The sequence below is a fragment of the Mytilus edulis genome, chromosome 6 (genome assembly GCF_963676685.1).
Source record: "Mytilus edulis chromosome 6, xbMytEdul2.2, whole genome shotgun sequence".
Taxonomy (NCBI): domain Eukaryota; kingdom Metazoa; phylum Mollusca; class Bivalvia; order Mytilida; family Mytilidae; genus Mytilus; species Mytilus edulis.
In genome coordinates this window covers 16,093,697-16,165,785 of record NC_092349.1, presented here as the reverse complement: position 1 = coordinate 16,165,785, position 72,089 = coordinate 16,093,697, and the positions used below count along the sequence as shown (strand labels likewise).

Below are 72,089 nucleotides of genomic sequence, written 5' to 3'. Positions count from 1 at the left end.
GGGTTAGGATTATTGCTGACTTTTAATCTAGCAGTGCATGGAAACATAATAGTTTTAAATAAGCTTTGTTTGTGTTCGGGAAATATACTGAATTTATATTTTGATTATACTTAAATGAATTTAATAAAGCAACAGTACTTATCTGCAACTGCCATGAATAACTGTTTTCAAAAAATAAACTTTATGGTTTTGTTAGTTTGAGACAATACAAACAACCTTTTTGAAAGATGATTGTCCATCTGATAAATATCTATTAAAAAAAACGAGAAGTGACGTTGATATTAATCTTCAATAAGGAACATAATGGCATTGATATAAATTCTACAAAAAGGTACGAAATGACATCACTACAAACCATTAAAGTCTGAAATGGCCTATATCTGTACTCGGCTGTACTGATTTTTACTCAACCAGTCTGAATTGGTCTGACTTTTACTTGACATTACTCGACCCCAGTCTGAACCATACTTGACTGTACTGAATCGTACTTGACCCTTATCTTTGCCGTTGAAAATAGTCTGAGCTATTACTCGACCAGTCTGAAACAGTCTTAACCCATTCTTGACATGTACTCGACCTATTTTTTCAGTCTAAACCATACTTAACCAAAGGTCTGAACAATACTCGACCAGTCTGAACCATACTAGACCAAAAACCTTCTACTTTTTTAAATGTTTAAATAAATTTCTTTTTAACTGACATATATAACAACAGCCAACAAAATTTATAAAAGATTTTAACCTTATATAAGAAATATATCTCTGATTATATTTAGGATAAAAAAAAATATATTATATATAACTTATATCAAAAAAGGGATAAAATTGAATAAATGAATAAAATTATTTTTCTGATTAGTGGTGAAATATAAAGTATAACCTCTGCTTGGGGCAAACTCATCAATAAGATCACACCTGGTCAGAGGTATTAAATTCTAAATAACATTGATTTAAAATTGCAACATCCTGTTTAAATTAAATAACAAGGCCGTTCGAATATACATGTATGTACTAGATAAGTAATACACGAATTTAAGAAAATAGGGCTTTCTTTTTACCTGTAAAACACACATGTACTGAGTTAATTAGAACATATTAAAGTGCTTTATGTATGTCATGTTAATTTGACAAAAAAATACTTAAATTAATTTAAAATTTTATTTACTGTTACATGTACTGTGGAATACATTTCCTTTTTTTAAAAAGGTTATCAAGGATTGCTAGGGAAATTCTATTATAATGATTATATTAAATTCTTGGTTTAATAAAACAAAACAATTAAGCTCTCATTTTTTAAAATTTATTAAATTGTTTTATATACTATTTTATATATGTATCTTAATAAAAAAAAAACATTCACTGCATTAAGTCAACTGACAACATAAATCTATACCAGGCTTAAATTAATGGTGAAAATAGTCCAATTACCATAAAATACTTCCGAAATATTCATAAAATTAGAATAATATTGAAAATATTAGTCACAATTCATTTTTTTAGATTATTTGATCAGCTTGTTTTATTTATATTTTAAAAGTTGATATATATTATTATGTAAGTGTTGATTAATATTGAGTTGAAGTTATATTATGATTGATTATTGGGAAATTTTAATTTCAATACTGTATTGAATACATTTTTAATTTTAAGTTGTTGTTTAAATTTCATTTTTATTAAAAAAAATTCTTAATTGATAAAATTCAGTTAATAGATACAAAGAATAGGTCTAGTTTGGTTAAGACTTGGTCGAGTATGGTTCAGACTAGGTCGATTATGGTTGAGACTAGGTCGAGTACGGTTCAGACTAGGTCGAGTACGGTTCAGACTTGGTCGAGTACAGTTAAGACTCGTATAAAACGGTTAAGAACTGGTCAAGTACACATTCAGAATGTTAAGTATGGTTCCGACTACAGTCGAGTATTATCAAGTAAATCTCAGACGAATTCAGACTGGTCGAGTAAAAATCAGTACAGTCGAGTACAGATATAGGCCATTTCAGACTTTTAATGGTTTGTAGTGCATACATGTACATATAAATCTACCATAAAGTACGAGATAGATGTTTGCTTAGAAATAGCTAGGAAACGAATTGATATGTGCCAGGGTACGAAATGGACGGTAAGTTAAACAAAAGACTTGAAAAAAATGAGCGGTGTGTGTGCTGTTAATTATACGATAGAGTGTGATGCAACTGTCTAAGGTAGGGTGGTATGCTTTGTTAAATAATTAAAAACTAGCATTTTATTATTACATAAATATTGATTCGAGTGCAATTTTTCATATAGTGTGTTTGTAAAAAGATCATATGCAATGTGTTACTTATATAAAATGATAATTCTTTTGATCTTTTCATCACTTTAAAAGATACTCTTATGGACGGAAGACACAAAGGAAACAGCAAAAAAAATCCCAATAAATTTATATCACCATTGTTTTCGCAGCCTGTAAAAAAACGTTGTCTAACAATATAATCAACTGTATAGCAAGACTGAACTATTTCAATTGTAAAAAATCTTGATTAAAAACCATGAGTATTAACTTATTTCATTAAAATACGAAATAATAATAGATTATAGTTACCATTTCATTACATCTTCGTTCACACAGCGTCTCCAGTATAGAAAATCAACTATATGTATAGTTATATATAAAGTCTTATGATGCGGAAACTTATTCTATGTAATGTTCTACTCATGAGTCGAAATAGCTGTGATAAAAAAGCTACACATTTAGGGAGGAAGATCAAAATCTAGTTTCGGTTTATAAATCGATTAAGAGATTGATATTATGATGGGAAGTACCAATCACGAGTTGTTGACTCTTGACCCCTAAATATTATTCAAGTCACGTTTATATGTAGTAATAACGTAAATGTATGTTGACGATTATGGTATAAACGTGATGAGGGTTCATTTTTTACTTGGGGTGCGGTTTTAAATGCATTTAAAAAGATGCCGTTTTGCATCGTGGTAATGATATTTTTCTATAATTATTGACATTGTTTTGTTCTAACTTCGATCCTTTAATTACAATTTTTATTAAAAATAACATTCATCAAACAGAGTTCAGTTTGTACTTTTGTTTATTACCGGTGTTTATTTGTTTGGTAATGTCCAGTGGTTACTGCGTTGGTCTCGAGATCGCGAATCGTCCGCGAATCTAGTGCAAATGGTGTCAGTTCAAACAGACTGGGTCAAACCAAGAACTTGAAAATTGATATTTACCGCCGCCTTGCTATTTAAGTGGAATTAAGGATGTAAATACAAATTAGTTTTAGATCTTCTTTCCTCTTTCCGTTACAAAATGTATACTGCATCCAACGCCTCTGTTGGTTTTTTTTTACTTCAACATGTATAAGTACAAATATTGACAAGAATGGAAAGACAATGTCCTCGCTTCTCGGAGTCAAATTTTGAAATCATCGCTTGAATCACAACATCTTGTGTAATGTTGATCGAAGTGATTACAAATATTAATATGACTATATAATTTGTTTGCGTGATACTTATAGATGAAAAACCATACCCCTAGGTTGGGAAAATATTATTATATTCTATTGGATTTAGAGCATGGGTTTATTCATAAAGCGAATGAAGCACGTCTATTAAAATGTTGGTTAGAAAGAAATGCGGCCTCATAAAATATCCTTATCCAAAACATTATTGAACCGCTGCCGGTTATAGTACGCATACAACTTGCCCGTCTAAGACTTCGTCGAGGCGTGACAGAAAAAAGTTACTGCACTAGACTGATCTATTCAAAGATTGTGCAAGAAAAGACGTAGTAAAGTTGGTCAATATGCCGTTTATTGTAATACGATTATTTATTATCATAATAATAATGGAAAAGAAATATATTCATTTAATAAACTCGTCATAGATACCAGGATCAGAATTTGAAATTTGCGCAAGACGCGCGTTTCGTCTACGAAAGACCCATCAGTGACGCCCAAAAAAAATTTCAAAAGGCTAAATAAAGTACGAAGTCGAGGAGCATTGCGGACCAAAATCCCTAAAGGTTTTGCCAAATACAGCTAATTATTCCTGAGGTAGAAAAGTCTTCGTTTTAAAAAAAATTGAAGTTTTGTAAACAGTTAATTTATAATATGACCTTCGCCGTGATATAGCCTTTTTGTGCTAATGCGGGGTAAAGCAACCAACAATCAATCAATATAATATGACCTTATCAATGATAACTGTGCCAACACAGAGTTGACTACTGGGCTGGTGATATCATCGGGAAAAAAACTCCAACAGCAGTGGCATCAACCTTGTGGTTTTAAATAAACTCGTCATAGATACCAGGAATGAAATTCCGCCAGACACCCGTTCAAAAGACTCATCAGTGACGCTCAAAACCAAAAAAGTTAAACAGGCTAACTAACATAAGAAGTTAAAGAGCATTCATGATAGATTATCTAAGATTTAAATCACGCCATAATTGGTGTTCTGTTGATTAATACTTTATATAAACTCTATATTGTGGCTGAAGATTAACATTTTATTCCCAAGACTGCAGACTGACTTCTTCCTGACATGTCTTGAACTTCAGTTGGTCATTTAAATGAACTCAAATTATTAAAATGTACACTTAAAGTCTAATTTTATTGTAATTTTTCTGAACTTTTTATTTGCTGCCATTTTTTTTAAGGGGAGGTATTGCTGTTCAGTTTGAACTGATACTGTATCGATATGTGTTGCAATCTCCTAACATATTGTTAAAAACCTTGTTCATCAAGAGAGAAGTTTAAATGATCCGACTGTAATTAAACATTTTTATCATTTTATTTCCAAAAGTAATTTTTTACATTATTTGTTTGTAAATATGTCTCTCATAAAACAATACTTTTTTTTGTGTTAATTAACTTATAAATATTATTGAATTTTGACGACAAGAAAGGTGGAATTTACAGGATAAATCGCAATAAACTCTATATTATGGAACGCCGGAACTGTCTTATAGTGTAAATATTTAATGTGTTTTATCGATTTGTCATTACGTCCTGTCATTTCTTCTTTATGTTATGTGCAGATGCCTTTATTTCCGAACACGGCATCTCTTTGTTATGTAAAATTAGTAATTTGTTTGGTCAAACAATTGTATGATATGTCATTGCTAAACTTTGTTGTGTAAAATATGCATTACATTATGCTGTAACTACTATATATTCTGTGAATAGTTCGAAACTTTATGATCAACCACCTTTTCATTCTCTTATATTTCATCTATGCTGTGTTTATTCTTCTTTTACGTAAGTCAGTTAATAATTGCGTCCTGTCTCAAGTGTTATTGTTATGTCAAATGTTCTAAAGCTTTTGTTTTGATACACCTTTGTTCTATGTAAATTTCATGATATTATAGTATTTTGGCATTATGTTTTGTTTATACATATGTATCTCCAGTGAAAAACCCAATACATCATGGTATAATTCATATACGTTTTGCCTATCAATTGATACTCTCTGTGAGCATTCATTACGTCATGTGCAAATGCCTTTTACATTATGTGCAAACAACTAATACGTTTTGTGCAAACCTCGTTTACCTTATGTGCAAACATCGTTCACCCTGTGTGCAAACATCGTTTACTTTGTGTGCAAACATCGTTTACCTTATGTGCAAACACCTATTACGTTATGTGCAAATACCTATTAAGTTATGTATAAAAACTACATCATTATGTGCAAACACTATTACGTTATGTGCAAATACCGCTTACATTATGCGCAAACACCATGTAAGTTATGTGCAAATGCCTATTTCATTATGTCCAAACATCTATTACGTTATGTGCAAACACATATTACGTTATGTCCATACACCTTAACGTTATGTGCAAACACCTATTACGTTCTGGTAAACGCTTTTTTGACATAGATTAAAACAAAACGCATCAATGATATGCATTTTGAAAATGAAGAAAATTAAAAGTTTGACCTTTCTAACAAACTGTGGATTTTTATATTAATTATATTGATTGGTGTAAAAATGCTATATAAATACAATGTATCTGTATCTAGTTTTATGGGAAATTAATTTGCTCTTCGCAAGAGTGTGCGTTATGCATCCATGCTTTGAAAATTTGTTTACTTTACTTGTTGAAAATTATAACAAATATACAGACACGACTTTAGTTTTCAAGAGGTGCAACCGAAAAGAACAATACGATATAATAAGGAAGATGTGGTACGAATGCTAATGTGATAACTCTTCACAAGAGACCAGGATGATTTGTTATAACCCTCCGAATAGGGTTTTCATCTAGCGAGAAACGTGTACTAGATTAATGATACAAATGTAATGACGTCTCCCACGATTCATGTAGCAGCTAAGGAATCAAATGTTTAAGTTTTTTTTTTTTTTTCATATTAAAAACTGCATTATCCTGTAATCTACAAAAATGACGCATACACATATTATTTTTTTTTAATGAAAGGGTTATCAGCCTTGTTTCACCTTCACTGGCCATACTCGAAATTAAATCCCGCAACTTGAAACTCCAGATAATGACTTTCATTTATCCGTATTTGGTCCGGTAACTTTTCGAACCGTGTCATCAAGAACGATACAAAAAATAAATATTATAGTAAATTGAAATGTTTTCTTCTATTATTTTTTTTATAAGTGATATGCATATTTTGTTGTCTATAAGAATAAATAAATAATTTCGTTGCTAAAATGGTCATCTTAACATAATTTTCCTTTTGAATTTCAGAAAAAAAGACCTGACTATCTATAAAAAAAAAGATGTCGTATGAATGCCAATGAGACAATTCTCCACGAGAGACCAAATGACAAAGAAATAAATAACAATATATAGATCTTCGTATGGCCTTTAACAAAACACCCATACCACATAGTCATCTAATCTATTTATTTTTCTACCCCATTTTATTTATCACCAGTTTAAAAAAAATGGTTACAGTTAAGTAATTCGCTTTTATCCTGCAATTACACGGTGGGTATGGTTGTCCTGTGAGAGAACGTTCTGTGCTGGTGATTCGGTCCTGAAGGGTGCTGGTGATCAATGAAAAAATGTAAACAAAGACGAAAATGATGATTTTTGACGTTTTCTCTCATAAAAATGGAAGCGTAACACAAAAGTGCTCATTTTCAGAAAATCTAGAACTGAAAAACTTACACAAAAATACTCATGGAGTCCGCTTTCTATACCTTAATCCAAATGACAAAATTATTTTGTGAAAAAACAGTGCATTTCTCAATGTATTCATGTCCTGATACTGTGCTGGTGGGTCCTGTCATTGTGCTGGTGGGTCCTGATACGGTGCTGGTGATTTTGGGTTAAAAGTTTGTCATATTTGGAACAAATGTTACAAAATCAATAAAATAAAGCTGATAATTGTATTCAATCGCATCTGTGACTCCAATTTTTACTTTTATGCATCCATTTGGCTGTTTTATATGATAAATCGTAATTATATAACATAAATGGGCAACATCTTCCGTCCAATATCAGATGAAAATGTATCTAATTAGAATAGTTTTATTTAAGATATTAAATGCCCTTGAATTGATGATTCTCTACAAAATATGTTAACTTAAACAGTTTTAAAAGGTGCTTAAAATAAAGCGACATTTATAAGAGGCCCTCTTAGGGGGTCTTATATTGACATTAAGGTTTGACTGGTTTATTTCAGTTAAATGTGCGTTTCACACACCTCTCGCAACTCCATCCAACCAACCCCTCCTCCTTTCCTCCTTCAGTGGTACAGTGGTGTAACAACACAACAATTTATCACATAAATTAATAACATTAAGACACAGATTATTGAACAACGCATACTCGCAGCTACTGAAAGATAGTTCGAAGACGCATACGAATACTAAAAATCTTGACTTGAAATAAGGCGTATAGGTACCGTACAGTTTTCAATTTGTTCGGGGGCATGACATAAAACAGCTAATCAAAGAATTCAACTTTATTTATAACTAATATAGGACAATGCTGTTAATTAGAAAATACTCCATTTCAGGACCTTTTGTTTTCCAAAGTAATTAATATTACCAATAATTGATAAGTTCCAGGTCGACGGGTCCAAACAGAAAGATTTTGAAAGCAGAGAAAACTGCATCTTATAATCGGCATGACTTTATCAGATGACAAACCCAATACTAAAATAAGGCTTACGCATAGTTATATACTATAATTCGTTCACGGATCCGCGATATCACGGGTGTGTTCTAGTATCTTATTAAGATTGTTTCTGTTAAGAATAAATTTCAATTTTCTCAGAAAAAAAAGTCTGTTTAATGGCACTACAGCAAAGGTTATCTATATGTACTGACAATTATTAGAAAAAGTAACACCCAAATGTTTGTGGTCATCAACCTTTTTAATAAATTGTCCATTATTTCAGTAGAGTGTCCAATATGCACTTGCACTGCACTATTATTTATATAGTAGAAAAGAATGATATACAAATACATAAACATTATATATACATGCAGGTAACTGTAATATACATTTATTTATTCTATAAATAACAATAAACCAGAGTATACTGAGTTGTATCACTACAATATAAAAGTTATTACGATGAGGTTGAACTCCGTGTCATTAATTTATCATCCACTCACAGAAAAAGAAATTATATCTGTAAGCAAACCTCACTTTCAGGTATAGAGATGTTATTTTTTTATGAGACAAGTGGTTTTCGAACCATCCACAAGAACATGCGGTCATCCGATGTTCAGTACATCAGTACTTTGATTTTTAACTGTTATCGGTTTTAAAAGTTAGATGTAAGTATATAATTTAGTGGTTTTTTTACATCTTATATACTTAGATAATTATACTCTATTGGTAGTATGAATCTACGAGATATTTTGATTTTTGAAATTAATAGCACATTTATATATTTTAAACCGTCAGGGGCATTACTTAAACAAGTAACAATTAAAATTACCTATACAAGTAATGTTGAAAACGAGGCTAATTTAAATATAACTTATATAAGTTATTTTTCTGAATATTATGTTTATAGGTGTCCAAGAATACAGATTTTACTAGCTTTACATAATTTTCACAGTTATCTGGTTACTTTTCCCTTGATATATAAAAACTAATTCTCCAGAAACACTAATTAACTTTCCGACGCACTTATCTTTCATACCGACGCTTCTGGGTCAAAGATTGGTCTCTTGGGACTATTAAATTATCATTTTCCTCTAAAATTTTGAAGGTAGACTGATATAAATAGATAGATACTTGTGAATTAATTAAGACCTGAAGTTATTTATAATTTGTAACCTAAATCAATTACATATGTGCCTTAGATAAGTGTAATTGCTATTGTTTTCAAAAATGTTTAAAATAACTTATTCAAGTAATATTTTTGCCATTATTTTCAAAGTAACCCTTTATCTCTATACTCCTGTTAAATCTGATAAATTCTTTATTTTATGATATAAAATGTTGTTAAAAATCATGAAAACTACATTTAGTGTATGTTTCTATTGAAAATTAAAATAACTCTATTAAGTAATTTTATTATTTTTAAAATAAAAAATTACTTATATAAGTAATTAAAAAAAATAACTTGTAACGCCTCTGACTGTGTGTTGGTGCAAACAAGTATAAATTCAAGTAAAAAAAAAAACGTACACGAAAAGATAAAATATTGATTTTAATTTGCATATTTGACCCTTCCCTCTCCCTATCCGGCAAAAGTTCTTTTTTTTTGGGGGGGGGGGGGTAAAAATGGGCAATCATTTTATCGCATTTTACTTCCAAGGCGTTTTTTTTAGTTTTTTGAGTCCTGAAAACACATATTAAATGGGGGAAAAAATGTTTGATATATCTGGCTTAAGATTCGATTTTTTTACAAATATATATATCTATATACAAAGGCTACATGTTAATGTAATAATACAAAGAATTCACACTATCAAAATGACTCTTGGCTTTGTAAGTCTTGTACATATTTTTATTTAAATTTCAGTACATTGAAATATTGATAACCGATAACAGCTTTTTTAATCATTTTAAATGAGAAAACAGAAAACAATAAATTAAAAAATTATGGGTTATTTTTTTCATAATAACAGGAAACATAGTCACAATAATGTCTTTTTTAAGAAAACAGATAACATCAAGATATAGTCAATTACAGTTCAGCATCAATGATCTGGAATATTTGCCACTTTTGACTTAAATATAAAGGCACAGAACCAGGACATAGGAGCACAGAACCAGGACCGTTTTTTTAAATCACCAGCACAGCGTCAGGACAATTTCGTTTATCGAACTTGAACGACTTTTGCAATAAAATATTGTTGTAATATGCTTTTTATGGTACTTATGACGTATCAGAGAAAAATTAAGCAACAAAACGGTTGTTTTATTGCCATTCTGATACAATGTAAACAAACCCACCAGCACAGAATCAGGACCCACCAGCACCCGTCAGGACCGAATCACCAGCACAAAACGTTCTCTCGCAGGACAACCATACCCACCATGAATTAGCTAGTAATTGTATACAAATAACAGATAAACTAATTTTTTTTGCTTTGTTTGTACATGTACAAATAAATTTTCCTGCTACCCGTTTCCATGTTGATCAATCAGTAATATATTTCTCTCTGGGTAATCTACATTTTGGGGTTTCCAGTTGAGATCACTTCTAACCTCTCATTAGAACTGTCAGAATATTCTGTCATAGAACTGTTCTAATCTGTCCTAGAACAGTTCTACCTAGAACAGTTCTACCCTAGAATGGTTCTATGTAGAACTGTCAGAATCAGTTCTAGGTAGAACTGACTAAATCAGTTCTAGGTAGAACTGTCAGGATCAGTTCTAGGGTAGAACTGTCTAAATCAGTTCTAGGTAGAACTATCCAAATCACTTCTAACCGTAGAACTGTCAGCAGAACTGACTAAATCAGTCAGGACTGTAGAACAGTTCTAAATGACGTCACTGCAATAAGGGTACTTTAGAATTTAGATGAAATAAATCACTTCAAATTACTTTGCTATATATTAAAAAGCAGATTTTCTATATTTTTTACTGATCAAACGACTTTTATTACGTTACATGTAAAAATATCGAAGTGAATAGATGGTTACCCAACTCATTGGAGAAATATTTTTATAAGATTGCATACGGCAACATCATTGTTTACGTTTCTTCGTTGACTTCCCCGTTTTAAACAGTCTCTTCCTAAAAAAAACTCTGCATTTAATTCATGGAATTTTAATCGTAATTTACCTTGTTTGCCTTAGATTTACATTCATTTAAGATTCTATTTTGACAAATGACAAACGAAAATTGTACAGTGGATGAATTATGGGATATTAATGTGTTGTACAACGTAAAAAAACTATATATATACATTTGCACCATCTCATCAATTTAGCCATACTTGTTTTTTATTTGGTCGGGTTGTTGTCTCTTTGACACATTCCCCATTTCCATTCTCAATTTTATTATCCATAACGATTATAAATGATATCTGGGAGTCTGCAACTCAGAAAAATATACTGGATCTGAACATGAATGAAACATTTGCCCCAGGAAGTTCGGCTACAAACAAAATCATGCATGTTTCTTTGCCTTCTTCAAATTATATTAACAGTATACTATTCCAAGAAGAGAACTTCCCATACATGTACTTTTTATTTTATTTTTAAAATAAAGTATATCAATCAGTCATGTGAGTGTTGGATGATGCCATTAAATAGTTTTGTTTAAAAAAAAAATTATCACAAACTACTGACTTAAACATGTTCAAAAGTCACCCTAGCATGTTTAATGACGGTTCATTATTATGGATACAGAGAGGAAATAATGGCGTGCTAAATTCTTACATATGGTATAAATACACCTTGTCGCTATTTGTCTGCCATTACTGGATATCACACAGGTTCCCGTAAAATTTTGACATCATAAAACAAAATATCTGACGCCACAGTGGAAAAGTCATTGTTGTATGCTTCAAAAGTTCAAGAGGCCGGGTCAGCCAGGATTAGCGATAAGGTGTATTGTGTTTCAAAGTTGGTGTCATTTTTATCAAACGATCCGTCCTCACAAAGAAATAATATTGGTTTACCATGTTTACAATGAGGCCATATACATGTATATTTACATGATTAAGTGTAAATAAGTTCAGTTTTGGTTGATGCGGTCAAATAATTTTGTTAAAACAACTCTCACTCAGTCTGATATATCCAAACCACTAAAATTTGTTTACAATTCAATATTTTGAATAAAAAGAGGACTTGTTGATATTCGAAATTGATGTGGAAATTTTTTTGTAGCCAATGTGTTTCAATATTCATTGATATTGCTATCATTTGAATTATACAATCCATCGTAATATGTATTACTATAATTTAGTATGCGGCTATATATATATTAAGATTTACATAACAAAGTGTAATTATGGTCAGTTTTGGTTGATGCTGTCAAATATTGTCAGTTTTGGTTGATGCGGACAAATAATTTTGTTATATTCATGAGTCAGTCTGAGATATCAAAACTACTGAAATTAGTTTACGATTCAAAATTTTGATGAAAAAGAGGACATGCTGGTACTATAAACTGATGTGAGCATAATTTTATTTTCCAATATTGCTTTCATTTATATTAAACAATCCATCCTGATATAAATATATACGTGATTTACTTTGCGGCTATTAAGATTGACATCATGTACATAATAAAGTGCAAATATGGTCAGTTTTGGTTGATGCGGACAAATTATTTTGTTATACCAGTCAGTCTGAGGTATGAAAACTACTGATATTTGTTTATGATGCAATATTTTGAATAAAAAGAGGACATGCTGGCATTCTAAATTGATGCAAATGAAATTAGGTAGCATTGTGTTCCAATATTTCTATCATTTGTATTTTCATGATTTTACAATCCATCCTTACATAAAAATATTACAGATTTACTATGCGACTTTAAGAGTTATACATAAAAAAGGGCAAATATGGTCAGTTTTGGTTGATGCGGTCAAATATGGTCAGTTTTGGTTGATGCTGTCAAGTATGGTCAGTTTTGATTGATGCAGAAAAATAATTTTGTTACATGATTACATGTTACTGTCAGTCTGAGGTATGAAAACTACTGATATTTGTTTCTAACGCGATATTTTGAATAAAAATAGGAAATACACATATCCTCATTGATTGATATAATCTTGCATCCAGTTCATGTTAAGTTATGGGCATAGAAAACTCTAGAGGAAAGAACCGAATACAAGATAATATCTTAACGTTTCAGAAACCAAAATGTGGACTACCATGCACAATGCAATGCAGAAGAGCTCACTGGATATAGTGCACAGTTGTTTTTCAGTTATAATAGTTATCAAAAGTACCAAACTACTCTGGAGCTCATAAAATGAAGCATTATAATCAACATTATTGTCATCCGAGATACATAATATTATTTTTACCATTGTAATGAAAAAGCAAACACAAACATGCCAATACACTTGCCCTAATTGACCTTTCCCTTGAAAATCGATAAAGCGAAGGTTTGTTTTGTTAACATGATCCCATGGTACATGTGGTAATGCTCATGTTTTTCTAATGTTGTCTCGTGCTCATCAACCCAAAATGCATACAATCATGTAATACCAATATTGAAATATAAATATAAAAACATATCCACATTTTGGTACTTATGGGTGGGCGAGGGGGAACTTATCAAGAACCTCATCAACCCAAACAGGCAATATGTATTGCCTGACCAAACATAGCCCTTAAACCAACCACCACTTGGATATTGAAAGAATGAGGATGTATCACATGTACTTCCGCCAAAGATATCAACCAATGAGGTTATAGACATATCCTCAGTGATTGATATAATCTTGCATCCAGTTCATGTTAAGTTATGGGCATATAAAACTCTATAGTCCATACAGCATATTTGCAGGCCAATCTCAAAATACACCACTAGCAAGGCTTTCCCTTAAGGAATAGTATTCCCAATACTCAAAACAAATTCAACACTTTTATTAAATATTATTCTTTTTCAAAATTACTTTAAAACACTTCTAAACATTTAAAGATGCATGTAAACAGTTCTTTATAAATCGTTCATAATTCAATAAATTTTCATGAATTTGACCACATACGGACTTTTAAAAGTTGAGTTAAGGCAATGAACTCATATCAAAATGAACATTGTCATTATTCTAATAACATCTTCAGCATGTGGAAAGCTTGTAAGAAAAGGGACTTAACCTCCAAGTGTAAACTATGCTGGCTTGTCTCTTTCTTTACTGTTGTTGAATCAAACACACTCTTTACTTCATAATCAGGTCCGTCCGAGGTATGAAAACTACTCGTAAACATATATTACATTTGGTCTGAGACTACTATAACTGTGTTATAGTAGTCTCAGATTTGGTTAATGAGGTCAGATAATTTTGTTATGTGATAACGAGCCATCATGACTCCCAGAATAACAAATGTAAAACAATTCAACGGCCTAATTTATGTACAAAAAATGAAAGAAAAACAAATATTTTATGTTACACATCAACAAAAGAAAATCACTGAATTACGGGCTCCTGACTTGGAACAGGCACATACATGCAGAATATGGCGGGGTTAAACATGTTCTCTTGCCGATTATAAATCTGAAATAAAACCGGCAAAATAGCAAAACTCTATATAATATTAATCGCTATTTTGCCGAAGCCTTTATATTAGGACAAATATTTCTTAAAACTTATAAATCAATTCTAGCCGTAGAATTTATAAATCAATTTTAGTCGTAGAATTTATAAATTAATTCTGGCCGTAGAATTTATAAATCAATTCTAGCCGTAGAATTTGAAATCAATTCTAACCGTAGAACTGTTCTAGAAGTAGAACTGACCAAAGATTTGGTCAGTTCTAGGTAGAACTGTCTAAAACTGTTCTAGGGTATAACTGTCAGGATCAGTTCTAGCTAGAACTGTCTAAAACTGTTCTAGGGTATAACTGTCAGGATCAGTTCTAGCTAGAACTGTCCAAATAAGTTCTAGGTAGAACTGACCAAATCAGTTCTAGCTAGAACAGTTCTAACCTAGAACTGACTAAAAAGTGTCAGGCTGACAGTTCTACATACTGTTCTAGAACAGTTCTTCTGACAGTTTCTGACAGAATTTATGAGAGGTTAGAACTGATCTCCACTGTAGTCAATTACAGTTCAGCATCAATGATCTGGAATATTTGCCACTTTTGACTTAAATATAAAGGCACATAACCAGGACATAGGAGCACAGAACCAGGACCGTTTTTTAAATCACCAGCACAGCGTCAGGACAATTTCGTTTAGCGAACTTGAACGACTTTTGCAATAAAATATTGTTGTAATATGCTTTTTATGGTACTTATGACTTATTGCCATTCTGATACAATGTAAACAAACCCACCAGCACAGAATCAGGACCCACCAGCACCCGTCAGGACCGAATCACCAGCACAGAACGTTCTCTCGCAGGACAACCATACCCACCGTGAATTAGCTAGTTATTGTATACAAATAACAGATAAACTAATTTTTTTTTGCTTTGTTTGTACATGTACAAATAAATTTTCCTGCTACCCGTTTCCATGTTGATCAATCAGTAATATATTTCTCTCTTTGTAATCTACATTTTGGGGTTTTCTTCGAGTCCGCGTTTCAATAATTGTAAAAATCAAAGACAATGGTTAAGATTTAAACAACTTATGCTCAAATACCAGGTGTAAATTGTGAACAATATATTTTTGTTAGTCTTATATTATTTTAAATTTAGTTTCTTGTGTACAATTTGGAAATTAGTATGGCGTTCATTATCACTGGACTAGTATATATTTGTTTAGGGGCCAGCTGAAGGACGCCTCCTGGTGCGGGAATTTCTCGCTACATTGAAGACCTGTTGGTGATCCTCTGCTGTTGTTTTTTATTTGGTCGGGTTGTTGTCTCTTTGACACATTCCCCATTTCCATTCTCAATTTTACATTGTCAGAAATATAACATTTATTAGTTCTCGCTGCGAAATAGGAGAAAATTCGGTAAGCCTCGCTTTTCGTCCTGCTTCTAAAGCTCGTACAAATAAATTTCACGTTTACCGACAAAGTACATTTATAATCAATACATTATTCCACAGTTGTTGATATATATAAAAGAAGATGTGGTATGATTGCCAATGAGACAACTATCCACAAAAGACCAAAATGACACATACATTAAAACAACTTTAGGTCACCGTACGGCTTGTTGATATAAATTTATCTTTTTTGTTCAATATTTCAACGAATATCGTCGTATAAACTAGAAACATCAACCTATTTTCCGAACGGAGAGTCATAAATGTAATGAATATTATTGCGGGATATACGGTATAAACGGTAAGCTTCGATGCGTTTATTTATGAACGCGAATGGTTCGATAAATATAGCTAAATACACAATTAAGCCAAATGTTCATAAAAGGGATTTGCTGCACATCATTATTTAAGAAATCTTCTGTTAAAAAATATAAAATTTCATACAAATATATTCTTTTGGATCTAAATGTATCATTCTTAAATATGTTTTGACAGTTTCCGTTAAATATTGCAATTTTTAGATATATCGGTCCCTCTTTTCTCGGCTACTGTCAAAGTGAAACGGATTTTTTATTAATAGGTTGCGAAGCATGAAGTTCATATGATTAGATCCAAATTATCCTCAAAGTGCGGTTACAATCTTGAATTGATGCAATCTTGTTCGCCTTGAAATCGACGTAACATATTTAGTCAAAATTCTTAAAATAAAATCACCTATATTATTCATCCGTTTAAAGCACCATGAAATTGTCAGCTAACTCCCATTTTTTCAAAAATCTTTAAATGTGCAGTATGTCATTGATACGGTTTGAGTCCTCAAAATGAATCAAGATAAAATAAAAATAACAAGACATTTATAAAAAATATAAAACCCTTGTTATGTTTTGTCAATTTTTGAGAACATCTTTAGGTTGAAGATATTAATCAAAGTACTGAAGTACTGAACATCGGATGACCGCAAGTTCTAGTGGACGGTCACAAGCACTTGTCTAAGAAAACCAAATCACATCTCTTTATCTGAAAGTGACGTTAAAGTACAGATATATATTTTTTCTGTGCGTGGATGATAAATTCAACCTCATCGTAGAAGTGATACAAATCAGTAAACTCTGGGGTTTTTTTGTTATACATTATTTTAATATTTGTAAATTACAGTTACAGGTATATATAATTTTCATCCATTTGTATATCATTCTATTGCACTATATTAATTATAGTGCTGTGCAAGTGCATGGTGGACACTCTGCTGTAATAATTCGATTTTTCTGATAGATCGAATTTGAGTGGGCATTCATATTTTCCAGCAAAACATGCAATGTCCCAAGCAGAGAGAGGGAGCAAAGACAGATAACTCTGCATGGGAGATTGCAAACGTTCTTATAAATATTAAAGATTTTTTACTTTATTTATGTTTCTAACGAGTTTAACGACATTTTCATATCATTAATTTATGTTCAAAACAATATATTTTTAGGAGTATCCATTTGAAATGAATTAAGAACAAATGATAAGGAATGTAATTTTGCACTCGATATCGTGCGCGTATTTATTGTTATCATGTTTATAGATCGGTTACAATCTCAAAACGAAGGTTACGTAATGGAAATGTTAGGCGACAGCAATACACATTAATGCCCTCACGGTCATCCGATGTAAAATGAATAGAGCAGTTGTTCATTCAGATATCATTAGATAAACAGACTCACGGACCTATTTTTTTTTTCTCTCTCTTTTTGATTTCTTATTCAATGACCAGTGGCGGAACTAGAATTTTGAAAATGATGGAGCTGCGTTTGTTGGTTCTATAAGCAGTTTGATTAAGAGGGGGCTCTGGGCTCAGTTTTGCCACAACTCCCTGCTGATTCAAAAAACAAATACAAGATAAGAGGTGGCGGGAAAATATCTTCGTCCTCGGTCAATAACATCTGAATAGACATATAAAATGTGTTGACCTTGTCAAAAGTCTATAATTCATAAATTTAATTCGGCGCCTTCTAAAACCATATGTTATGAATATGTATGCAAGATATGGCGACCTATGAAATGACCCGCTTGGTGCAGATGAAAGAGAACATTACATAAATAAGGCCGTTAGTGCTCTCGTTTGAATTGTTTTACATAATCTTTTCGAGGCCTTTTATTGTTGACGATGAGGTATGGGCTTTGCTCATAGTTGAAGGCCGTACGGTGACCTAAAGTTGTTAATTTCTGTATCATTTTGGTCTCTTCTGGAGAGTTGTCTCATTGGCAATTATACCACGTCTTCTTTTTTAAATTAACTTATTTTCCGTTCACATTTTCCGTAAAGAAATGAGGTTGCATTTTTGTTTTTACGTGTAGCCTTTTTTGCTTCGAATAATAGGACAGAGCTTTTAGTTTCAGTCTATATACACGTCATCTTGAAATAATAAATTGTCACATATAAAGTCTGTTGGTTTGCTTCATGATGTGGCTTATATTTAGCAACAACTAGTGGCTTAAATGCGATAAATAATTACAAACTGTTCTCTTCTGAGGATGTTAAGCCATCAAATGCCGGAAATTTAACTATGTGTATTATATTTCAGATCAAATGTAATTAATTCATGGTTGTTTTATTATGCATATATATTACACACTGAAATTGAAAATTGAAATATCAATCATTAATAAGTGTTTATTTGCATTGCTAATCTGCAATATGCACGATTTGTTTGCTAAAAAATGTTCCTGTACAATGTTTTCAAAAATGCATTAAATGTATTTAATGACTTTTGTCAATCTAGGCACTACTCCAGAGAGACACACCTCGAGAATCGTGTCTATATATTTGTAAATATTTTAATTTTCAACAAGTAAAGTGAACAAAATATAAAAAGAATGGATGTATAACGCACACTCTTTAAATAGAACAAAAAACTAAATATTTATATAACATTTTTATATCAATCAATATATAAAAATACTACATTTCCAATACTAAATCAACATCCCGATGCACATATATAACCTTCAGTTCACATTCAGCATCCAATGGATATTACCTTGAAAAAGAATATAACGAAGTAGTTCAGAGCTTTTTAGAAAGCTAAAACTTTTAATTTTCTTAATTTTCAAAGTGTATATCACTGATGCGTTTTGTTTTAATCTGTGTCAAAAAAGCGTTTACCAGAACGTAATAGGTGTTTGCACATAACGTAATTGGTGTTTGGACATAACGTAATAGGTGTTTGCACATAACGTAATAGATGCTTGGACATAATGTAATAGCATTTGCACATAACTTACACGGTGTTTGCATATAATGTAAGCGGTATTTGCACATAACGTAATAGTGTTTGCACATAATGATGAAGTTGTTATACATTACTTAATAGGTATGTGCACATAACGCAATAGGTCTTTGCACATAAGGTAAACTATGTTTGCACATAGAGTAAACGATGTTTGCACATAAGGGGAACGATGTTTGCACATAAGGTAAACGAGAATTGCACAAAACGTATAAGTTGTTTGCACATAATGTAAATGGCATTTGCACATGACGTAATGAATGCTCACAGAGAGTATCAATTGTTCGGCAAAACGCATAGGAACTATACCCTGATGTGTTGTGTTTTTCACTGGAGATACATATGTATTAACACAACATAACGCCAAAAGACTATAATATCATGAGATTTACATAGAAAAAAGGTGTATCAAAACAAAACCTTTAGAACATTCGACATAACAATAACACTTGAGACAGGACGCAATTTTTAACTGACTTACGTAAAAGAAGAATAGATAGAACATAGATAAAATATGAGAGAATGTAAAGGTGGTTGATCATAAAGTTTCGAAATATTCACAGACTATATAGTAGTAAAAGCATGATGTAATGCCTATTGTACACAACAAACTTTAACAATGACATATAATACTACTGTTTGACCAAACAAATAACTAATTTGACATAACACAGAGATGCCGTGTCAAGAAATACAGACTTTTGCACATAATATAAAGAAGAAACGATAGGACGTAAAGACAAAGTGACAGAATACATTAAATATTTACACTATAAGACAGTTCCGGCGTTCCATACTTTATAGCTGAGCCTCATTGTTTTTGCAGACTATAATCAGAATGATAGGTCTTATTATCATACTCCTACATCTCCATTCGCACAGAATATGTAGATGAGAAAATCAATGTTATTTATGTACATTCATGACAAGGAAACTTATTTATGGTATTGACCTACATTCGAATATATATAGCCTTACATAGTAGGAGGAAAGTGTCAATTTGACTTTAAAATAGCTAAACATGAACAGAGGGGGAAAGTTAATGAATCAAGTTTCAGTTTTATAAATGAATGAAGAGATTGCTACTTAAATTGAAATTTAATAAGTACGAGTTGTTGACTTTTGATCCCTGAATAATGAGGAAGGTGTGTGTATACATTGTAATATTTTTAAAGGTTGCTATCGCTTATGCAAAAAGTCAACTTATTATTAAATAATAAAACATACAGTTTTAGCATGGTTCCTTATTGCATTAAAAAATAGTTATGCAAAAAAAATCTAATAAAACACATGATGACCGGGCAATAACTCCAATATTATTTTAATTGAATATATTGTCTTGCTGTTCATTGCTGCTTATCTTATAAAATTGAGAATGGAAATGGGGAATGTGTCAAAGAGACAACAACCCGACCAAATAAAAAACAACAGCAGAGGGTCACCAACAGGTCTTCAATTTAGCGAGAAATTCCCGCACCCGGAGGCGTCCCTCAGCTGGCCCCTAAACAAATATATACTAGTCCAGTGATAATGAACGCCATACTAATTTCCAAATTGTACACAAGAAACTAAAATTAAAATAATACAAGACTAACAAAGGCCAGAGGCTCCTGACTTGGGACAGGCGCAAAAATGCGGCGGGGTTAAACATGTTTGTGAGATCTCAACCCTCCCCCTATACCTCTAACCAATGTAGAAAAGTAAACGCATAACAATACGCACATTAAAATTCAGTTCAACAGAAGTCAGAGTCTGATGTCAAAAGATGTAACCAAAGAAAATAAACAAAATGACAATAATACATAAATAACAACAGACTACTAGCAGTTAACTGACATGCCAGCTCCAGACTTCAATTAAACTGACTGAAAGATTATGATTTCATCATATGAACATCAGGCACAATCCTTCCCGTTAGGGGTTTAGTATCATGCCATCATAACATATATGAGAATGACATAACCCGTGTCATGCCAATAACTGCTTTTAGAATAAATGTGTTTAGTTCCGATGCAAAGACCTTATCAGTGACTCAATATTAACGCCAAAATATGCAATCTTTAATGACTTGACAACAGTATCGTAATTATATCCTTTCTTAATAAGTCTATTCAAAGGTTTTGTAAGTTTCTGAGGTGAATACTGACACCTTCGAGCTTTATAAAGAATATTTCCATAAAAAATTGGATGTGAAATACCTGAACGTATTAGAAGTCTGCATGTTGAGCTATATTTACGAATGATGTCTTTATACCGATGATAAAATTTAGTAAATGTTTTGACTAGTTTGTGATATCGAAAACCCTGGTGTAATAATTTTTCAGTAAGACATAAATTTCTCTCGTTAAAATCTAAAACATTGTTACATACACGAGCGAATCGTACAAGTTGAGATATATAAACACCGTAAGATGGTGACAAGGGAACGTCACCATCTAAAAACGGATAATTAACGATAGGAAATGAAAAATCCTCCCTTTTATCATAAATTTTAGTATTCAGCTTTCCATTAGTGATATATATATATCAAGATCGAGAAAAGGGCAGTGGTCATTGTTAGTATTAGCTTTATTTAAAGTAAGTTCAACAGGATAAATTTCACTAATATACATACTGAAGTCGTCATTATTGAGAGCCAAAATATCATCCAAATATCTAAAAGTATTATTAAATTTGTTTATCAGATGTTGTTTCGATGGGTCTTTGCTTATTTTTGTCATAAATTGTAACTCATAACAATACAAAAACAGGTCCGCAATAGTCTTCATCCCTCTATCCTTTTTATTTTTTAGATATTCGACAAAAATGCCTAAATTTGGAAAAATCATCATCACCGAGAAATTACTCTTTATTTGTAGAAATTGTCTTACTAATCTTGCATTTTAAGATTTCTCTATATATCAAAGTTTTCGAGATAATAGGCAAAATGAAAAAAGTGTAAATATTTTCTCATCTACATATTCTGTGCGAATGGAGATGTTGGAGGATGATAATATGACCTATCATTCTAATTATAGGGCAATGTTCGTGGAAGAAGTCGTCTGAAACTTTTTACAGTATATAGATAATTTGTAGAACTCAGCATTCTGAACATGTTCTCTTTATGAAAGGTTTAACAAAAATAGTAATGTTGGGTCACTGGACACATTTTTTTTAATATATACCAAAATGATAATAATGGTGAATTTAGATTAAATTTGGTCTAGTAGATTCAGTTAAAAAATATTTTAATACACGACCTGTGTTATACTCACTAGAAAACCTTGAATAAAGTCATTCAGCAAACAAAATAGACCAACCATATTATACCATATAAATAAAGAATTATCATGTATAACATCAAACATATTATCAGAATTTATGTAAAGTGCATTTAATTTAAGTTCAATGCTTTTAAATTAAATATTTAATCAGGTCATGATTATATTTTTTTTTTTAGATGCATAATGATTATAGTATAGATAATTTATGAACAAGCTTTCCACAACAGCAAATATGCAATAACGGCTTCCGATCAAATTGTTGAAAGAATATCTATTGCGATGTCCACGAATACAACATAACGCCACAAATACATACAAGATTGCTCTTTCATAAAATTTGTATATAGACCTTATCAAACAATAACATACTGTTGTATTGTCTTCTTACTCAGTTTGACATTGCTTTTGTACAAATCCAGTGTTTTATAATTTTGTCTATAAAACGAGTTTCTTGCGATTTGAATTTTGTCATATCAGTACGTTATAGATATCGTGACGAAATCTAATCGAAAGGCTTTTTTACTCCTATCAAATTCTATTCTATTATTCCAAATATTTCTAAGACATCATCTTTGCACAATTTTGCAGCTATTTATATAGATTAAGTTCTGTTATTATAATTATAAATATTTTCTCACGATTCGTATATTTCTGAATTCTACTTCAAAAATTATGACGTGGTGGTTATTTTATTGTGTCTATCTTTTTAGGAAGTACACGGTTGTTGCCGTCCGCACACTCCTTTGATTTAATAGAAATTAAGATTTATTTAATTCTTACCGGAACTGAAAGGAAACATAGCATATTCCATTTCCCTATTATCTTACTGAAGCATTTACAAGCATTAATATAAATAACTTATCAAAGATAAGAAAATGGCCTCGTTTTTCGTTTTTTTTTTTAAACATTGTATAGTCCAACAAAGTAATTAATAATAAAAGTGTGACAGTGTTTGGTTGGGAAAATGCAAATATGATAGCTGAGAGCAAATAATACATATTAAACGAAAATAACACGTTGCTTAGTCTTTAGTTTTCCATATTGTGTCTTGTGTACTATTATGTGTTTGTCTGCCTTTTTACTTTATAGCAATGGCGTTGTCCGTTCGGTTTAGATTTATGAGTTTGACTGTCCCCCTTGTATATTTTGCCCCTCTTTTGCAAATTCATATCAATCGTCCGAACCTTTTTTATTGACATTTATCAGAAACACTCAAACTAACGCTTATGAAATTCAAGAAACGTCTCAAACAGTATGAAATAGTTATCAAAGGTACCAGGATAATAAGTTAGTACACCAGACGCGCGTATAATGCCCTTAAATCCAAAACTTTCTTAGGTCAACATTACCTTCATGAGTCAAATCCCTATATATTTCGTAATAATGTCTTAATTAATCAACGGTAAATTATGATGACTGTAAAAATGATACAAAAAATCAAAATCACAAAAGTAAGTACCGAATCAAATGGCAAAATCAAAACCTCAAACACATCAAACGAATAAACAACTGTCATATTCCTGACTTGGTATATGCATTTTCAAATGGAGAAAATGATGGATTAAACCTAGTTTTATAGCGCTTATCCTCTTATGTTGATGACAGTCTCGTCAAATTCCATTATATTAACAACCATGCGTGAACAAAACAAAAGGACATAGTAGGTAAAAATGTAAAATGTAATACAGCAGTCATCATTATGTTATCATCTTAATCACAATAAAAACAAGCAAAAATTGAACAAAGAAGCAGCAAAATGCATATTTAACAACCTCATTCATTTCTCACTCATTTTTGTATTTGAAATCAGTTGAATGGTTCGAATTATTCAGCCAAGGATGCCTTCATGTTTTTATTTTCTCTGCGGGTCGTCGTAAATGCTGTAAAATATCGTAGCTACTGAAAATTACCTTAAAGTGTCAGTTGTTAGTTGCACGTCAAACAACTGCATGACGTGACAATGACAACGTAATTAATCTCAGCAATAATTCTTTGATAAAATGTATAACAATAAACAATAGGGACTTCTTATGGATATCATCACGTTGGAAATTAATCAAGTACTATACGCGGCATATGTCTATTCTTTACTAGAGTCTGTTAAAACAAATTGAATCAAAAATGCATAATTTTTTTTTTTTTTTTTTAAATTTATTCATATTGTATATTAATATTGTAAAATATCAGCTGCTCGGCGTATTACGAAACCTTTATGAACTACTTTGATACGCTCACTCGACAAAAAGCTTCATATTGCGACTCATCATTGTTTTTTTTTATATCCCTTAGCAGACAACCTTACTATACAAGATGCTAATTTCATAAGGTCTTAACTATTGATTAATACCAGCTCTAAACAAAACAGCCAGATGGTTTTTATATATGAAAAGAGTTGTGCTAATGCTAATGCATCTGCTTACAAAATATCAATGATATACCACTTACAGTTCCCCGTCAAGGGACTTAATCAAGAATTAATCCGTTCAAAATAGCCATCAGTTACAAAGTCTATTAATACTGACTGCAGGGGCCGGTCCAAATAATTCAAATGTGAATGAGATATGACAAAGGTAATATAGCTGCATACCAAATATCATTGATTTAAATTAGTCGATTTAAAAAACAATGAACTTAAAACACCTAACACGTTGGTACTTTAACATTAAAATAAAGCTGTCGTCTTCAAATATAGACAGGTGGAGGAGAAGCGTGTTAAACAAGACGTGATACTCTTAGTATGCTAGTTAATAATAATTTATTACTTTAACTAATCTTTGATTTGTATCAAACTAAAATATGAACTTAAGCTTGGATGGTAAGATTTCTTATTTGCAATCAAACCACATATTTGTATTACAAACCTGCTCGTGCATTTTTCATTGTTATTCAACGCAAAATAATTATCTAAGAAACCTGGGACGATCTCATTTCACAAAGGATTTCTATTGTCTACTTATTGTACCTCGAACTTATTTACCCGATGTAGGTCTTTAAGTTGAGGTTCAATTTACTTAAAGTTAATCGGGCATGACTAATTAGATACGCCTTCTTAAAGTCAGGGGGTCCGAAATAGGATCGTGAAAAAACAACAACCAAAATACCTTAATTTACAATATAAGAATTTGTTTGATTCAAAGTGATTTTGGTTGCTTAAATATCTCCGATCAATAATCAGGCCGTATTTTGTGGAAATAATAACCTGTCCCGAACCGGGAGATGTTGGCTGCAATAGGAATTTATTTATAAAAAAAGTCCATATCTCATTTACTTATAGTGGCCGTTATTGATTGTAAATTCATGCCGTTTTGTTTATGGTATTCGTCAATCGTGGAGAAAAAAGAGGGAAGGAGGGCTAATAGCTTAACTTAAGAGTTCGATCATTATGGTTCAAATCTATTCTATTACGTGTACGGCATACGTTTTACCTCTAGCGAACGCTCTGCCTTATCGTAAAAAGTGCCACTCTAAATATGTAAGCATTTGCCTCATATTGATCAACTTTGCATCTAGCATATGGATGACATATTTGCCACTGGACACAAAGGATCAATAAATTAATCAGCTTCATTCAGTGATGTATAATCATTTGTCCCAATTGATTATAGTCTCAAACAATTTTCCAATTTTTATATATTTCATTATTATTTGCATTTCAATTTTTATGCGTAAATCTTAACATTTCTTCCATCATTTTTCTCTTTGCTTTTTTATAACATTTTTTAAACGTAGTCGTAGTACACATCAGGGATTAGATTGTTTAATTTCCATCAAAACTAATAGGGGGGACTAGAACAGAAAAACAATCTTCATTGAGTGGCAACAACTCATATATTGATTGGTATAATAATTGTCACAAAGGCAAAAAAAATGATTAAAAAGGTTGACAACAATTTATAAAAAGATTCAACTTATTTTTGGCGTTTCATTTTTTTATATCGACTTGCTGGTCGTTTTTTTGTTTTTTTTTTTTCATCTACTATAATTGTTCTAGCAAAAGTCACAAAGAATGTTCTTAAAATCAGCCATGCGACTTATTTGAAAAGATTTAGCTGACCTTTCTTGTTGTTTACACATTTCAATCATTCAACTCGTGCGTAGATCGGTTTTCCCTCTAATGTTTTTTTAAGGTATAGATAGCGTAAAATTCTCACTGCACCAGGCATCGGATATGCATTCATATTATATTTTGATCGGACAAAGCTGCGTATTTATATATCCAATAAGCCAAACGAACGCACCCATTTAGCAAGGGTATACTGTGGGACGGGAGAGCTCCAAAGATGTCAATATTTCTATACCGAAGCGAATCATTTTGTTTTAAATAAAAGGAGATAAAGGTATACATTAATGCGACAGCAACTCAAAGACACAAATAAACAAAATATTTAGAGTCAGCGTTCGGTCTTTTTTTTTAGAAAGATGCGTATACAGAATAATAAGCTCAAAACCGACCTATGACTAAATAATAATTATACGGGGTTAATTCAATAATATCCGTCAAATATTATATATCAGAAAAGGCACATTTGATTTAATATTATTTACCGTCAAAGATATCCCAACAATCACAAGTATTTGGTTGAAAAATTTCACCTGCCATATTTTAATTTTGATCGGTGAAAATTTAAGAAGTTGTAATATAAACCAGTATAAGAAAAAACTTCACTGTTACTATGACGGTAAAATAAATGATGATAATAGAGGACGACCAGCGGCAAATAAAATTAATATTCAGGACGATAACATGTAAATATAATAAGAGTATCAACCCCGTGTTTTACTAGACTGACATACTGAGTCGGTTTTTGTATTGTGTAAGTTCACAAGATATTAGTTCGCAGGAAGAAAAGTCACCCGACCCGGACACATTTCCGACTCTGAGCCGGTCAGTCTGTGCTCTTACTCTATGATGCCACGTGTTTAGCGTTGAAATAGAATACTAATTTAATCAACGTCTTTGTTTGATCCGTTCGGGATTCGAACAACTTACCTTCCGCTTTTGAGGCGAACACCCCCACACGAGACCACCCAGGAGTGCGGGAGTAATCGCTAGTATAGAATATCATACCAAAAACTAAAGTACAATAAACAATACACTTTCACAGAATTCTCACGGTAACAAAAGCGAGCTAAAAGTATCTAACCTAAATTGGATGCGTAAAATTATATTGTAAACTACACGTAAACATGGATGATCGACTTCAGGGTAGATTTTATGGATCAACGCTCTCGGCAAATTAAAAACTCTTGCACCTATTATTTGAGTGGTCCGAATATAACCAGCTGTTTCAAGTCTAAATTTCTGTCCTTATTCAATATGCCCTCATTTTCCAGTGGTATTTTAAAGTTTCACGTCCAACCTCACTGTCGACCTCCTATTGTACGACCTACCTATTGTATTTAAAATGTATGTGTTATAGTCATGAACATGCATGTAATATTTGCTACTGGACGTAAAGCAAACAACAATCAATCAACTTAATTGATTTCTCTGTACTAGTACTTAGCACACAAAGACAAGGTCTGGTAAAATGCTATAATTTACAATTTCCATTTATATTTTCATATTTTTGGGGGTTTTTTTGGGGGGGTGGGAGGAGGTTCTCTTCCGTTTATCATATAACTGACTGCTTATTAAAAAGTTTTAAATATCTTTTTTTACAATGGTTCTTATCTACTGTTTTAATACGATTGATAACATATGATTGTTTTTGTTAGGCAAGGTTAAACTAAGAAAGATAATTTTTGCTTCATTTAGAAATGAAAAGGAATAACGGACGACTAAATTAAAGAGTTTGTTTTCATATAATGCATTGAACTTGCGAATATATCTCACCTCACACGTTTTGATCGGGCCAGTGAAACCTAGTTTAATACGGTTTTATTCATTGAAGTTTGGATGCATAGTTTTTACATAAAAAAAACCCGGATAAAGCAAGATCTATTAATTGATTGGACTGAATAAACAAAACTAATCATTTTGCATTTTTACGTAATGTAGGAAAATTACCAAATTACCAAATCGGAAACAAAAGGAACATTTACCGGATGAATATTTTGAAGGACCTTATGCATCTAGGTCTGTCCGATTAGCAGTTCTGAAACAAGCTGTTTAAATACCTAATTGTTTAAAGTGTTTACTTACTGTTTTCTAAGGTCTGATCTTTACGAATCTTTTTCATGATTACTGACAGATCAAAAACATCAAGTATATATAGCATGAAGTTGTTGGGCATAATATTCATTGGTCAGTTATAAATGAGGTCTGTATGGGGTTTTGATTGCCTGATTTATTAAATAAGAAATCGTTATTTTGAAAAGTTGGCTAAAAGAATATAAATTTCCCCCCTAATTTTGTAAAACTATCATTTGGTGTTATTTAGATGCCAATTTTTTACTATCATAAATAAATAATTATATGATGTAATGCCATTAAATCAGTCCGTTATCATTTCAATTTGGTAACTGCTAATTGTATATATAAGTCTGAGTACTGTTTAACTATCATTTAAGTTGAACATATTTAGACTCGTCCAGTTCAGGGGAATTAGGTTTCTGCAAGTTCTTTTTATGTACTTTTCTTATATTTTTGACGGTTTGTAAGTCAGTAAAAGTTCAATGATTAAGTTAATATTGATATTAACTTATCATTGAACTTTTACTATTACATACATATCTAAATAAGAAAAAGAGCAATTTATAGATCACATCTTACTATATGTAATGTAATGAATAAACGATGAAAAATAATAATTTATACACTAAAGTTTAAATATCTCATCATTGAATTTTAATGATTGATACATTGTATTGTTACATATAGTCTGTGAAGGAGTATAAACTTTTACATATATTATCACATAAGTGCCATGATTGACTATACACTTTCTAATTGTGTAGTATATAGATATAAGTGTATATATTTATTGAAATTTTTTTAGAAGTTTCAAAAATATACAAATTATTTACACACTAATTCTTTCAAAACAACATTCATTTAAATAATTTAGATATCACTTATTACCAAATCAACGAAGTCTTTTATGAATCACAACGGTCAGTTTCTTCCTCAGAATCTGATGACATACCACGGTAGACAAAACCTTGTTGACCTTCCGTTGAGAGATTGTTTACTTGAAATAAACTAGGCCAGTTGAATCCTGGCTGCAGATTAGCATTTGTTTCATTTGCACACAATTTACCAAACTCTCGTTTTATTCCCAGTAAATCTATTGCTGACGGTGTAAACGTTGTTTGTATCAACGATAATGTAGTCGGATTGTTGTTGTCAGTCTCATTTCCTGTCTCCTTAAGAATTGATTTGTTCTGTGTATTTTTTCGGAGGATCTCCTCTTTGTATGAACCTCTTAATTTATTTATAATTTCTACAAGTTTTGCTGCATGAAGATCTATAGCTTGTATTTGCTCCTCTAATTCAACCTGCCATACTTCCTTAACTTAGTTAAATTGTTGCTGAAGCATTTCATTGAAAAGTATATTGTTATTTCTTCTTGAGACTGACTTTAATGCATGTCTTGTGTGTACTAATTCTACGCAACGGTCACAAATAAATTGCCTACATTCTGTGCATAGAAATGTAGTTTCTTTGTTATGTAACGTACAAAACACGTGCTCTGTACTTCTTCCCAAGACTGTTGATTTACTTCCTGACATGGCTGGAACTTCAGATGGTCTATTGAACAAAAAACATAAACTAAAATACATTTTGAATTAAATGGTTCACATGTTGTCCTTTTTAATCACTTTGTTTTGGGGGTGAGGGGCGGGTACTGCTTCAATAAGATTTGCAGATTTCATAGTACTATGACAACTTTAGGGGAAAACATTAAAATATACATTCACAAATTAGTTTTTGTTTTCACTTACTTCGTGTTGTTTTCAATGGATTATTTGTTAGTAAGCTATGCATTTGCTTTTTTTCTTCAATATAAATGGATATTTTTATTATTTTGATACCTTTTGGGTCGGCAAGCAAATTCGAAACCATAAATAAATGCATTCACAATGAGTATAGCTGATCATTTATGATTTCTTAATCTGTTGATAATTTTTTTGGTGACTTTCGTGTTGCTTATTCTTTAGTTTTCTATGTTGTGTCATGTGTACTATGGTTTGTCTGTTTGTCTTTTTCATTTAGCCATGGCGTTATCAGTTTATTTTCGATTTATGAGTTTGACTGTCCCTCTGGTACCTTTCGTCCCTCTTTTATAACATTATAATGATAGATAAGAGTCATCGTATTACGTATTACTTGTTTCGATAAATTAACTCATGAGAGGATTTAAATTTTATATTTGCGCCAGACGTGTGTTGCATCTACAAAAGACTCATCAGTGATGCTCGAATCAAAAAAGTTAAAAGGGTGAAATAAAGTACGATGATCAAGAGCATTGAAAAAAATTTAAGAAAACGAAATAGTTTTAATTCATATTTACCATATTCCTACGTCTCCATTCACAAAACATGTATACTCATGCAAATCAATAAAATGTAATGTAATATTACATATAAATGTGATGATAAGGAAACTTATTGTATGTATTGTCCTACTTCCGGATTTAAATGCCCTATAAAGTAGGAGGAAGTGAACAATTAACGTATCATTCGCTACACATATTAAATCAAGCTTCGGGTTAATAAAACCGAAATATTGGTAGCAAAATGAAAATTCACAAGTTGTTGACAATGATCATTGACCCATAGGTCAAGTGTATACGTAATAAAAATGTCGAAGGTTGTTATATAATAAGCGTGATATGTTCAAATTCATGACGGGTTTGCACTCTTTTGAATCATTCAAAAACATATTTATTTTTTTTTAAATCAACAATCTTTTGTGAAATATTCTGAGTTATTAAAAAATAAAATTACAAAAATACCGATCGTCTGGTGAAATTCAAAACGAAAAGTCCCTAATCAAATGGCGAAACCAAAAGCTCAAACACATCAAACAAATGAATAACGACTGTCACATTCCTAATTTGGTAGAGGACATTTCAAACGAAGAAAATTCAAATGGGGGATTCGCCCTTGATGTTCATATAGCTGAACCTCTCACCTGTATGACAGTCGCATAAAATTACAATATAAATTTTCGGCTTAACATTTACTGGAAAACCATAATATTTAACGTTTTTTTAAAGGCATGCGTCCGCGTCTGAAAATTAAGTTTGATAGCAAACGTGTATCCGAGCATGTATTGGGTGTTCAGTTCACCTTTGGGGTTTGACCAATTCGCTTTAAGGTACCGGAATCTACAGAGGTTTGCCGATTGTTATCATAAGCAAATACAATATTGATTGTTTCCGTTTTATCAGTAATTTAATAAATAAATTCCAATAAGAGCGAACAGGTAGATGTAACAGTAGGTGATCATATGATTTTTCAAGCTGACCTCCAAGTCAGTTGGATATCTTCTGAATGACACCGTTAAGGATAGCATGGTTTATTTTTTACTTGTAATTGGTTTGAGCTTTCAGGATTGATGGGATTCTCATTTCTATACTTTATGTCTATCATATTTATTATATGTGTGTTTTTGCGTCATACCGAAATGTTTATACGTAAGTTGATACAGTTTTGTATGCTGGTTAGTTGTTAGTGATCAACTTCTATGGATATGGACTTTTCGTTTTGATAAAGATAGAAAATGTGAATACATAGTCTATTTATAAATCTATAGTCACAATAGTCACGTCACAAATAAAATATGCAATGGTCATTGGTGGCTTCTTTTTAATGAGTGACAAGAATGGCTATTGTCAAATGAATTGTTGATATAGATTGTATAACGGAGGTGATAACAAAAATAGTCAAAGAATAAATTACATAATTATCTTGTGTTAATACGAAGTCGAAAGTTATGTTATCATGATTTGATTGAAAATAATCAATTTTTTATTTAGAGTCCATTATAATCTATAATCCATTATAATAATTTTATTGCGTCAAACATTTTTCAAATGTTTAGTTGCAATGTGATATACTGTTTAAATACATTCCATAGTTGCAGAATTTGGAAGTAAAAACACAATGTTTGTATTTAAAGAGTTTCATCTCGATATTATATATAGATATATTTGATGAATACTATCATTTTTTCGCACACTTTGTTAAAATGTCTTAATTTCAAGTATTTTGATAACACATCATGACGTATTTGGTTATTTATGATTTTTATTATTTTTTAGGACATGATTAACTTGTAACTATCCGCCCACTCCTTCGTATAAATGAAAATTTAGGACTTCTTTCCTCTCTCCAGAGGTAAACGGAAGCTCTGCATGGATGATGCATTCCTTTTTCGTGTCATTTAACCGAAATATTTCTTAGTACTTATATTGACAACACACAAAATAAAAAAGAAGATGTGGTATGATTGCCAATGAGACAACTGTCCACAAGAGACAAAAATGACACAGACATTAACAGCTATAGGTCACCGTACGTACCTTTGCTTTATGGAGTTTAGCGATTCATTGCAGACTTACTGATTAAAGCGCTATATATCGACTTTTTTTTTAAATATTTGACTGTGTACTTTGTTTTTTTAGATTCTTATATTCGAAAAAATATTACACTTGATTGGGAAAAAAATAAGCGTCTAGATTTTTTCATGTATACAAACCAAGAGAAAATTTAAATGAAAAATATTAATGCAAAGGTTCTTCGCCATATCCAAATAAGTATTAGATATTTGGTTTAAATTTTATTCCAAGTTATTGAATTAGATTTCGATTTTATCAGGCAGTTTTTAAGCATTAACGCTCACTCTGAATACATAGCCCATGATTTATATAGTTTATGTAATATAGGAAATGGGATGTGCCAATGTTAAAACATCTGCATTTTTTATATATATCATATTTTTCATAAATTTATTATGTTGATATTTTTTTTATAAACTTTATGATAATTAAACTTATTTTATGTCTTATCCTACTTCCGAATAGAAATAACTGACATAGAAGGGGAAGTGTACAGTTAACTTACAAGTGGCTTTCAACATTAGATCAATGAAGAGATTGACAGAAGTATAACCATGTACAAGTTAATGACAATTTACCCTGTTTTTAAGATAAGTGAGTCATATGTATACGTCGTAAAATGTCAAAGGTTGTTATTGATTATGCAATAATCATTTGTTTAAAATTGGGACAGTACTGTACTGTTTATTGCAATTAATAATATTTACCGTCTTGCATTTTGTATCAGTTAATTCTTTATATATATATTAACCTAATATGGAAATAGAGTAAACAAATCAACAAACTATATATAGTTTATGCATTAAATAATTCGTTGTGATGCAAAGTAATGGACAATTTCGACAACATTTAATGTGTTTGACATTAGGAGTGAAATTATAGAACATTATCTTTCCATGTGAAAATATCTGTTTGGAAAAATCGATATTTATTTTTTATATTTTTTCACTCGGTTATGGCTTGTGACCCGGATTTCTCTTGACACATTTTATTTCCACATGATCTGCATTTTTGTATTTTATGTGGCCTTTTAATTTTTTAATCTAGTATCATAGTCTGGTTCGCAAAATTAAAAGCCTGGAATTTTTTATTAGTTTCTGTTTGTTATTTCATCTAAAAGATGTTATTTTTTTTCATTAAGTTCTAACACAGAATAAATGATTGGTTTCTGAAGTCCAGTTGCAATTATTCAATCGATATTAGGGCAGAAACAAGTAATACAAAAAGTGAGGGATTTGAAAAGAAGTGAAGTAGGAAATTACACTAAAAAAGAAAAAAAAACGTATTAGAACAAATTCAGAAATAAGCAATACGGCTGGTTTCAAACAAAGTGTTGCAGCTCTTTATCGAACTTTCAAGTTGGGATTTCTGAATATTCCTTAATTGTGTCCTCTGGAATAAAAATCTCATACCAGATAGGTAGGCTCAGTGTAATAGTATATATCTTACAGTAAAACTGCGTCTTAACAGTGAATAAGTCAGTAGCAATTAGGCTTAAGTCTAATGTTGTTGACCAATACAAATGATGTTCTTTTAGTCATACATGTTTGATAACCTATTTCCGACTGCGACGCGGTCTTATTAAAATCAATGCGAAAAAAGAAAGGAAAATACCAACGAAAATACAAAAAAAAAAAGATACACGAAAAAATAAACCTACAATGAAATACAATAACGTATTGATAACATCAACTATTCTTCACATATAATTTAGCAATTCATAAATGAATAATATTTGTTCACACCTCTTCATTTTTAAACTATTTATTTGAATGGTCTCTTAAACCAGGCTTGAATTTGTGGTTCTATATCGTAACGTTGTATATTATTTGTATAACAAAAGCAATTGTAATAAGATTAGAATAAAAATAAAAAGTACGACCCCTTCAAATCTTTTTTTAACTTTTTAACGTAGAATTTATTCTCAATTTTCAAATTCAGATTTGGTGAAATCAGAGTCAACAATGTTCAGACCCTTCGAATCCTTTTTCATTAGTATTTATTCATTAATGTATTTATTAACTATCGATAGCACATGGGTTTGTTGTTATATTGGAAACATGTGTTTATGTTTACAATAATATTTAAATTATTTTAGCATAACAATAAGTCACCTTAACAAAGTTAAGAGTTTAAAGTTCTTTGTATGATAGCATGGACTGGTCAGTCGCGGTAAAAGTTAACATTGAAAATACATTTTCATAGCTTGACCATTCGAAGCTCAGTCTTAGTGCAGTGAAATCCACCCCCACCCCTCCCCCTTGTGTACATGTTTTGTATAAGCTTATAATATTGTAAATGCATTATGCTTTTTCTGCAGATGTTAAAAAGAACATTACGAAATTATGGTTTTGTGATATGAAAGATTCTATTTCATTTTTTCTCATTGTAGATATGTTTGTTAGACATGTATGCTGCAGCGGTCTTAGTGTGCTGGCAAAGTGATTGAGGACAGTTGAATAAATTATAATAAAACTTTGCTGCACTCGTCTAGGCGAGCTGTTTCCCAAAGATATGTGTTTGAGTTTTTGTTCATAAATACTTTATTTGCTTTTGAGGGCACGAATAAGAAAATAAGGTTAATTTCATATCTAAGATTGGATGAAATCGTAGACAACAATTCGATGGATAATCAATTAAAAAACTTGCATACAGATATCGGACTTAATTGAATAAACGTCAATTTGGACTTTCGCAACCTTTTAAATACGGCGTTTGCAAACACATCTTAGATATATGGAAATTCTTATATATACATTTACAACGAAAAATTATTTTTAGCAAGTATTGATAAAGAATTAACCATACACATAAAACATGTAAAACACTAATGAATAAAAAAAAGAATAGTTTTGTTTCCTGAATCCCTACTTATCATAAATCCACATGCCTACTCTTACACACAGTATGATCATTTTTATAACACTGTTACAGCCCAGTCATTTATGGATATGCATTGTTGAAGTCCAGAATATGTGCCTTGCAGTCAATGAAACATCATTTCTGTAATTATTTAGCTTATTTTCGCAACCACCCGATTTCTCTCTCACCAATAATCAATAAAACAATATGTATATTGTTTGGTAATTTTCAAATATTTGAGTTTTGTGGGCAATCTGAACCGAAGGAGATAGTGCTACTTATATTTCAAATACTGAATTTAAATTTGTTTGTTATCGGTACCTTTTATATCACTCTTAATCACTTCACGTAATTTGTACATCGATAAACTTTATTTAATTTTAAATTAGTACTTTTTAAACATTAAAACAAATAAAATTGATATGAAATCATTGGTTTAATATCATGTTGTTTTAGTAGCAAACGTACCAACGTCTGTTTATTTTTTACCTATAGTTTAGGTAAATTGTAATTAAAGCCTTACAATAAAAATCGATTTCCTGAAATTATGCATTTGTCAACCTGATTCTTAAGTACGTTCAAAGTGATAACAGTTTCAAAGTGTATTCATTTAAAGAATGGTTACCTCGGTTGGGCAAGCATCATTCAGTTGAAGACTGACTTTATATTGGAAAACCGCCGGTAATTACTTTTTTAAGCTTTCTTTGTCTGAATATGTCTGATGAAATTCATATAAACGTTGGTGGTGCTCTTTTTGAAACAAAATGGTCAACATTACAAAGACATGGCGATACTTTATTGGGATCACTAACAACGACATCAGAATATTATAATAAGGATAAGAAACAGTTTTTCTTTGACAGAAATCCAGAATTGTTCAACACCATTCTAGATTTCTACAGAAATGGAGTAATTCACCTTCCTACCCATATTTGTGGGTGGAATTGGAAACAGGAACTTAAATTCTGGAGAATTTCCGTTACAGACATTTCCGAATGTTGTTACCCAACATACATCAAATACGAAAAAGATCAGAATCTTGTTAATTATATAAAAAATGCTTTTGTCGTGCGCACGGCAGAATATCAAACTCATAAAGTATCGTGTTTAGCAGGTATTAAACAAAGAATTTGGCTTTTCCTGGAAGAACCGACATCTTCGATTGCAGCAAAGGTGAGTAATTTAAAAAAGAAAGGGTAAGTATTTATTGTAGGAAAAATTGATGTACACATGATATTTTGTTACACAGCAGTTTATATTGTAGCATGGTTAATATTTTTTTGTTTTGCTATCTTAATTTGTCATCTTAAGCGATAATCATATTTGAACATCGATAACGTACTATTGCCATACTGTATAGATTGATTTCGTATTGAATATCGAGTTTTTCCTGAACACGTATAGTTAGACGCACATTAGGCTGACGTAACCTTACGGGGAAAATAAAATGAAATAATGTTTTAGTAACATATAAAAGTAAATAGATGTTGTATGATTTTGAATGAGACAACTATTCCAATAAAGTGGATGTTAGCAATTATAGGCAACCGTACGGCCTTCAAAAATGATAAAACCCTTGCAGTAAAGTCAACTGTAAAAGGCCACGAAATGAAAAATGTGAAATACTTGGAATGAGAAAACTAACGGTCTATTTCATAACAAAACAATTTACGAAAAACAAATATAACAGATATGAACTAACCACTGGAATAAAAATTCCTGACATTTTCATGGCGTCTTTACACTGTGTACTGTTTGATACTTCAGTCTGATTAGAACTTTATCTACTTGTCATTGGGAACTGACTTTGAACTAGCTTTCAGCAACTGAAAACGCTCGGTCAATGCCAAGTAAGTCTAAACGCGACTCAAATTCATTTTATTTTATAAGTATTGATAAAAAGGTAAGAAACAAATGGAACAATTGGACCAAGCTTTTAATCTGTTATCATAACCCTTGGTTAAATTTTAACAGTTGATTATTTTCTGTTGTTCATCCTGTTAAATCCTTGGTTAAAGCAGATATATTTAAACCACCTTTTGAAGATGGGTTTAATATCTAATTAAGGGTTAAAAGTTTCAAAATGGCAGCACGACTTATTTTTAATATTCCAAATCCTAATGTAAGAAAACCGCGAGTATTTTGGGGAGAAAGTAATCTCACCAACTTAACAGACTCTCTCCTATTATAAGTGTATATTCTTTTTGCAACTTTTTTACAGTTTGACCATTTATCTTTAACTCTTTGCATTGGGAGTTCAGGATTGAGTTTTATTTGAGGATTATTTCTATTGCTCAAAATGTATCAAGTAGATAAAATGTGGTATCCGCTGGATAAATTTAGCCGGTGCTTTTTGGCTGGTTAAGTTTTAGCCATATGGTTAAACACGACATTCAGATTGATTTACAATGGGTTTTCAAAATTCATATTTTCAAATTTCAGATAATTTCATTGTTTTATAACTCGTCCACCTATATATATGTCATATATATTATTTTGAACCCCATGAAAATTTGATCTCAAGATTTCCCCTATTAAAACAGATGTATTGACAACAATTAAAAAAAAAGTTATTGCTATAATTTACTTTTAGTTGGATGTAAGGGAGCCAATGTATATTTCCCATAATATACTAGAATAAGTGAATATAAAAAAAAAGATGTGGTAAACAACTCTCCACAAGAGACCAAATGACACATATACTACCAGCTATAGGTCACTGTACGGCCTTTAACAATGTGCAAAGCCCATACCACATAGTCAGCTATAAAAATCCCCGAAATATTAAATGTAAAACAATTCAAACGAGAAGACTAACGGCCTAATTAATGTACAAAAAGATGAACGAAAAACAAATATGTAACACAGTAACAAACAACAACCACTTAATTACAGGCTCCTGGCTTGGAACAGGCAAATACATACAGAATGTTGCGGAATTTAACATGTTAGCGGGATCCCAACCTTCCTCTTAACTTAGGACAATGGTGTTACAGTACAACATAGGAATGAAAGTTCTATACAAATCAGTTGAAAAAGGTTTAACTCATCTCATGGATACAAATAGAAATCCATATAACAAAAACACGTGGACATGACCGGATACTTGTACATCCCAACAACAAGAAAACACTAAATACAGATCTGAGAGTATCGCAGTTACTGACAGCTTGTTCAAAGCCAATAACATCTAATATAAAAAAAATCATGCATCTAAGACTAAATAAATGTTTTATAACCTACATCATGCTGGTCATAATTGCTTTTATGCCGAAAATAAAATGGAATTGTATAGTATATCTCTTGTGTATCTATGCATAAAAGAACGTTTTTAAGGAATGATTCCTGTTGAATACACATGTATACTTGCAGTATTTCATGCATATTCAGGAGAAAAACAAAATATGCAATTTATTCGAGAATTGTTAGCACAAATATAAACTGCCTCTTTTGAAAGAGGCTGTGTTGAATAGGACAGAAATCTTGCCTTGCAACAGACTACCGATAATTCAGACCACAAGGAGATATTTTAACGTACCTTTCCGTCATGGCGTTGCTGCGTATCTATACATACAGTACAGCATATAAAGTCATAGCAAGATTTAAATGAAACTTGAGAAAGGTGAAGAGAAACTCCCATAACTTTTGACTGAAAATAATCTTTCAAATATAAAATTGTTCAATTTTTGGTAAGCACGCAATAAGAAACTACAATGTAACACATTTTCTTTCCTGAAATATTTTTAAACCTTAAAACTAAAGTGTTGGGTAGTTATCTCATTGGTGAATATCCCGCATACTTTCTTTTTCATATAATAAGTATCACAATGAATTTTAATAACTTTATTATTTCAAAAAGAAAGACTAAACGCTACATATATAAATCCTCTGATCCTACCACAAAAGGTGCACATTATTCCATTATACAAACATTCATTTGAATGAACGACACTTACCTTTCAATATAATCCACAAATACTGAATTAATCACATACATACAATGTAATTAACTTCCATTATTAGAATTGAACATGCATCCAGTCAACATACTTCCAAAGCCTCCTCCAGCACTATTTGATGGTTTACGATTTTCCGTTTTCATGATATCAGATAATTTGTTAACGTCTATAGGCTACTGACTGTTCACCAAAATTTACATGCACGTCCTTAATCTAGAGGTCTCCTGTAACAGGCTTTCCCATTCAGATCACGTACAATATTCAAATACTGTTCATAAATCTTGAAAGTACAGAGTTTTGAAGGTAGTGTTTTAAGATTTTGGCACTTAAGTTCCACTGATTTGAGTCCACCTGAAAAAAATGAAGTATTGACATTCGGTGACATAAAAATCACACATTGAACAAAACTGATTATTGAAATATAAAACAATTTTATTTGGCCTGAATTGGGTAAAATGTAATAAGCATACACACGACACAATATACCCGTGTTTACCTTATTGTTTTCCTTAAAGAAGCACCTGTTGTAGCGCGGACCTCGACGAAGACACCTCGATTTTCTGAAAACCATCAGTCAAGTGTTCATGACCAAAATACACAAAAGAACGAATTAAAATACAGGATAAAAGCACATATACTACAAAATTGTAAAAAAAATAAACTTACCATAGTACGTTTTGTTGGCTCTGCCCTTGAATAAAATATAGCTTCCCGTCTGATCATTTCCAAGTTCGAAGTAGTCCACGGACAGATTCCGAAGCTCGCCCATACCTCTTAGCCCGAAAAGATTACTTTAATTTGTAGAAAAAGTTTATAACAGTCAATGTCACTGACTTCCATTTTTGCAGCCATTGCAGACGACAGAAACTCGCAGATTGATAATGCAGCGGGAAAGGCACCTTTCATCACGTGATATCAGTTATGAACTTTGACACATGTAATTTACTAAATAAAAACGTGATTTGCTGTGTGTAGATACACCATACTCAACACTTTTTAATTTGGTAACTATAACCTATACCGACTGTTTTTGTAGCCGACCACACGGTATTGGTTTTTCATGTTTTTGAAGATCGTACGGTGGCCTATAATTGCTTACACAGTGGTGGATCCAGAAATTTTCACAAGAGGGGGCCCACTGACTGCCTAAAAGGAGGCCCCGATCCAGTCATGCTTAAGTGATTCCCTATATATTCAACCAATGTTTTTCCACGGGCCTGCTCCCCCCTTAATCCACCTCTGGTTGCATCCACTTTATAGGAACTTAGGCGGATAAATGTCTCTTTGGCAATCATTCCCTCGTCTCTTTATTTTTGAATGAATAAGGGGCATAAACACATGATGTTCAGGTTTCCAGACAATGAATTGAGTTTAAGTCTTAGGATCTCTACGAAATTGTACCACAGCATTCCATATAAAAAGCCAGGATGAGATTGATTTTGGGGATTATGGCCCTTACGTTAGGAAGAATAGACCAAAACGGGACAATAGCTACCAATACTTTGTATAAATTGCTTATTTCTTGACTAACTTCAACGGAGTCTTGAATTCTTTTCGGTTGCTTTAATATGCTGAACCTTGTATTTAAATTTTAGTTTTTGGCCTCGTTTTTCAGTCGCCGATCCACATTGAGGACCAAAGGATCCCAAATTAAACTTTATTTGGTTTCATCAAAAAATGAATTATTGGGGTTCTTTAATATGCCAAATCTTACCGTGTATTTAAAAAAAAAACAATCCCCCAAATACTTGTGGTTTCACCTACTAGTATTAACGACGGATGACCCAAGATTCAGACAATACGTTAAATATAATGGATTTCAGTCATTAAACTTGTTCAAATTTTGGCTCGGATAACGAGAACATTGTGTTTCTGAGAAAAAAAAATAACCAAACGAATATATGTCCTTGTGGTCCTAGTGCTCATATTGTCCGGAACATAACCACATATAAAATACCTTTATGTGTGCCAGTATCACGTCCGACTATGAATTAACGTTTTCTTGCCGATAGTCCCCTTTTTTACATTACATTTAGTCCAAATAATTATGACGTCTTGAAAGGCTAATTATCATTTATCTGTTACGCCTGGGAAGGCGACACAAAAAAGGAAATTTAAATAGCCTTTCAAGTCCAGTCGATTTGTGCAGATTTTTGACAAAATTGCTCAGATTGTGGTAAAAGCATGAAATTTGGCCTAGTAGTAGTATATGTCATGGACAACATTTTAAGCTATGGACCCACTCCGAAAGTCGAAATTGTTGGAAGAGACGGCCATTTTAAAATGGTGGCCATTTGAATACTATAAATGAATACAAAATATCATGAAAATGATATTAGAGAAGATATTGACATGAAACCTGGTTAATAGAATAACAGTGCTGATTCAAATTGTCTTGTTAGACAAAAAATTTGAAAATATTACCCATATTGAATGACGGCCATCTTGAAAAATCTTGTATTTTTGAAGCCAAAATAGGTAGTAATTATCCGATAAAAAAAAATGCATTATATGTACATTGTCGAAAATATAACAATTTATATAAACAGGACAAAAAGCGAGACTATCCCCCTCCCCGAGTTTTTGGTCTGTTTCGTAGCGGGTACAAATTACTTTATATTTTCCGACAATGTAGATTTATTGTTTTTATCCAAAAGTTCACACCCAACACTTGAAATTCTAGTTGTTAAAATCTGAATCATTGTCTCTGATGTTCAAAAGTAATCGACATAGTTAAAACGCGGAGAGGATCCTAAAATGAACTATTACGCTAAAAGCAATATTCATACCAACGCTTGTACTACATAGAATAACAGGAGAATTTTATTTAACAAGTACAAATAAAGCAAGAAAATATTTGTATACCAGTCATTTATAATAGTTGGCTGATTACAGGATAATTCATTTTGTTGATATTGTTCATTTGAAACAACTTTCAGAAACCATGATTGCAGACATAATGAGTTTCATATCATACAAGTAATATTATAAGAACATCAACTGCTCAAATGTTCTCAATTGACGTTAAAAATATCTCACAATAAATGAAATGTACATGTTTTGTCAAACCCCACTCTGTCTATCATATTCTATCGCAATGTCCTCCACATTTACACAAGTGTAACAACTTAATACTGACTTTACACATTTGCATTTCCTTGGTAACCGTGTTAACTTTGACTAATTAGTTTAGTGCTTGCTGTATGAAGGTTTTATATAGGCATAGGGTATATTCATCACAGATGACAAGAACTGTCATCTGAGGACTTCATATATTGATATTTTGGTAGCCATCTTTAATGATGGCCATTTTGAAAACATGAATTTCCAATATATCATTATTCGCTATACATATTAATATACTGTTTGCATTCATACTTTTTTTGCTAATTTATATTGGATATTCACACAGTGGTCAAATATCGTATGCACATCTAAACGAAATAAATATATCAGTATCAGAATTTCTGTTACTTACACGTTTGCATAAGTAATTTTTTAAAACAGAAATTATGTATATATGATATAATTTATGACCGAAAGTTGTTGTTGGAAAGGATCTAAATTGTAGATTTCGAAAACACTAGAGCTAGATATCAGAAGAAGCTAATGAACGAACAGACTGGAAGGAATGTGTGAAACGGCAAGAGAGGACATGTGAGGGTTTGCAATGCAAATCAGATACAAACAGAACAAACATAGACATTTGAGCTGGCAATCACTCCTTTGACGCAAGCATACGAAGATATTGGGTCTTGAATAGGTTTTCCTTTCGCTCAATTTCAAACAGTTGAATAAAGGCTATGGAACTGCATAAGCACTCCAGAATCACAAGGCAACATGGCACAAATCCTGTTAAACAAATTTTCAGACCTTAAAATATTTCATCAGTAAAAGTGAAAACATACTTCTGGTGTAGAAGATAAGTTGCTAATTTAAAGAAAACAATAAGCAACCAGACACTGTAAAGTGGTACTAAATCAACAAAAACAATGACTGCAATGTATTTTTTTCTGTGGTGATGTATCTAAAGATCTCCATGATACATCGACATTTTCAAATCGACAAAAATAGGGCATGCCTGTGCACCTGTACTACAAGACATATTCTCTTAGTCAAAGTGAGTGCTGGAGATGTCAAATCCCTAGTATCCTGCTTGATGATTGATAAAACTTGACAACAAAGCAAATAGGCAGGATAAAAGACACAGAAAGAAAGCCAGGAATCTTTTATCCTAGGAGTTGTGCTTTCTTTCCAAAATAAATAAAATACATTGACGGCACACGATCTGGAAGAGATATTGTACCAATCTCCACGCTTGCAGATCACGCTAAATTGTACAGTAAACAACTTGAACGACTTGGAGTTATCATGGAAGGAAGAACTGATACAACGCATCTAACAAAACTGGAATGTAGCTGCCATACGATATCTGCAAGCCTACACGCAAGGTAAATTAGTTCTCTTGATTTTCATAATATAAGGGTAAAATGAAGGCATGACCATAGCGATAGCAGGCAAAATATATATGCTTGATACTAAGAATAGCTTTACAGGGACACTCAATAACAGCTGTTAACACGAATCAGTTCAACAGACATAAGTTTCCGAAGTAAGAATGATACAGGATGGCAAAACATCGAGACACAGTCCAGTAATATCGTTGAGTGGCAGACAACACTTACCATTTTTCAGCTATTATAGCCCAATTGTGCTACTCGTCGTCGAAAGGATACAACTGCAACTTATCAGTCTTCAGATAGAGAGGAAGATGTCTCAAAGAATGTGGAACTTATTCAATTTGAAAGCCTACATTCAATGTTCCTGTGAACATTTTTATAGTAGCAAGCCTAACTCTATTCTAGTTACTTTGACTATGAAGAGGCCGTCACCATTACGACTATAAGACATGGCATGTTTCAGAACTTCCCCAACAAATTCGTTGAAAATCCGGAGAAAGACGCAACCTTCAATTGTGTGCTTGTATATCATCTATGGCAGCTAGTATTCAATTTTTCAGAAGTGCTGTATTAATCCTTCCTTCCATGACAAGTCATATTTACTAAGAACGTTTACTGTACAATTTACCGATATCAGCAATTTTAAATATTAAAAAATTATCTGTTCCAGGCTGTAAGCCGTCACTGTTTTCTATCATTTTTGCAAGCCCCATTCCATGGATTACAGATTTTTGACTTTCTTTCTGTGTCTTGAATTCTGTCTAATTGCGTTGTCGTGCAGTTTTAACAAACATTTAGCATGAGATCTGGTCCTGAAATATTAATCTCCAGCACTGAGTCTGGCTAAAAGAACAATGGTTAGTAGTTCAAGTGACAGTCACATACTCTATTGTCGATCATAATTGTCGATGCTTCATGATGATAGTCAGATATCTCACCACAAAGAAAGAAAAAAAATCCCTGCAATCATTGTTCTTGTTGATTCATCACAACTGTGGCTGGTTATTTTACTAGTATTTTCAATCAGTGACTCATTTTAGACTTTTTTCGTTTTTCCTGACAAAATATATTTTGATCTGAAGATATGTTTTGACAGGATTAGTACATTTGCCTTGTGCTTCTGGAGTGTTTCTCCTATTACATGGCCTTCATGACAACTTGGAACAGTTGTATGCTTACAACAAATGACTGATTATCAGCTCAAAGGTCTATGTCTGCTCTTTTTGTATTTGTTTAGCATTGTAAATCCTCACGTGTCCTTTCTTGGCGTTACGGAATTCTTTCCAGACTATTTGTTTATTAGTTTTTTCAGCTCCAGTGATTTCAATACCTACGTATTTTTCCTTTTCAACATAGAGTGCTCATCACTCATATTGTATATACTCATTTTTTTTTGGTAAAAAGTAACTAAGCCTTACATGCTAAAAAATTAAAACAACACGTTTAAGAATTTCTTGCGTCCGAAGCGCTTTTCTGGGTATACCTTCATCAGGAACGCTCAAAGCCAAACATTGGAAATCCGAAGATGTATCAGTACCGAAACCGTTGAAGAGCTACATGTCAAAAATACTTAAAATAATTAGCCAAATTCTGCAAGTAAAAGAATTTACGTATTTCTTTAGATACATTTATTTTGTCAACATATGCATGCCTTATTTGAGCATTTGGTGAATATATCCTATATGAATAGCAACCGTCATAAATAAATGATTAGCAAAACTAGTTGTAAATGCATAAAAAAACTTAGTATAAATTCATATAACAATTTGGGATAGCGAATAATGATATATCGGAAATTTACGTTTTCAAAATAGCCACAATTCAAGATGGCTATGGCCACTAATACTTCAATAGTCCTCAGGTACTAGTCTTTGTCATTAGAATATACGAAAAGTTATCAACATTGGTAAAGTAATATATTTTTCATATTTTTTAAAATAATTTTTATTAATTTTTTGGAGATGATTTCGAAATGGCCGCCCAGAGCCGCCATTTTGATTTTCTAAATTGGGTCCATAGCTATAAATGTTAGTAATGACCTCAACTTACACTCTGCAAAATTTGATGCTTTTACCACAATCTGAACAATTGTTTCACAAATCGACTGGACTTAATGATTTCGTCATTCTTAAACAATATTCAAAACAGATCAAGCATTTTCCTAATACCCCCCCCCCCCAAAAAAAAATACAGCCCCACTCCCCCGAAAACAAATGTAAAACAAATTAAAAAATGTATATCTATTCACCATACCAAAAAATAACTGATGATCAACATACGATTTAATGCTGAGCTGAACTTAATCTGTGATGATAACTTTCTTCCGGGTTTAGAGTTACTTTTTTTAGACATAATTGCGGTCGTGTAAGAGAGCACATTTTTTTCTTTGTAAGTTTACGTTACAGGTTATGATCAAAGGCAAGATGAGATTTTCTTTAGTAAAATATATAGCCACACAGTACCCTAAATTTATAGTGTATGATAATTTGCATGGACCGGTTATGTAATATTGAAGGTTTTTTTTATTTGTGCAAATAACTTGGGAATTATTTACTTAGGATAAGTAGAAAGTAGCTGTTAACCACTGATTAAGTTACCTTAACCAGTGGCTGCTTACTAACCATACATTAATTTTGCTTTTGACCAATTGAAAAATAGCCAACGGATAGTAGGCTACTACCGGCACTAGATAAGATCACTCCCAAGGCGCTGGTCTGGTGAGCAATAATTTGCCAAATTTCTGCCTTTTTGTTTTGTTATGTAACTGTGTTGGTTTGTTTGGAATCTAAAATATGATAATAATTCTCAACTAAATGTTGAACTTTCAGTTTCTCATCTTTGCTATGATAAGGTTTTTTTAGCCTTTTTTGTCTGAGCTGGTTGTTTCTGCCATATTGAAAACATAGGACTAATGCATTATGGGAACATAAATCCTCAGTTGAAATTAACCCGTAGTTATTTTTTTTTTAACCGACGGTTTCATAACCAAGGGTTAAAATCATGTTGAAATGATTCAACCCTGGGTTATATTTAACAGAGGGTTAGATTAAACAGAGTGATGAACAACCGGTCCCAGAGGTCACAAAATAATTTTGATCATGCATCCTTTGATTTTTAGTTTTCCAGAAATGTTACTTCAATCATCTATTGTATATACACATTCTTTCAACTTTATAAAATCATGACACGTAGTGAAGATGGAAACATAAATTTCATATCTTATTTTTCAGATATTTAGCGTCTTCTACCTGTTAATAGTACTGTTGTCTGCAATAACACCGATGCTAGCTACACACCCGGATGTGCGACAGAAATTTGTAGATATCGATATATTGATTTACTGGGTAAATCTGAATGGACTAAATCTATGGATAAACAAAGAAAATCCAAAGGAAGTCATGTTTGTAACATCAGTAGCGCCCAAATGGCTAAAGGATTTGGATCTCTTTATAACGATTTTCTTTTCTTGTGAGCAAATTTTAAGATTTGCCTCCTGTTCAAGAAAGAAGGAGTACTTCAAAGACTGGTTGAATGTTCTTGATATAATATTGTTCTTCGCTATGTGGACTATTTTCATTATTGATCTATTGTTTGAAGAAAAGTTACTTGAAAATTTTGAACTGTTGATATCCAACGACTTTTCCAGATATGGTGATAGGTCTTTGGTGGTCCGTCGTAACTATGACTACAGTAGGATATGGTGATGAGGTACCTAAGTCTGCTCTTGGGCGTACTGTAGGATCATTGTGCGCAGTTTCCGGTCTGTTACTTCTCGCTATGCCAATTGCTGTAATTGCCAGAAAATTTAATGATTTGTATGAGAAAAATGCTTACAGAGAGGATTTTAAAAAACTCCACACTATTCGAAAGATATGCAAGGTTCATCCTGCTAGCAATATCATCACTTTGACACAAAGTAAAACCCTGAAAAATACGCCTGACTTAAATACCAGAGAACTGGAATCTAACAGTGATAACAAAATATTCGATATAGATATGTAAAAATACATTGATACTTCCTGAATACTGTAAATTCATTAGTTTTCGTTGGATATCATTTTGTGTTTTTTTGTTGGTATAGGTGAACAACTGTTATATTTCTGACTTGTTACAGGAATTTCCTTATGTATGAAATGGCTGATATATGTAGAAATTGTGGAAGCAATTAAAACTTTCAATTGACATTTAGTGAGGTTGACTTCCCAAGGTGTTGTGTACCCTCTTCAACCTTTTTGAGATCTGCATTTTATATTTAAAAAGACGAAATAGTCGCATTGTGATAATTATTTTTTTTTGTATTGATACCATTTTAATTACATATCTACATGATAAAGTTAGCCAGTTATTTTTTAATCATTTTATAGATTAAATAATTAATAAAGAACATTTAAAACACATTTTATCTATTAATGGTAAATATGTGGAATTCCACAAAAATATTCCTTTTTGATCTATTATATATATATATATATTATCATCTTAGCTGTATTAAAACTTCATTAAAAAAACAGGAAACACAGACATTAGTTTTAACGCGACAACCATTCCAATTCATAAGGGACACTGGTTCCATTAATACAAAGTAGTCGTAAATGAAATATGCTCGAACATAGATATAATTCTCGGAAACCGTCGATTTGTTTTTCCTTAAACCATGGATAAGGCTTTTATATTCGATTAATTTATCCGGAACGACAGCTTTTAATAATCTATAATACTAAAATTACGAGGTCCAATTTGTCAGCCGTCATCACGTTAAAAAACGACGAATCAAAGAATTAAACTTTATATATAACTAATATAGTACAAAGGTGTAGATTAAAAATTACACCACTCCAGGCCATTTTGTTTTCCACGTAATTGATATTGCCAATAATTAAGAAGTTCCGGGTCGAGTCCGATACCGATACCAATAGTATATTCACCTGTTACCTATTACCTTATCTGTACGTTCCGCATCTGACAGGTGCACCACCAAACGGTGTATTCAGGATTAATATGCTATATACACGGGTGATAATCACAGGGTTGACGCTACTAAATTGTCAAATTGTTACCTATTGTAGTATTTTAATCAGTAAGACTTTCTAAGATAACAATACGAATACTAAAAATCTGTGACTAAAAATAAGGCGTATAGGTACAGTTTTCAATTTGTTAGCGGTCATGACGTCAAACAGCGAATCAAAGAATTCAACTTTATTTATAACTCATATAGGACAATGCTGTTGATTAAAAAATACTCCATTCCAGGAGCTTTTGTTTTCTAAATAATTAATATTACCAATAATTGATAAGTTCCAGTTCGACGGGTTCAAACAGAAAGATTTGATAGTGCTCAGAGAAAACTGTGTATCTTATAATCGGCATTACTTTACCAGATGACAATACAATACTAAAATAAGGCTTACGCAAAATTATATACTTTAATTCAGTCACGGACCCGCGATATCACGAGTGTGTTCTAGTATTAATAATTTTGTATTATCGCTATTTTACAAAATTTCCCTTTCAACTGATAATATTCGTTTCTCAGCGGAATTGAGTGATACAAAAAATTATCGCTAGAAACTCAGGACGCACGTGCTTGTTGTCAATGAAATTAACAATTTCGTCATAGGTAAAATAGCGATAAACAGGATATCATATGTCATCTCAACTCGATTGCTTTTCTCACTTTCGATGTAATGGCCCGAGCGAGAAAATCAGTTGCGTTGATTACCAACGAAAATCTATAATTATTCAATAATAATTTTAAACAAACTCACATGTTTCACCTAACCATGTTCTTTAAATTTTACTGTATTGATTTCTGAGGCAAAGAAGCTATAAAATGCCCGGTGTTTACATTTGATGCTGGAAGCAAACATATGACCTCACCTTCTTTAGTTGCCAAAGACGATAACATAACTTCGGGGAATTTTTATTTAATGAAGTTTTACACCCAAAAAGTAATTGAAATTGACTGATTTGTTTATTTTGTTTTAGAAGCAAGATAACTATTATGTGTTTGCATCTTGGCCAACGTAGACCGTGAGCTTTCTGTCACAAATTGAGTATACCTGGTAGTATAAATAAGTTGGGCGTAACGTGGAACAACCGGATTTCTGTATGTGTGTGCTTTTGTTTAAAGTAGATATTGATACGTATATTAAATATACTATCATTGCATATAAAACATGAAATGAAATAACCTGTAAAAGTGTCTTGTAGTGACAATTTTTTTTTTACATATTGCGATAATTTATTTATATGTGTACGTTTGTACTTAGCAATACCTTGGAGAAATATAAATACATCTATGCACTTGATTACACGATACTGAACAAAATTACATCATAGGTAAATAATTTCAAATATTCTTAAATACAAAGTCCATGTGGAGATACACTAAACGCTGGCCCGTTTCAAAATAAAAGAGAAAAAAACTTTCACATGGTACATGTTTTCTTTAGAATTTCTCAAAACGGAATGTTCATTTGAAGAAATAGAGTTTAATCCGTTCGACTCTCATAATGTATAATGTTTGGAATAAAACTTAATTATTTTTATAAGAAATGACGCAATATATTTGTATATGTGACCTGACAATTTATATCAATGTATCATCAACGATCTCTACCAATATATACAAAGTGATATCATATAATTTATTTTACCTCCTATAGATTTATAGCGTTATAGTTGGTTAAAGGACTATGTATATTTGATATAGGGTTAATTGCCATACATGGTTATTTACCATATGGGGTTAGTAAGGAGTTACTTCCCTTTCAAAACAAAAACAGAAATCTGAAAGGATTCAACAGACGAAGAAATTGATACATGTAATGAACGATTGAAAGAAATTCATAAAATAAATCTAAAGCTTAAGAGTTGTTATTGTTGGCATTTGTTTTCTGTAAAGAGAAAAGGAAGTAGAATCTTTATACTAAGTATTGAAGACTTGATCACTTTTATAGGCTGCTAGTCAAAATACCATATGTGAAGATATTCGGTAAGATACATTCGTTACACGTTGTGCTTCGCTCTCACCCCTTATGGAATTTACTAACCCCATGAATATAGTATTAAGTCACTAATACACCATGTAACTAATAATATAGGAAAAGTATGGATCAACGACAACCGACGAACTGGTTAATTAAAAATAACTATGTAATATGTACGAAATAGGAAATTTCATTGTTTGTGATAGGTTAAATAATTACCTTTGAATAAAGAGTACAACAGGATAGATTGAGAAAAAAATATGTTTATTATTTAATAGGAATGCATTTGTATCCACTGCCTTCTAATAAATGAAAAAAATAATAACAGATGTCATGGAAGTTGTATCACACTTTTACTTTTTTAATGGTTAAAATTTTGATAATATTACTTTTTATCTTTTTTCAATTATTACAAACTACTTTGTACTGTATCATCTTATTTAGTAGGTATTTTTTTTGGTCATTTTTTTACATAAGTACATGTGTTCTACTGATTGATGAAGGTGAAACGGTGCTCTGTATTTATTAAAATCGCTTTTCTGTGGTCGTTCTGTCGTCAGTTTTCCCATAGTCAATTATACTAGATATTCTTATTGTTATATACATTTCAGAAAAACAATGAAAACAAACAAGATTTATTAAATATTTGATGAACATTAATAAATCTCAATGCTTAGTAAATTTATTGAAATATCTACGATAAAAAAAGCCTTTATTGACGTGCTATTATTATTCTTAAATCATACATATTCTCCATATAAAATCATGAAATCAATTATTTCTATGGAAAGAGTTCCTTCCGTTTGAATCGACAATTTACTGTTTTTAATGTTTCGATAATTCATTTATGTACATGTACGTGCATTCTATTGAATAATTGTCGTAGTCAATCCATTAAGAAATACAAACATATAAAGTAACTTAGGAAATTGATGCAACGCCAACCATATATGTGTGTATATGACTATTGTATTGAAATACGTTATTTACATGGGAAAAAATAGAATGAGAACAGGATTCCTATTATTTGAAATGTTTTGTTCAAAGTCAGAAACGTGGCCGTTTTTATCCGTTTCTATGAATGTCAGTGTTTGTTTTCTAGCATTTCAGTATTTCTGTCATGTCATTCTTTTCGCCTTATAGTTCATATGTTACTCTAAACTTTGGTTTCTGACCCGGATTTGTTTTCGCACAATCGATTTATGACTATTGAACATCGGTTTACTAATGTTGCATTTATCGAGCTGTTAGAGATAAATATTCTGTGTATAAATAGTTTTAAACAAATGGAAGATATGTGAAACCTGGCTTCATAAGCAATTTAAATGTGTAGCAACTGACAATTGTTCCTACTAAATAGTATATGATATCGAGTATCATATCAATATATATATATATATACTTCAAACAGAACAAATGAACGGATAAACGACCAAAATAATCAACATGATAAATCAAACGTGTATAAATAGAATGTACGAAAGGGAATATATATTGTTAACGATAGGTTAAATCATTAACTTGTATATACTGTTTATACCATAAAATGTGTATGCTCATATATTTCTTGCACTACTATTACATGTATTACTATATTAATGAAAATGTTATAACTATACTTAATCCATAGATTTCTAAGTGCTTGTTCATAGAATGCTTATTATGCTTATTTATTTCACCTGCTTGCTTATTGTGCAACAAGATAAATATGTGTTGGTACTTGTAAATTCATGATAATAATAAATGATAAAAATAAATTATTAAAAAACTTTTAACTTACAAGAGGATATATCAAATATTTGTAGAGAAATCTGTTTCCTGTGTACTTATACACAAAGAGAAGAAACTGAAGCAGCCTTGCTTTATATTAGGGATGTCAATTCGGTGAAGATTTACCAATCGATTACTTGTTTGATTTACCGATCGATACTCGAGTACTCGCTCGGTAACACATTTACAAAATGGTTACATTTAATGCTGTTTTTTTTATGATCGTAAAACCCTTAACATTTGAACATAGGACTAGACGAATTTTATGCCATAATTAATTGTTATTGTAGCTAATTTACTTCATGTACTAATTATGTAAACTAGCAATAATCAAATCAAGTAATTAGTTAGTTTAGACAAATTATTATTACTCAGAGAACAGTATTTGAGAACTGTAAATAAACACATTATAATTATCAAAAAAGGATCGATGATTATAACTTACTTCTGCCTTTAATCATTTCATGAGGGTCAACACAAGGTGAAAAAAATTTCTTATCTAAGAATATATTGTCTTGTCAACTTAACGATAGATTTGTCAAATTTGTATATTAACTAACAGTCCTGGTGATGAAAATATATGTTCTGACGGTATACAGGTGGGGTAGTGATCGCTCTTGTTCATATACCCGAAACAGAATTTTGTTTCGGTGCTATCGAGCGATACTCGAGTACTCAAGTACTCGTTGACATCTCAACATTAAATGCTTAGCGGACATTAAACTTTAATCAAATGACGATTTTAACTAAGCATACATTTTAGTTTGTAATATCGAGTATCATATTAATATATCTCTCAAACATAAAGCCCCGTTCACAACAGATCGTACGATTTTTCTTTGTCGTGAAAGATCTATACACAGTCGTGCAAAATGTCAAAATAAAATCGAGTGGTCACATCAGCAACGACATGTCCATGATGATTCCCCGATGGGTACACGCAAAAAAAAGAGTTTGTAATTGTACTGTCGTGGGTTTGTCGCAAAATTCGTACGACAATCGTCAGTTTTGGGCTATTTTTCAGGTTTTCATGTCGTTACTGTCGTGCCACTGTCGAGGTGGGTCACACACGCGTTTGACTCCGTACCACTAGTATATAAAGAAGGTCCTATTTATTGCTTGCTCTTTGCCATTTGCTTTTAATTATTTTTTTAGTGTCATTATAAGCTCGGTACAAGAAAACGACGTTATTCGTATTAGTTAATGTTATAATTGTTCATTGAATTTAAACCAAGATGCTCCCGAAAAGAAGAAATAACAAAATAAAGGTGGTAGAAGTAAACACTGTCCCAGGCTAGGGGGACGGTTGGGATTCCACTAACATGTTCAACCCCGTCACATTATGTATGTTTGTACCTGTTCCAAGTCAGGAGCCTGTAATTCAGGGGTTGTTGTTTGTTTATGTGTTACATATTTGTTTTTCGTCATTTTTTATATAAATAAGGCCGTTATTTTTCTCGTTTGAATCGTTTTACATTGTCATTTTGGGGCTTTTAACAGCTGACTATGCGGTTGGGGCTTTGCTCATTGTTGAAGGCCGTACGATGACCTATAGTTGTTAATTTCTGTGTCATTTTGGTCTCTTGTGGTAGGTTGTCTCATTGGATATCATACCACATCTTCTTTTTTATATGTGGAAATGTTGACCAGACGGAGGACCCCCTACCACAAGCTGAAATACTTAGTATATGACGATTCGGACACTTTCAAACATTCATCTCCAACGAATTGTGTTCTTCTAAATAAAACGAAAATATGTTGCAACATACCACTGTCGTACGACAGACAATCAATCATGTGCGAGCATCGTACGAAATTTGGTATTTGTGAGACAATCGTGCGACTGTATCACGAGTGTCTTGCGACAGTCGTGAGAGTGCCATACGAGAGTCGTCCGATTGTTTGATTTTAATGGTTTACCTACGACAATGTGTTTATCGCACGACAGTCGCACGACTGTGGTTATACACCCTTACGAAAGTCACAAGACAGTTACACGACAATAATTCGTAGAGCAAAAAAAGTTCATCTCCAATTTTCGTCCCATGACACACGACAACGCCACGATGCTCAAAATATAGTGCGACTGTCGTAAGACGATCACAGATGACCAGCAGTTTGACCAATTTCATTCATGGCGCTGCATAGATGTGTCGTGGGTTTGTTGTGGCCAGGGCTTTAACAAATAAACGGATAAACGACATAAGTATCAACACCCCGCCGCATTTTTGCGCCTGTCCCAAGTCAGGAGCGTCTGGCCTTTGTTAGTCTTGTATTTTTTTAATTTTAGTTTCTTGTGTACAATTCGGAAATTTGTTTGGCGTTCATTATCACTGAACTGGTATATATTTGTTTAGGGGCCAGCTGAAGGACGCCTCCGGGTGCGGGAATGTCTCGCTACATTGAAGACCTGTTGGTGACCTTCTGCTGTTGTTTTTTCTATGGTCGGGTTGTTGTCTCTTTGACACATTCCTCATTTCCATTCTCAATGTTATGATAAATGAAACGTGAATAAATAGAACGTACATTGTGTATAATTAGTTTTAAACAAAGGGAAGGAAATCAGGCTGCGTGGCTTCATATATGACTAGAAATTGATATTGTATCAAAACATGAATTAATAAAGCGTACTAAAGGGAATTCATATTGTTAATGATAGGTCAAGCTATTTTAAAATTTTGATAGAAAATGCAATAGGATCTATTTTGAGAAATCTGCTTCATATTGAATATGAATACGTTATTATCTACTGCCAGCTAATAAATGTAAATCCAAATTAGAATGAAACAGTTATCTTGACATTTGATATCCTCAAGGGATTAGATAAAATATCATTGTTTGATTTCAATTTGAAGATCTATAGACACATACATTTAGTTGTATAATAGCTAGTAATATTTCATATTTAGAAATAAAGACATGAGTGGCAATGGCATAACTGCAAGTTAGATGATTTACGAACAAAACACCCGGATGTAATCACATATTCGTTTACTATTCGGCATTCAACAAGGACCAAAGCCAATATCGTGTAATAAGTTGTTATATTTCCAGTTATGACACAATTTGTCATTAGTAAGAATTTTATTCATCCTTGTATAATTCTTTTCTTAATATAGCTCTTTATTTGTTAAATTCGTTTAACATCTTTTTGGCTTTCATTTTTGCTTTCACGTATTAAGTGTTCTTGGTGAATGTGAATCGTCTAACGCATAACATCTATGAGGTGTTTTTTTCTCCTCAAGAGTACTGAAAACCAAAAATTCTAACATTAGGCTTCGTCACATATGTAATAGGCTATCCTTGTCTTGATGAAAATATTGAATTAATATAAACTTATCTACAAATCATCAGATTAAAAACCGGGGAAAAATTCTTTTGTGTAGAGTTATATATTACTACCATACGACAATGGCAATTGAAGCGTTAAAAAGCTTGGACAAATTATTTCCCAGCAATGCATTGTATTTATTTGTACTCATTCGAAAATCCCCAAAACGTGTAATATTTTTTACACATTGCACAAATATATCCTTTGTGGTTTTAATTGTAATTTGAGTTGTTGTATTTTTTTTCAAATGCCTGTTATTGTTGTTTATTTATATCAAATAAGCACGACTTACTTTTGTTCAAACTTTTTTGTCATTTAATACGAAAATTGCTATAATATTTTCCTTCTTAGATGATAAAATGTTGATCATCACTTTCGGGAAAGTATTCCTGTGGTTTTTTCTTCTTTTGATATTGATATTTTTTAATAAAAAAGTAGGAAACTGGTTACTAAAAAAAAACACCAATTATTGAATTTTTCCATTTATATATTTATCGTTCGACTCATATGAATCCAACATTGATTCTCAATATGTTTCTGAAACTATTTTATTGTATCTTCAATTGCAGAATTTGTTGCGTTATTTATATATTTTGTTTTTGTTAAGGTTTTTTAAATCATTTCTTTTATACTATAGCTTATCTAGTCTCCTGTGTGTGTTGACCTTTTGTAATAACCATATGATTGTCCATCAGGTCGGTTTTGTTTGTCGAAAAATTTGAAGTTTTTGATTTAACGACTATGTAAAGGAGTTATTGCTTTTTACGATTATTATCATTCATGTTTTTTATGTCCTCCTTTTATAATTATTTTGAACAATACATAGGGAAATCTATCAAATTTTACACAATATCAAGGGAGAAGAGATGCATGTATACACAAAACATCGCAAGTCCAAACTGACCATTTCACTTCTTATAGAAGTTATTGACCTTCGTCGACGTTGACATACTTTTTGACTGTTATGTTTCCGACAATCTTTGAGAGGTTAAGCTAGCTTTTAAACCAGGTTCAATCCACCAATTCTACATAAGAAAATGTCTGTACCGAGTCAGGAATATGACAGTTTTATCCATTCGTTTGATGTGTTTGAACTTTGATTTTGCCATTTGATTGGGGACTTTCCTTTTTGAATTTTCCGTGGAGTTCAGTATTTTTGTGATTTTACTTTTTTCATATGGAAAATTTCCATATGGTAATAATTACAAAAATATGACATGGTCAAATAAATGAGTAAAGCGGTTATGACACTAAAAAGCTATTTTTATAAAACTAAGATATGACTATCAAGTTAACCAAACCTTTTCATATGGAATAAACCTTGAATGAAAAAAATGATTAAAATAAAATTAAATGGCCGGATAAGTCAGTTCCCTCCCGTTAGTAGATACGATTATTTCCATATGTTTAATGTTTGGCTAATGTATTGGAAACCAAAAACAGATCGAAACTACAAAAGAGGGACGAAAGATACTAGGAAGAGAGTCATACTCATAGATAAACTGACAACTAATAGTACAGAAGACACAACATAGAAAACTAAAGACTAAGCCAAACGAACCCAACCAAAAACTGGGGGTGATCTCGGGTGCTCCGGAAGGGTTCAAAACATTAAGTTTACAAATGAGTCAGAATATATTCGAAATAGTCGCGTTATTTGTGTCATCGCCCTGAAATGACGCTGTTTAATCTTTTCTGTTGGTCTTTTTTTTTTTAATCATTATAGAATAAAGAGAGATAATTCCAATTAAAAAACGATCAGGAAATTAACATTTATTGATTACTATGATGAGATAAATCGACAGTCGAGTCTATAGACGAGTCATTGACCTCAAATGACGAACTTTACAATTTGTTTGTTGTTTTCAGTAATTATTATCAAAATTATAAAAAGGTGTAATAAACTTATAAAAAAAAAGCATGGAATAAATGAAGATTGTTAAATATTCTTTTTAGACTGTGATAATAGATTAGGCCAATCTGTAGAGTACAAAGGCAAACTTAATTGACAGTAAGATCGACAAATTACGACAGCAGTAGTCTTCCAATGTTCAAATTGATGAATTGGTTCAGAAACCACATCAAGTTAAAAAAGGAAATCTTAGAATATCGAACGGACAATATAAAGAGCTAGACCAAATGTGTTCTCTGGGTACTCGTCTCCTGCTATGCTTATCCAAATATTACTGAAAAAAAAACCAATTTGTCAAATCATTGATCACGTTTTTATACTGGCATCTAAAATCTGAGAAAGCATAATACTCAATAGTGACCTTCAGATAGATACAAATCATATCGGTTAAAAAAATTGAGTAGGTGACCTATAACTTATATTATGTCAATATAATTGTTCTTCCTCGTTACTCTTATACTTGTGTAAGGAGTATTTCCCTTCAGATGCAGAAAGTTCTAATTAATCATGCACAACTATGTATTAACTTTTAAAAAATCTCGACGCAATACTATGGATCAAAGGGTATGTTATGGCTGAGAAATGAGAATATGACAAGCTTAAATACAATGCATAGTTTTATTGACTAGCGGTTTCTGTATTTGCCCTGGTATAAAATTACCGAATTCAAAGTCAACTTTAAACCGTATAATCAACAGAACAAGTGAAAAGCAAACTACAATAATACTGGCTTGGTAAAGACATTTTTCCGAAAAAAACGTGTTGGCTTAATAAAATTTGTTTGTATATCTAGCTAGCTAAACCTACCACTTGAATACCAGTTGTTTAAAGTTCTGTCATTTTTTAAAACAAATTGGAGAGCAACACAAAACAGACATACCTTATCCCGCCAAATTGAGTATGTGACTGTCCCTTGTCATGAGCTCGTTATTCGGTTGTTCTTGATTGTTGCTATATATCATATTTGTTCAGTTTTGTGTACATAGATAAGGCCGTAAATTATATCGTGTGAGTTGTTATACATTTCTTTAAGGGACCTTTCAAAGCCGGCTATGCGGTGTGTTTTTTTTTCTCATTGTTGAAAGCCGTAAAGTGACTTATAACTTTAAAGTTCTGTGCAATTTTGGTTTGTTGTCGATGTTTTTCATTGACAAGCATGCCACATATGTTTTTAGTTTAATGTGACCATAATTGAGATCCAGCAGCCACAGCCGAACACGTGTGACTAAACAAATCCTACAAATATACGATTTAGTCATTACAAGTACACCAAAAAAAAAGAGCCGAGAGCTAAAAAAGCTCATCGAAAATCTATACCAGGATCAATATATCGTTTGCGATCTGGTAATTGATCGACGGAAATGAACCAAAAAAAATCTTAATCTCAAGTTCAACTCGGGAAAAGCTTTGTAATGTTTCCGTTAAGAAATGTAAATAAAGCGGAACATATTTTGATAATTAGTTTTTTTTTTAAGAATTTTGAAACATACGAAATACGTATGGAATACAACATAACACAACCTAAATTGTTTTGGGCTAAAAAGATAAAACAACCGGAGGTGAATGTCATGCATAGGCCATGGGATTGACGGAAAACTTGTTTAAACATCTGGAAGGCAAAGCTATCAGTATTGTATCAGTACAGCTGGTTAATCAACAAACGACCTGTTCTGAATTTTTCAGTTAATAATATTTATTATTATTTTACTTATGACTGTGATGTTAATGGTTAAGGGAATATATTGTTTTTATTCTGATTTGTTCATACCTAAAGATAAGCTATTGTTTTTTAAGGATAAAGTGTTTTTGCTTCAACATCGTCAAAAGGTTTCATTTTCTTGATTTTGCATCTTTTTAGAAACAAAATTTTCCATGTTACTCTTCTTTGGTCCTTTTAACTTGGATTCGAACGTCACTGATGAGTCTTTTGTAGACTAAACGCGCCTCTGGCGTATATACAAAATTTAGTACTAGTATCTATGATGAGTTTATTTACGTGATCTAGAATTTATTGTTTCGATTCAAAAAAGTATACATGACGTCATAAGATTTCGGAATTAATCTCTTCTGGGGAAAAGCCATAAAAGTGTTCCAAAAATCTTGAGGATTTTTCTTGACTCCTCAAGATAGTGTTATCGCAATTTAGTATGATTGAAGGTGAAAAACTTTATTTCGTTTGAAAAACCATTAATTATCTATATAATTATTATTCTGTGGCCGTCTTATTAATGGCATTGAAACGCCATATAGTGCAATTTTCAATTTTATCAAGGACTAAAACGTCAAAATCGTCAATATCAAAATTGACCTTCTTTTTTCATCAGTATCATTACATTAAATTTTAAAAAGCATTGCTCAAAAAGTTTGTAATTTGTTGCACTGCAGGTATTGGCAGCTCACGCCGCCGATGGTCGCTATACTTAACTATTTAAATAACCTGATTTTCCCTGTGGAAAACTTGTAAATAGAAAATCAATTATAATTTCCATAGGACAATGCGAATGCCTTATTAGGACTATAAATTTATATTATTCGAAATGTAAGGTAAAATGTTTCGTTCACCGGTTTTCAAAAGCGTCACTTGTGGGTCTTTTGTAGACTAACCGCTCGTCTGGCGCAAGTGCCAAATTTCAATCCTGGTATCTATAATGAGTTCATTTTATTAAGTTTGTTTAAAAATAAAATGAACCAAATAGCGTTTTTATAATTTCCAAACGATATTCTGTTTAATAATTTTAAAATTCAATTTTAGACTTCACTAGTTTCCAAAAAAATCACCATTATGTTATACATCACAATGATCATATTCGTCCTCGATATCAGATGACATACCACGATAGACAAAACCTTGTTGGTTTCCTGTTGTCAGATGTTCAACATTATGTAAACGGGGCCAACTGTTTAATAATCCAGGCTGAAGACTAACAGTTTTTTCAACTGCACTTAATTCTCCGAAGTGTCTCTTTATTCGGAGAAAATCTATTTTTGACGGTGTAAAAGTTGTTTGTGCCAATGATAATATAGATGGATTGTTGTTGTCAGACTCTTCTTCGATCTGCTTGAGAATTAGCTTGTTCTTTGCATTTTTTAGTAGAATTTCATCCTTGTAGGCATCTTTTACTTTATTTATAATTTCTACAAGTTTTGCTGCGTGAATATCCACTGCGTTCAACTGTTCCTCCAATTGTACCTTCCATACTTCTGAATATATTTGAATATGTTGTTCGAGTATTTCATTACTAAGTATAACGTTGTTTGTTCTTGGAATGGTTTTTAAGGCATGCTTTGCATGTACTGATTCCACACATTGATCGCAAATGAATTGACTACATTCTGTGCATAGGAATGTAGTTTCTTTGTGATGGAACGAACAAAACACGTGCTCTGTATTTTTTTCTGAGATTGTATACTGCCTTCCTGACATGGTTCGAACTTCAGCTTGTCTATTGAACAAATAAATAAATTACATAAATTAAGTAATTTCATAACTTACAGGATACTTACCTTTGCCATTTCGTAACTAAAAATCAAATTTTTCGAAACATTTTCCATTTTTACTTATTGAGACGTCCGGTCCATATGGTTAAAAACATGTTTACTATTTAGTATTATATATTTGCACACATTTGAAAGTATGTACCAGCAACGATATTTGATATTCTGTATTACATAGGTTTGAACTTTTGAGTTAACCATTTTATTAGGGACTTGCCGTTTTGAATTTCTTTGGAGGTCAGTATTTTTGTGATATTAATTTTATTATTTAAAAGATTCTGCAAAGGGCATAACAAATAGCTTTAAAATGTTTTTGTTTTTATTTATTTTGTGTCTTAGTAAGCATATATAAACTTTTTGGAGTAAGCATAAACATTTTGAGATAATTCTTAAAATAACATATTGTAACAAAGTTATGAAAACAATGCCCCCAGCAGTAGACATATAATTGGTTTAACTATGTTCACACATTGTACTTATTTTTGCGATGTTTTTATTTTCACGATTTTCGCGTTTGGTTTGTTATCGCAAAAATAAATTCACGCGAAACTAAATCCAACTTTTTAACTGAAAACTTACTGTTCATTTATGCATAATAACTTGACCTTACATCGATGACATGACATGTTTACAACCCTGTTAATCCGATTAATTAACAAACTAGACTAATATCAACGGGTGAGAAGTCAAATAAAATTGAGAATGGAAATGGGAAATGTGCCAAAGAGACAACAACCCGACCATAGAAAAAACAACAGCAGAAGGTCACCAACAGGTCTTCAATGCAGCGAGAAATTCCCGCACCCGGAGGCGTCCTTCAGCTGGCCCCTAAACAAATATATACTAGTTCAGTGATAATGAACGCCATACTAATTTCCAAATTGTACACAAGAAACTAAAATTAAAATAATACAAGACTAACAAAGGCCAGAGGCTCCTGACTTGAGACAGGCGCAAAAATGCGCAAAAAAAAAACCCAATTAAAGATCAAAGAAACAGTAATGACACGAGATTACCTTGAACATATATGACTTTCTATTGTTGTTGTTGTCGATTGATTCACAAACATGTGTGTATAGTAGCAGACAATTTTTTTGAAAGCTTTACTGTAATCATTTGATAACCAACAAACATGTAATTATAAATAAATTTTATGAAAAAAAAACACAAACAAATACACACGAAGATTGTTTACAAATAACCAAAGTCACTACAATTTGTCATTTACCTGCAATACCTGTCTTAACCAAACCTCTTTTCAAACTGTCATCCTTTACATTCTGAAAAGCATGCACTAACCGCCAAGCGGGTACTTTAAATACAGTTCAGATTTACACACGAGGCAATAGTTATAACTATTAAACAATTCATTTTTTTTTATTTTTGAGACAAAAATCGAGACGATAAATACCCGCGAACTTGTTTGAAATATACAATTCGCAAAAATAAGTACCTGCGAAAAAAAGTACAACTACAGTAACTGTTTTAAAAAATTAAACCTTATTTGCATGAGGTAATCAATTCTAAAACTCTCTTTGGTTTTGTTAGTTTGATACAATACAAACAACCTTTTTTGCAAGATGATTGTCCATCTTATACATATCTATTAAATGAAACGAGAAGTGGCATTGATATTAATTTTCAATAAGGAACACAATGGCATTGATAAAAATCTTCAAAAAGGTACGCAATGACATATATGTACATATAAATCTACCATAAAGTACGACATTGAAGTTTACTTAAAAATGGCCAGGAAACAAATTGATATGTGCCAGGATACGAAATGGACGGTATGAAAGGGAAAGTTAAAAAAAATACTTAAAAAAAAAATTGGAGCGGTGTTTGTGCTAATAATTATACTTTAGAGTGTGATGCTCTTGTGTAAGGAAGGGTGGTACACTTTGTTAAATAATTGAAAACTAGCATTTTTTTATTACATTAATCGTGTTGCTTGTTTTACATTCGAGTGCAATTTTTCCATGTTTTCATATAGTGTGTTTGTAAAAAGATCATATGTAATGTGTAACTTATATAAAATGATAATTCTTTTTAACTTTTCATCACTTTAAGAGATACTTTTATGGACAGAAGACACAGGGGAAACAACAACAAAAAAAATCCCTACACACTTTATATCACTATTTTATTCGCAGCCTGTAAAAAAATGTTTTGTAACAATATAATCAGTATAGCAAGACTGAACTATTTTTAGAGCTTGTCTATGAGAAAACTTAAAAATTAAAATTGTAAAAAATCTCGATTAAAAACAATGAGCAATAACTACATTGATTAAAATACAAAATAATAATTGGTCATAGTTACCATTTCATTACGTCTTTGTCCACACAGCACCTCCAGTAGAGAAAATCAATTATACGTATAGTTATATATAAAGTCTTATGATGCGGAAACGTATTTCATGTATTGTTCTACTTCCGAATCGAAATAACTTCGATAAACATAGAGCTACACATACAGGAAGGATGATCTAAATCTAGTTTCGGTTTATAAATCAATAACTAGATTGATATTATGGTGGGAAGTAACCATCACAAATTGTTGACTCTTGACCCCTGTATATTATTCAAGTCACGTTTATATGTAGTAATAATGTAAATATATGTTGACGATTATGCAATAAACGTGATGAGGGTTCATTTTTTACTTTGGGTGCGTTTTTTAATGCATTTAAAAAGATGCCGTTTTGCATGGTATTTTTTTATAATTATTGACATTGTTTTGTTCTAACTTTGATCCTTTTTAATTACTATATTTCTTGAACACCATCATCAAACAATGTTCAGTGTGTTTTGCTTTTTATTTTGGTTATAATTAGTAATCAGAACTGCTTTGGTTGTCTCATATGGTTTAATTTAATTTTGTGACGCTGTATGAACTATTGAATGCACTTAAAACAAATTGCCGTTATGCATGATAGTAATGATCTTCTTTTCTAAAATCATTAGATTTGTTTTTGTTCTAACTTCGATACTTCTTACTTACAATATTGAACGAATCTATCCCATTAAAACTTCACGACAAGAAAGAGATGATTTAAATTTTACGGACGCCATCACGAGATGGTTGACCGTTATGGAATAACCGTTTCACAGATGATATCGGATATGTTCCTTATGTCGTAACTGCAATACCCTATCTCTTTTCACGAATGTGATATACCGAATTAGACTATTTACCGGATTTGTAATATCATAAGCAACACGACGGGAGCCACATGTGGAGCAGGATCTGCTTTCCCTTCCGAAGCACCTGATATCACCCCAAGTTTTTGGTGGGGTTCGTCTTGTTTAGTCTTAAGTTTTCTATGTTGTGTCGTCTGTACTGTTATTTGTCTGTTTGTCTTTTTATTTTTAGCCATGGCGTGCTCAGTTTATTTTCTATCTAAGAGTTTGACTCTCCCTCTGGCATCTTTCGTCCCTCTTTTTTAGATTATCAATGTTTATATATAGTAATATTCAGTAGTCAGAATTTGTGCGGTTGTCTCGTGGTGGCAAACCATCCTCGACTCGAGTTCGGATGTTGTAAATTGATACCTAACTGGTTTAAACCAAGAAATTGAAAACTGATACATCGTAGCTCAGTAAATGGCATCCAGGATTAAGACTATATACCTGTCGGCTCGAAGTCAGAATAATGTTTAATGGTGTTACATGTATGTAGACTGTTCCCTTGTGCACTTCCACGATGAAAAGCCGGTCGAGTCTGGTTGTTTTTTTACATATCAAAAGAAAAAATGAAAACGTAAATAGTAAAAAAAACAAAAAAAAATTGTGAGGAAAATTCAAAAGGGAAAGTCCATAATACAAAAGGCAGCTGATCACGACAATAACTATGTGATCCGCTTTGATACGATGTATAACAATAACGAATGGGGACTTGAAAAGTTTTAGGGCTATCTTGACGTGTTACTGTGGATTCATTTATTTTCGTATGTATCAATTTTCGTGGATTGAGGAAAACTTGCATCTTTATGGATATTTGATTTCGTGGTTTAGTAATCTCTGTATACAAATCCTATATGAAATTTTAAATTTGTTGAACAATTGGATTCGTGGTTCCAATTTGGTATACATACTAAGTCTAAATGTTTGATTATCGAATTTAATTATTTGAGAAATCGTATCGTTGCATTCATTATGTGAAAGTGTAGGTACTAACTTATATTGCCACACAAGTGCCATTATTTACTATAAACTTTGCGTAGTATTTATATCATGCATATTAAGTGAGACATGTTTAGAAATTACTATACTATACTTTGACCTATAGATGTTAATTTCTGTGTCTTTTTGGTCTCTTGTGGAGAGTTTTCAGATTGGCAATCATACCACATCTTCTTTTTAATAAACATAGGTTAAATTATTTTTTTATTCTAAAACATCTCGGTTTGACAATTTACAAATCAAATTAAGAAATTTCTTGTAAACAAAAAGTTTTTATGAATCGCAACGATCATTTTCTTCTTCAAAATCTGATGACATACCCTTATAGACAAAACATTTTCGCCCTTCTATAGACAGAATTTTTACTTGAAATAAACTTGGCCAGCTGAATCCTGGCTGCAGATTTGCATTTGTTTCGTTTACACACAGTTTACCAAACTCTCGCTTTATTCCCAGTAAATCTATTGCAGACGGAGTAAAATTTGTTTGTATCAACGATAATGTCTGTGGATTAATGTTGTCAGACTCGTTTTCGATCTCCTTAAAGCTTGATTTGTTCTGTGTATTTTTCCGAAGGATCTTCTCTTTGTATGAATCTCTTAATTTATTGATAATTTCTTCAAGTTTTGCTGCATGAAGATCTATAGCTTGTATTTGTTCCTCTAATTCAACCAGCCATACGTCTTTATATAAGTTAAATTGTTGCTGAAGTATTTCATGGTAAAGAATATTGTTATTTCTTTTTTAGATTGACTTTAATGCATGTCTTGTGTGTACTGATTCCACGCAACGATCACAAATAAATTGCCTACATTCTGTGCATAGAAATGTAGTTTCTTTGTTATGTAACGAACAAAACACGTGCTCTGTACTTCTTCCCGAGCCTGTTGATTGACTTCCTGACATGACTGGAACTTCAGAAGGTCTATTGAACAAATAACAAAAATAGACTACATTTAAACTAGCATTAATTCGCAATTTCCTATTTTGTTTACTTCGTGTTGAACATGTTGAACGTTTTTGATTGAGTATTTGTTACTACACAATGCATTTGAAATTTTTACGTAATATAGATTGATATTTTTATTATTTTTATACTTTTGTGACGGCACGCAAATTCGATACAATAAGAAATACATTCAAAATCAGTAAAGCTGAGCATTTAATGTTTTGCTCAGCCTGTTAATAAGTTATTCCAATGCAATGCTATCATTAAAATAAAGAGTGATCGTATTACAAGTTAGAAGTATATTTTTTTTCAAATAAGAAAACGAAATAGTAGTACTTCATATTTACCAGATTCTTACGTCTCCACTCACACAATATGTAAAATCAAGCAAATCAAATCAATGAAATGTGTTGTTATATTACATATAAAATGTAATGATAAGGAAACTTATTGTATGTATTGTCCTACTTCCGGATGGAAATGGCCCATAAAGTAGGAGGGAAGTGAACAATTAATCTATCATTCGTTATACATATTAAATCAAGTTTCGGTTTTATTAATAAACAATGAAATATAAGTAGCAAAATGAAAATTCACAAGTTGTTGACAATTGACTATTGATTCCTAAGTCAAGTGTTTACGTAATAAAGATGTCAAATATTGTTATATAATAAGCATGATGTGTTCAAATTCATGACGTGTTTGCACTCTTTTGAATCAATCAAAAACATATACCGGGGTGTTTTTGTTTTTGTTTTTTTTTTTTATTTAACAATATTTTGTTCAATGCAGAAGTTAGACTTGTTAGAGGAGTGAAAAATGTCCGTGTTATTTAAAAGTAAAATCACAAAAATACCGAACGCCGACGAAAATTCACAACGAAAAGTCCCTAATCAAATGGCGAAACTTAAAGCTCAAACACTTCAAACGAATGAACAACAATTGTTATATTCCTATTTGGTACAGGTATTTTCATATGTAGAAATTAAAATGGTGGATTTGCCCTTGTTGTATATCTAACTTAACCCCTCACTTGTATGACAGTCGCATAAAATTACAATGTAAGTAATCGGTTTTAAATTTACTGGGATTGATCCAAAGCGCTTTTCTGCATTTGGCGACATCCGGAACGCTCAAAGCTGGAAAATTTAAAGTTAAGTCAAAGCAAACTTTTGTATGCGAGCATGTACTTGGTGAATTCACTACACCTGCGGAGTTCAAACAGTTAGCTGCAAGGTACAGGAATCTACTGATGTTTGCCGTTTGTAATTAAAACCAAATAAAATATTGATTTTTACCGTTTCTTCAGTAATTCAATAATCATGATCGCTTGAGTTCCAATATGAGTGAACAGTAGGGGGATCATATACTTTTCAAGCTTAACTTCACATCCATTGGATATCTTATGATTCATACTTTAGTGAAGGATAGCATAATTTATGTTTTACTTGTAATTGGCTTTTAAGTGTTGACATGAATATTAATAATGTGGTCATTTTTATAAATTTCCTGTTTACAAAACTTTGAATTTTTCGAAAAAACTAAGGATTTTCTTATCCCAGGCATAGATTGCCTTAGCTGTATTTGGCACAACTTTTTGGAATTTTGGATCCTCAATGCTCTTCAACTTTGTACTTGTTTGGCTTATAAATATTTTGATATGAGCGTCACTGATGAGTCTTATGTAGACGAAACGCGCGTCTGGCGTACTAAATTATAATCCTGGTACCTTTGATAACTATTTACACCACTGGGTCGATGCCACTGCTGGTGGACGTTTCGTCCCCGAGGGTATCACCAGCCCAGTAGTCAATACTTAAGCGATTAAGTGTTGACATGAATATCAATAATGTGGTCATTTTTATAAATTTCCTGTTTACAAAACTTTGAATTTTTCGAAAAAACTAAGGATTTTCTTATCCCAGGCATAGATTACCTTAGCCGTATTTGGCACAACTTTTTGGAATTTTGGATCCTCAATGCTCTTCAACTTTGTACTTGTTTGGCTTATAAATATTTTGATATGAGCGTCACTGATGAGTCTTATGTAGACGAAACGCGCGTCTGGCGTACTAAATTATAATCCTGTTACCTTTGATAACTATTATGTTTTACTTGTAATTGGCTTTGACCTAGCTTTCAGTAAGTGAGGGTACTCTTATTTCTGTGCTTTATGTCTACTATAATTATTATATTTGTGTTTATGTGTCGTACCGAGTTTTTTTTATACTAAGTATGTAAATTGGTACAGATTTTTACGATCAACTCGTTACCGTCCGCTCTAAATAAATAGCCCATGATTTATGTATTGTGATTTAACATGAAGTGGGATATAACAAAGCTAAAACATCTGCATTTTTCTAACTGTTCCTTTTTGTATACATTTGTTCATTTTGTAGTTTTCTTTGTATTTATAAACTTTTATGATAATTAAACTTATTTTATGTGGAAAACGTAAGATCACAAAAATACTGATCTTGGAGGAAAATCAATTCGGAAAGTCCATAATCACATGGCAAAATCAAATAACAAAACGCATCAAAAGCGAATGGACAAGAACTGTCATAATTCCTGACTTGGTACAAGCATTTTCAAATTTTAAATTTTAAAATTTACATAGGCAATGTTAGCATGTAGGGTTAAAAAATCAAAAGTATGTAAGAATAAATATCAGAAATAGACCGAGATTGAAAATAGTCCAAAAGTTATATATAGAATTGATAAGAATCCACAAATAGTTTATTCCACTATCAGTCATCATCGTATAACAATTTTAAAAGGAACAATTTAACAGAAAACAAAAACATCTATCTACAAACACATTCATTAATTTGTCGTTTCTGACGTCTGAAAATTTTTATACGTCACATAAATTTGTCGTTCAATGTGCATACAATCAATTTTAAAATTTACATAGGCAATGTTAGCATAATCCTTCTTCCGAATATAAATAGCTTATATAGAAGGGGAAAGTGTATAATTAACTTATATTAACTTACATCATTGTAAATATAACGGAATTTGATGAGACAAAATGAGAGGTTTGGCGCTATAAAACCAGGTTTAATCCACCATTTTCTATATTTGAATACGCATTTACCAAGGAATATGACAGTTCTTGTCCATTCGTTTTTGATGTGTTTTGTCATTTGATTTTGTCATGTGATTATGGACTTTCCGATTAGATTTTCCTCTGAGTTCAGTATTTTTGTGATTTTACTTTTCGCAAGAGGCTTCCAACATTAGATCAATGAAGACATTGACAGAAGGATACATATTTACAAAATGTTTACAATTTTCCCTGTTAAAGGGTGAAGACCTGGAATATGGGAGACAACTCTTACACATGTATTGAAATCATTAGTGCGTTTTAACATAACAGTACATTAAACAGTGATCAAGCATTTATGTTATTTACATTTGGCTGTGAGAATGATGAAGACAGATCCAGTAAGCTGTACATGTTTGACACCACCAAATAGGCTCATCATATATACCAGGATTACAATTTGATATTAACGCCAGATGCGGTTTTCGTCTATAAAAGACTCATCAGTGGCGCTCGAATCAAAAATTGTTTAAAAGGCCAAATAAAGAACGAAGTTGAAGAGCATTGAGGACAAAAAATTCCTAACAGTTTTGCCAAATACACATTAAACTAAATAACTTTTTTTAATGATGTGGATAAAAAGGTAGAGAATTTCCATTCATACATGAAATGCTTAAAACATAACACCAATGAACTGCGACTGATGAGTTCTGGATCAACTTTACTGACTAAAGGACCCTGTGGCATCATTATAGCAAAAAAAAATTGGAAGTTTTGGAAATTCGATTTGGACATATGAATTAAATAATAAAATAATATAGTTTTATGGCTAAGTCATTGATACAGATTTTGAACTTACTGTTTGTGTTTTTTTTTTCCTATATAAAAGGCTATATTCTAGAAGATATTATCTGAACATCAATCCTAGTACAAGCTTATGCTTATATATATTCTACATTAACACAAAGATAGTACTTAGATAGCGACAGACTATCAAAACAATGAATTCAGATAGCGTCTGCTATTGATGACAGGGGCATTTTGTAGTCTAGGGAGAGAAACCAATAAATAGTAGTGATTAAAAATTATGTCAACTTGTCCCATTGTGTTACTCGTCCCATACTGAATATTAATGTTTTTCCTTATAAATTACATGTAATTACAATTATTATAGGGACAGTACTCCTTTGACTATTACACATGTAAAGAAGGAAAAGACAGTCTGTATGAGGTTTGGTAAGGGGGAAACGAATTTTGTGTTGAAAAATTTTGAAAATTTTAAACGGTCAAATTTGATAAAACGGATCTTAAAGATTAATAACCAATAAATGTGTGAACAATTTTATGCAGGAATTAAACGTCAAAATATTTTTTTGGCTAATTTTGAAAAAAATTGTTATCTGAGCTGGCCAGACTGTTCACTGTATCAATTATTAAAAACCGTATTTTTTTTACATTCATCCTATTTGTATTAACATGCTGTTTCAGATTTACTTTAAGATATGTTTCTTCTATGCAATTTAACAGTCAGGGGTATTTCTGATGACAACATGTGCAAAAATCTTTAAAAAAAACAGTCAAAAACACTAGTAGGCAAAAATCTTTAATGATTTTTGCCTACTAGTGTTTTCGACCGTTTTTGTAGGGTACCCCAAAACTGGTCATATTCAGTATACCCTAAATATAGAATGAAAAGTCAATTTCCTTAAGACTTTGGCACATGATGCATGGACCCCTACCTTTTCAATGATGTAAATATAAGAAAAATTAAACGAGAGGAAAATTTTGATCTCATTAAGGCCTACCCCCTTAATAAGTGATCATGTGTTCATATAGTAAAAATGTCAAAGGTTGATTATGTAATATCATTTGTTTAAAAATAATATAATGATCTGACTAGGAATAAGTCATTTACATTTTAGACTACATTTTGATCTAGTTTTTTGCGGCAAATGTTCAATATATTATATGTTATTCAAGGACTTTGTAATGTGCAGTGAAAGAAACTTATCGTTTATGT

At 31.8% G+C, this 72,089-nt stretch overlaps 1 protein-coding gene across 1 annotated transcript; it reads left to right on the top strand.

Annotated features, from left to right (window-relative positions):
• The first annotated feature begins 36,679 nt into the window (after positions 1 to 36,679).
• On the top strand, positions 36,680 to 48,386 carry LOC139526231 (potassium voltage-gated channel subfamily B member 1-like). Its single transcript, XM_071321359.1, has 3 exons — positions 36,680 to 37,138; positions 47,615 to 47,948; positions 48,031 to 48,386. The coding sequence occupies exons 1-3, from the start codon at positions 36,680 to 36,682 to the stop codon at positions 48,384 to 48,386; spliced, it is 1,149 nt and encodes a 382-aa protein (XP_071177460.1).
• The last annotated feature ends 23,703 nt before the right edge of the window (positions 48,387 to 72,089 follow it).

Bases quoted from the DNA above. Each gene is read 5' to 3' on its own strand.
- LOC139526231 (XM_071321359.1), top strand. From the start codon at position 36,680: ATGTCTGATGAAATTCATATAAACGTTGGTGGTGCTCTTTTTGAAACA. The intron at 37,139-47,614 runs GTGAGTAATTTA...CTTATTTTTCAG, and splicing joins CATCTTCGATTGCAGCAAAG to ATATTTAGCGTCTTCTACCT. The intron at 47,949-48,030 runs GGACTATTTTCA...CGACTTTTCCAG, and splicing joins AATATTGTTCTTCGCTATGT to ATATGGTGATAGGTCTTTGG.